The sequence below is a fragment of the Sorex araneus genome, chromosome 6 (genome assembly GCF_027595985.1).
Source record: "Sorex araneus isolate mSorAra2 chromosome 6, mSorAra2.pri, whole genome shotgun sequence".
NCBI classification, from domain to species: domain Eukaryota; kingdom Metazoa; phylum Chordata; class Mammalia; order Eulipotyphla; family Soricidae; genus Sorex; species Sorex araneus.
Genome location: NC_073307.1, coordinates 86,621,142 through 86,691,709, shown reverse-complemented (window position 1 = coordinate 86,691,709; position 70,568 = coordinate 86,621,142). Strand labels below are relative to the sequence as shown.

At 53.1% G+C, this 70,568-nt stretch overlaps 1 protein-coding gene and 1 long non-coding RNA gene across 4 annotated transcripts; one reads left to right on the top strand and one right to left on the bottom strand.

Annotated features, from left to right (window-relative positions):
• Positions 1–21,699: 21,699 nt before the first annotated feature.
• Positions 21,700–35,330, bottom strand: LOC101540217 (elongation of very long chain fatty acids protein 1-like). 3 transcript variants are annotated; one of them, XM_055141207.1, is made up of 8 exons: positions 33,955–35,330; positions 33,424–33,533; positions 33,135–33,322; positions 28,696–28,776; positions 26,700–26,756; positions 23,917–24,031; positions 23,291–23,418; positions 21,839–22,154 (listed from the first exon to the last, which is right to left on the bottom strand). In XM_055141207.1, the coding sequence occupies exons 1-8, from the start codon at positions 34,149–34,151 to the stop codon at positions 21,984–21,986; spliced, it is 1,047 nt and encodes a 348-aa protein (XP_054997182.1). In that variant the 5' UTR covers positions 34,152–35,330; the 3' UTR covers positions 21,839–21,983. The 3 variants fall into 3 exon arrangements, with proteins under 3 accessions (XP_054997181.1, XP_054997184.1, XP_054997182.1); XM_055141206.1 differs by lacking the exon at positions 23,291–23,418 and having other exon boundaries at positions 21,700–22,154; XM_055141209.1 differs by lacking the exon at positions 23,291–23,418 and having other exon boundaries at positions 21,700–22,154; positions 33,135–33,324; positions 33,469–33,533; positions 33,945–34,089.
• A 132-nt stretch (positions 35,331–35,462) lies between these two features.
• LOC129405532 (uncharacterized) lies at positions 35,463–47,135 on the top strand. The gene is made up of 3 exons (XR_008630631.1): positions 35,463–39,807; positions 43,604–43,753; positions 45,244–47,135. It is a non-coding gene; the product is annotated as an uncharacterized LOC129405532 (long non-coding RNA).
• Positions 47,136–70,568: the final 23,433 nt, after the last annotated feature.

Below are 70,568 nucleotides of genomic sequence, written 5' to 3'. Positions count from 1 at the left end.
GGAACCAGGAAGGGAAAAAAAAAAAAGATTGGCAAAATAAGACACTGGAGGGAAGGAGAGCTGGGCTGGAAAAGAAAGGGAAGAAGACGAGGAGGAGGAGGAGGAGGAGAACTATCAGTGTCACCCTCGTTCATCCATCTCAAAATGTATGAGATGCGTCCAGCATTGTTCCGGGTCCAAGGATTAGACTGATGAGCAGGACGCTCACTGCCTGACCCACGCGGGGTGACGTGTTGCAGGAGGCGAAAGTCTTGGCTCCCCTTCTTTTTCCATTGCCTGCTGTATTGTAGTCCTAAGGAATGCCGTCAGGATCTAGGGTGCAGGGAGAAGACAGCAGGACCCTATCCAGATCGCAGGAAACATACCTGGGGTGACAATGGGAAGATAAACTGTCCCAAGTGGAAAGGGGAGTCTGGACCCAGCTTCTGGAAGAAAGTTCCAGGCTGGAGGAGCTGGGATTAAGGGAAAGTTGACACAAAGAAATTCTGAGAGATAGAACTTGATGCTTCGATTCTAACTCCCTACCACTTGTTTTAGCCTTTTCTTTCTCTCTACTTACACTAGTATGTAAGGAGGTAGCATGGCCGAGCCGATTACTTACACTAGTATGTCTCTCTACATGTGTCATTCATATATAATATGCATGTGTCATTCATGAATATATATCATATATGTACACACATGTATGTGTGTGTATACCTGTCTTTGATATGTAGGTAGGTAGGTAAATAGGCAGGCAGACAGGAAGATAGGTCAGTAGCGATATCTTGAAATCAGGAATTATACTTGATTCATCTGTGACTTTCCCTATAGCACCAAATTTGATGCTGCATTCATTTTATGGATTTTATTAATACGTGCTAAGTGCAATTTTTTTCTCTTATTTTTTTTATTGAATCACAGTGAGAGATACACAGTTACAAAGTTGTTCACGATCAGGTTTCAGTCATACAATGTTCCAACACCAGTCCCTTCCCCAGTGCACATGTCTCCCACCACCAATGTCCCCTGTTTCCCCCTGGCTCCCCCCAACCTCCTGCCTTATGGCAGGCATTTTTCTTCTCTCTCTTTCTCTCTCTCTCCTCTCTCTCTCTCTATCTATCTATCTCTGTCTCTCCTTTTGGGCATGATGGTGGTTTGCAATACAGGTGCTGACAGATTATCATGTATATCCCTTTACTTTCAACATTCAGTTCTTGTCAAGAGTGATCATTTCCAACTAATACTGTCACACTGGTCCAGTCTCTATCCTAACTGCCCTTTGTCCCCACACACTTGTGGCAAGCTTCCAAACATTGATCAGTCCTCCTGACCCCTGTTTTCCCTGGTCTTGGATAGTAATCTTGTACTATTTTTTACATTCCACAAATGCATGCAGTCACTCTATCTGTCCCTCTTCTTCTGGCTCATTTCACTTAGCATGTTATTCACCAGATTTATCCACCTATAGGCAAATTTCATGACTTAATGTTTCCTAATAGCTGCATAGTATTTCATTGTGTAGATGTACCATAGTTTGCTAAATGTAATTTTTGAAAAGGGAAAGGAATTTAGTCACAGAGCATGGAGGGAGGAGAAATGGAAAGAAAATACTTAGGGATGATTTCTGAGATAAATATTCAAAGTGATTGTAGAACTAGCACCTAACTAAACTTTTTCTTTTTTGATTTTTGGGTCACACCTGGCGATGCACAGGGGTTCCTCCTGGCTCTGCACTCAGGAATTACCCCTGGCAGTGCTCAGGGGACCATATGGGATGCTGGGAATCGAAGCCGGGTCAGCTGCGTGCAAGGCAAACGCCCTCTCCGCTGTGCTATTGCTCCAGCTCCCTAACTAAACTTTTTAAAGATTCATTTGGATGCTCTCAGAGAGGAAATGGTGAATTAAATTTGCTTTGGCATTTTGTCTGGTGTGTGTGTGTGTGTGTGTGTTTACTGAGTTATTTATCATTACACAAAGTGTCTCATATTTGTGGATAAAAGTTTTACATTGTATTTTAAAAAGTAAATATATTGAACTCTGCGATTTAATTTCTAAGTTTTGTGATGGTGTTTGAAACCTCAAATTACTGTGTTTTTTTTAAAAAGGGAGAATTGTTAAATTTTGATTTAGTCAAAGAAAAAATGTTCCCTACTGTACACAATTTAAAGGAATGAAAGAGAAAAAAAAACACTTTGCTCTATTGATGTCAATCAGTTTTCCTTATCAAAAAATTTTTAAAATTTACCTTTACCAAATTAACAAATTTGGTATTATATTAACAAATCAAATCATCTACATCTATAGATATATATGTATATACCTCCCGGAGAACCCGGCAAGCTACCGAGAGTATCCCGCCTGCACAGGCAGAGCCTGGCAAGCTATGCATGGCATATTCGATATGCTATAAACAGTAACAATAGGTCTCATTCCTTTGACCCTGAAAGAGCCTCCAATTGTTGGGAAAGACGAGCAAAGAGAGGCTGCTAAAATCTCAGGGCTGGGAGGCATAGAGATGTTACTGGTGCCCGCTCGAGTAAATAGACGAACAACAGGATGACAGTGATACGGTGCTACAGTGATACCTTTACCTAGAGGAGGTTACAGATGAAAACCCGTGAGAAATGCCAACTGAGAAAAAGCCTGGATCCAGCACTAGCCTGGACAGATATTTTTCTACACATATACCAGCAAAACCACAGCCAGTCAGCCAAACACCTGGAACTCACCAGGGATCAGAACTCAGGGACCAGGGGACTCAGGACCCAGGCTTTGGGACCCAGGACACAGGACTCAGAGCTCAAGGCTCAGGACTCAGAGCTTACCATGGAACGCCAAAGAAGAGGCAACATGCTCAAAATGAAGTCAAGTTCGTTTGGGTTTTTTTTTAACTCTTTGACCACTTTTTATTTTACATTTCAAATTCTGTTTTTTGTTGTTTTCTAAAAAACATTTATTTATTTAATTAATTAAATTTTTTTTTTTGCCTTTTGGCTCATACCCAGCGATGCTCAGGGGTTCCTCCTGGCTCTGCACTCAGGAATTACCCCTGGTGGTGCTCAGAGGACCCTATGGGATGCTGGGAATAGAACCCGGGTCAGCTGCATGCAAGGGAAATGCCCTAAAGTGCTGTGCTATCGCTCCAGCCCCTACATTTCAAATTCTGGGTGACTGTTTCCATCTTGTAAAACTAGAGCTTAAGTGTATTCAGCAGTTAACCCCTCCCCTCTCCCTGTCCCTAACACCCTCCATCCTGCTGGGTCTCTGTGATGTTGCAGTTGCTGAGAACCTCATGTAAGGGCATCCTAGAGCATCCTTGTTGGGATAATGTCCTCAGACTTCATCCACAACAGAGCACGCATCGGAATTCACTGCTCTTTTTTAAGGCTGAATAATAGTCCATCATATGTATATCTCTCATTGTATCGATCCACATGTCTCTGTCATTGTAGCTATAGTGAATAATGCTGCCATTAGCATGCGCCAATAGGACTTTCTTTGACACCTGCTGTCACTACTTTTGATCATTTACCCAAATGATCATCAAGTGATTTCACTGTTAAGTTTTGAAAAGCTGCCACACTATCGGCCATTTCCAAAGTCCCTTTCTTGAATGACAAATGGTCAGAGTCATCAGAAGTATAGAACTGAGATGATGTGGTGGGGGTTGGGAGGGGTCCTTGGGACCCTGGTGGAGGGAAGCAGGTTCTCTGGAAAATGGGTGTGGTGCTGGGATGATGTCTGCTTGGAAAACACAATTAATAGCATTGTACACCCCAATATCTCAACAAAAGTAGTTAAAAAGTTAAAACAACAAAGAAGAAAATTCCCTTTCTTTTCAAGAGGAAACATACAAATGCATCCTTGACAGGCTGGATGTTACCAAATATATGATTCTCGGGTAGGTGATGTTAAAATAATACCTAACAGGAACCTATCACAGGAAAATAATTGGTAATGCAGTGTTTAAAAAAATTGTTTTGTTTGGAGTTTTTTTGTTGTTGTTGATGGAGAGATTTTGGGAGTTTGGGGGAATCACGAGTGGTGTTCAAGGGCTGCTCTAAATTCTGTGCTCAATGTTGGGGGGCCATATGGTGCCAGGGATTAAATCCAGCCCACCTACATGTGAAGTATGTGTTCCTATTGAGTGATATTACTGGCTCCAGGAAATAGAGTATTTTTTTTTTTTGCTTTTTTTGGGGGGTCATACCCAGCGATACTCATGGGTTACTCTTGGCTCTGTACTCAGGAATTATTCCTGGCAGTGCTTGGGGGACCATATGGGATGCCGGGGATCGAACCCAGGTAGGCCGCATGCAAGGCAAATGCCCTACCCGCTGTACTATCGCTCCGGTCCCAGGAAATACAGTATTAATCAGCAAATGCATACAGCTCTCTCTCACCTAATCCTCTCTCCCAGGTGCACTGCACGTCCAAATTTGAGTTTTTCTAGAAATTCCTCATTAAAATGAGGGGAGCCTTTGCTCTCCCTTTCCGTCCCTTCCCTCTCACTTGCCCTTCCATCTGGTTCCTTGGGGAGGAAAAGGTGCGAGGAGGGATGGATCCTGTATTCATGGTCATCAGAGGTGGACGCAAGAGAAGAGAGGAACAATGGGCTAGGCCTGCCCCAGATCCAGGTGAGACGATACTTGGGTGTCCAGGATTTTCCTGTACCCTGGGAAGGTAGGCCATTCATAAATCCACCCCGGCTCACCTCTGAGTCAAGTGTTCATTCACAAATCCCCCCCCCCCCAACTCCTGACTTAGATATAATCTAGGAATAAATTCATTCACGGATCCTAAGCATTTTTAAAGGTCAACCTAGAAAGGAGAGAGAGAGAGAATGGGTTCTATGGGAGGGGGAGGGGTTCTATGGGGTGTGGGAGGGGGACCCAGGAGGCGAAGCTGGGAGTAACTGATATTCTCTTTTCTGTGGATGTGGAAAGGGGATAATTTTCCTCCATTTGACCATTTTCCAGCTCCGTGTTTTTCTTTCTTTCTGCTTTTATTTGGGGGTGGGGGGTCACACCCGGCAATGCTCAGGGGTTGCTCCTGGCTCTGCACCCAGTAATTACTCCCAGCAGTACTCCGAGGACCCTATGGGATGCCGGGGATCGAACCTGGGTCGGCTGTGTGTAAGGCAAACGCTCTACCCGCTGGACTATGGCTCTCGCTCCCAATCCATGGTTTTCTTCCCTCTACCATTTCCATGCAGTATATGTCCTGATCTAGCCCTCTCTGAGTCTATAGGTTTTATTTTTTTTTAACTTTTTTATTAGAGAACCACTGTGATGTTTACAGTTACAAACTTAAGAACTTTTGTGTTTGCATTTCACTCACACAGTGATCGTTTACCCAACCCTCCACCAGTGCCCATTCTCCTCCACCAAAGATCCCAGTATCCCTCCCATTACCCCCACCCCCTCCCCACCACCCCACCCTGCCTCTGTGGCAGGGCATTCCCCTTTGTTCTCTCTCCTTTTGGGTGTTGTAGTTTGCAGTAGAGGTATTGAGTGGCCATCATCTTCGGTCTATAGTCTACTTTCAGCTCGAATCATCCAACCCGAATGGGTCCTCTGGACATCCTCTACTTGGTGTTCCCTTCTCTGTCTCAGCTGCCTTTCCCCCTCGCATGTGAGGCCAGTTTCCAGGCTGTGTGGCAGACCTCCTAATCCTCATCTCTACAACTTTTGGGTGTTAGTCTCCCAGTATGTTATTTTATATTCCACAGATGAGTCTTTAGACTTGAAAACTGGGGACCTACAGCTTCATTTCTTCTTCAGCTTAGAGAGCTGCAAAGTGTGTTTGACTCCATCAGTAACCTCTGCAAATGTCTGTCACCCCCAGGTCTTTGCTCAAGCACCCTGAACAAGAGGGGCATTTCAGGGATGGGAGCGATGGGACGGTGGGTAGGGTGATTGCCTTGTGTGCGGCTGGGCTGGATTGGATCCCCAGTGCCCCAAAGGATCCCTCTAGCCCCACCAGGATGATCTCTGAGCATAGAGGCAGGAGTGAGCCCTGAGCCCTGCTAGATGTGGCCCCCAATCAAAAACAAAACAAACAGAAAAACAGGCATTTGATGGCGCCAGAGAAAAGGTGCAAGAGTTACAGCGCTTGCCTTGCATGTGGCTGCCTATAGTTCTTTGAACCCTCATCACTGCGGTGTGGTGTCCCGGTATTCCAGGCGAGATCCCTGAGCACAGCATCAGGAGAAATCCCCGAGCACTGGCAGGTGTGGCCCCAAAACAAAAGGAAGGGAAGAAGGATAAATGGGAGGAAGGAGGCTCTTTGCTGGTTTTCTTTTTTTTTTTTTTTTTATTCTTCAGCTTCTGTGTGCCTCCTAGCTATCTTTCTCTGTCACATAAAGACATATTTATGAGTTTAGGCTACAGGGATGGGAAAAGCCCTATGTTTTTAAAATGTCAAGTGAATCGAAGACAGTTTTATTACTGTGCGAAGAACACCTCTCGGACATTTGGGGACATGTGATATCTGACACAGTTTGTGTGTGACAGAGGTCCAGGGAATACTAGACGCTTAGTGTCCTCATTTTTCTCAATGCTTCTGCCCAAACAACCCCTCCTTTGCTCTGAGCTTACCGTAGAGGGGCCAGAAATAAGGTTTAGCCACAGCATCACTGTGGACTTGTCCACGAGGTCCAGGGAGCAAGCAGGCTCAAGATCAACCAGAAGTTTCTCAGAAACAGGATTTCTCCAACTCCTCCTCAGACTTCCTGAGTCAGAATATCAGGAGATAGGACCCCCAGTGGGGTCCACCCTCTCTCTGGGAAGTTCTGATGCCACCGGTCGTCTGCTATCTTATGGCCCTGTCTGACCCAGAAATGTGCTCCTTTTCCTGCATATGGAGGTGCTAGGAATTTGGGCCATGAAGAGACCATTCTCCCAGACAAGATTTTGGAATCAGGGGCTGGAGCGATAGCACAGCAGGAAGGGCGTTTGCCTTGCATGCGGCCGACCCAGGTTTGATTCCCAGAATCCCTTATGGTCCCCTGAGCCCCACCAGGAATAATTCCTGAGTGCAGAGCCAGGAGTAACCCCTGTGCATCACCGGGTGTGATCCAAAAAGCACTGTATCACTATATCACTGTCATCCCATTGCCAGTCAATTTGCTAAAGCGGGCACCAGTCACGTCTCCATTGTGAGACTTGTTGTTACTCTTTTTGGCATATCGAATACACCATGGGTAGCTTGCCAGGCTCTGCCATGCGGGCGAGATACTCTCGGTAGCTTGCCGGGCTCTCCGAGAAGGGCGGAGGAATTGAACCCAGGTCGGCCTCGTGCAAGGTGAACGACCTACCCACTGCGCTATCGCTCCAGCCCACCCAAAAAGCAAAAAAAAGAAAAATATTTTGAAATCAGAACTAAGGGGAACCCAGACAGAGTAGAGTGACTGCCCCAACTCCTTCCTCCTCATGGTGACGCTCAGTCTCTCTAGGCCTCAGCTTCTTCATCTGTCAAATAAAGTCCACCCAAAGTGGCCAGGGAGGAGGACCAGAAATAAGTTGAGCAAAGGATTTTCATGCATGAGGTCCTGGGTCTCATACCTGGCACTATTTTAAGCAAACTTCATTTCTTTTTTGTTTTGTTTTGTTTTGTTTTGTTTTTGTTTGTTTTTGGGTCACACCTGGCGATGCACAGGGGTTACTCCTGGCTCATGCACTCAGGAATTACTCCTGGCAGTGCTCAGGGGACCATATGGGATACTGGGATTCGAACCCGGGCCGGCCGCGTGCAAGGCAAATGCCCTACCCGCTGAGCTATCACTCCAGCCCCTTTAAGCAAACTTCAAACGAAGGCTCTCATCATCCTTACCTCCTGTCATTGCTCTATGTTAAGTATCCAGCAACTCACGAGTAGGCAGTATTCTTTAGTACTGTTACTGCCATCAGCCTTTGGGAGGAGACAACTGCCAGATACCAAGTAACCCAGGCCCTAACTCATCTCCATGAGTGGTCTGGAGTGACCAGTACGGTTCCTCTACCCATGGCCTAAGAGTGTTGACCAAGAGTGTTGCTGTGGTTCCTGGTTTAGAGAAAACTGAGACAAATTGGTTCTCGAGTGCCCTACGGGGTGATCAGGGAGTGAGTTTTGCTCACTTTCTGCTTCCTCCTTTCCTCTAACATTCATTTCCTCTTGCAGCTCTAACAAGTTCCCCCAAACTTAGTGACTTCAAACAATACACATTTCCGAAGATACAATTCCAGGTGTAAGGAGCCTCCATTGTGTCTGTGGAGGGGACAATTATGGTGCCAGCTGGGCTGGTTTTATCTGGACTCTCTGGGGACTGCAGAGGAAGTTCCTTTTTTTGCAGGGTCCGGTTCCTAGTGGTCACCGGTGTTCCTAGTGGTCACCTGCATCCTTTGGCGGGTGGCCCCTTTCTTTCTGATCAAAGCCAGAGCTTACGTCACTCCAACTTCTACTTCCTTGTAGAAGCATCCCCTCCCCTTATGCTTCCAACTCCTTGTCCTGCAAAAGAACTCTTCATCACACTGGTACCACCCAAGAGACACTTCCTGGTTTATGACCCTTCATTTAATCACAGAAACGTCCCTTCTGCCATCTAAGGTCCCAGGCCTCACTGTTCTAGGGAATGAGGGTCCAGATGTCTTGGAGAAACAAGTCTTCCTTCTGCCATCTCCGTGCCTGCGGACGAGAAAGAGGCCAAGCTTAGGGGTACGGAACTAAAAGAAATCAAAAGGGTGCAGGAATGAACTCTTGTCACCCACCAGTCCAAGAACAGCGGGAGGTTTGTGTTTCAGAGAAGGAGCAGGAGCTGAGAAACCCCAAATCCTGCTTCCCGCCCATCACCTGCCACTTGCGTGGCTGGTGGTTTCACCAGCAGAAAAACTCCTGCAGAAGGGGAAGGACCCCCCTGTGCCCAACAGTCTCGGGTCTGACTCATTATTCAGACCCCAAAGGCTGGCTCCTCCCCTGCACGTCTGAATCTCTCTGCTGCTGGGAGAAGAGTCGATGGTGCCTTCTTCCCAGAGCTCACTCTCTCTCTCTCTCTCTCTCTCTCTCTCTCTCTCTCTCTCTCTCTCTCTCTCTCTCTCTCTCTCTCTCTCTCTCTCTCTCTCTCTCTCTCTCTCTCTTTCTCTCCTCCTGAAAGTCGCCGTGCCTGGAGGAGATGTTTGTGAATTGAAGGCTGAGGCTCACGTGAACCCCTGCCACTTCTCATGAAGCGACAGACAGTGTGAAGCCTCATGCACAGCCTTCATTTGGTTCGCGGGTAAAGACAGTAATCTGGGAAGGGCAATTATCTCTGCAGAATTACCAACCTTGCCGTGTGACATTATTGACTGTTTGAAATTACATGGTATTCATTGGTTGCTATTTTAATGTCTGTCGTCTTCTATTCCCCCTTTCCCCAGCCCGATGCTGAAACCCCCACCTCCCTGTCTCTTCCTGTCTTTTTTTTTTATTATTTATCTTGGGAAATAATGTCCCTTATTTTTAGCAAGCTGATGCCGCTGGTAGAAATTGGAGGCTGAGGATCACAGAAATGACTTTCATGTAATCGGCTGAGCTCAGACACCAATGACTGGATTTTCCAATGATGCTTCAGAGCCTTTGTGTCTGCCAGACACACAATGGCTGGCAAGTCTCCCTTGGCGAATTGCGCTGTGTGGCTACTCTTTCAGGTCCCTCATATTATCCTATGAGATATAGTGAATTGAAAATTAATTACAGAGTCATAAGGGTTTCTATCCTGCAGCTTAGAAACAAAGCCATTTTACTTTCTGTGTGTGTGTGTATGTGTGTGTGTGAGCATGCATGTGCTTGCTGATGTGATAGCTGATTGTGTGTGTGCACACATGTGCAGTGGTTGCTGAGTGAGTGTGCATATTTGTGTGTGTGGTGGTGGCTGGAAGGTGGGACCATGCACATGTGTGTGCGTTTGTATGTATGTTGTGGTTCAGTGTGTGTGTATGTGCACATGTTTATGTGTGTTTGTGGTAGTGGTGGTGGCTTTATGTGCTTTATGTGCTGGTGGCCATGTGAGTATGTATGTCAACATGTATGCATGTGTATGTGGTGATGTGGCTAGATATAAGTGTAACTGCAGCTGAGTGTGTGCACATGTGTACATATGTGTGGTGGGAGTGTGTATGTGTGTATGTGGTGGGGGTGGCTGAGTCTGTGTGTGCATGTGTGTGTGGTGGTGGTAGCTAAGTGTACGTATTTGTATGTATGGCAGCTAAGTGTGTGTGGTTGCTGTGTGATGGGTGTGTGCATATTGTGTGTATTTGTATACATGTAGTGGTTTAGTGGGTGTGTGCACATGTGTGTGGTAGTGGTGATGGCTGAGTATGTATACATGTTTATGTGTGCTGGTGGCTATGTGGGGGTGTGTGCACGAATATTCAGGTGGTGTGGCTGTGTGTGCAATGTGTGGTGGTGGCTGAGTGTGAGAGCATGTGTGTATCGTGGTGGCGTGTGTGCATGTGTGTTGTGGTAACTGAGTGTGTACATGTGTATAGTGGTGACTGAATATGTATATGCATGTGTGTGTTGTGATGGCAACTGAGTGTGTGTGAGTGTTGTGGTGGCAGAGTATGTATTGCATGTGTGTGTTGTGATAGTAACGGAGTGTGTGTGAGTGTGTGTGGTGGTGGCTAAGTATGTATTGCATGTGTGTGTTGTGATGGTAACGGAGTGTGTGTGTGTGTGTGTGTGTGTGTGGTGGTGGCTGAATGCATTTATTCATGTGTGTGCCGGCCGAGTGTGAGTGTGCACCTGTGCATGTACATGGCGGTGTCGGATTCTGTATGTGTGTGTGTGTGTGTGTGTGTGTGTGTGTGTGTGTGTCTGTGTTGGCTGAGACTGAGGCAGATGACAGCGACCCCGGAGGCTAACCCAGAGGCCCTACACCTCTGTAGCCACTACCCTGTTTCCAGAACAAACTCACAAACCCCCTGGCCTCTACTTTCCTGAACTGGACAAATAGAAACCTCCCCCTCCCCCGCCAATTGCACCGGAGGTTCCTACCACCCCCTCATCTACCTAACTGCCCTCCCCAACAAGGGCCAGTATCATCCACTTTGGGAAACTACTGGAATAAACATGGCCTTGGAGGGTGAGAACTCCCAGCCTGACGGCCTGGTCAAGAGGAAACAGCGCCCCCTGTCTGTCTCCCCTCCCCTGTGTACCACAGCAATTACGCAGCAGGGCAGAAATAAGAGGTAGAGAGAATGAGAAGGAAGCGATGACATGCTGATTAAGACTACAAAGTCTGGGGACTGGGGCTGGAGCAATAGCACAGCGGGGTGGGCGTTTGCCTTGCATGCGGCCGACCGGGTTCGATTCCCAGCATCCCATATGGTCCCCTAAACACCGCCAGGGGTGATTCCTGAGTGCAGAGCCAGGAGGAACCCCTGTGTATTGCCGGGTGTGACCCAAAAAGCTAAATAAAAAAAATAAATGAAACTCAGTTTTTTTTTTTAAAAAAAAAAGGTCTGGAGACTTAGTTTTCAGTCTCTAAGGAAGATTGGAAGCCACTCACACTTAGCAGACACTGCAAATAAGTTTTTGCGGTGTTTTCTGAAAACCGACGCACCATTGCTGGGAGCCACAGTGGGGCCAAGGCAGCTTCCCCTCGTAATGAATATTCGTAAAGATAAGCAGGGTGCCTCTTTGGGGAAACTCTGAGCCCAGGTCCCCATCATCCCCTCAGCTCTCCCAGCAAGTAGTTCAAGGACAGGGATGCCCATGTCTGGATGTGAAATCTGGCTCTGGACAACTTCCTGGCTGTATAACTATGATTTAGTCCCTTAACTTCTCTGTGACTTCAGTTTTATTCCCTGTAAACTGAGAATAATCACTACAGTGACGATGTTTAACCTCGTGGGGTTGCTACTGAGTTTAAATGAGCTAGTATTTACAAACTGCGTCGACCTGTATCTGGCACACAGCAGACGTTATATAAGTGTTTATTAATAAATGAAATGTTAGAGATGCCTGGCATTCACAGGGAGGTGCAGCCAGTGCCAGGAAGAGGCCCGGCACATTCCTGTTTAGAGAGACTATAATTAGCGCCAGCCAAAGGACGCAGGAATTTCCTGCAAAATTAGGAACTCTGGTGGCCGGGCAGTGGGGCAGTGTGGGAAAGGGACTGGCTTTGGAATGAGATAAATCTGGGCTTCCAGGATGCTTCACTGACTCCTCTCGGTCTCCTTGAGTTAGTCGCCATGACTCTCTGGGCCGATGGTAATGATGTTATGTGCCTTGCAGGGTGGTCACCTGGATGCATAATGAATGGAAAGTAAGGGGCAGGTCCTCTCTGGTCATTAGACTACCATCAGCACCATCAACACCATCAACACCATCAGCACCACCAGCATCACCAGCACCACCAGCACCATCAACACCACCAGCACCATCAGCACCACCAGCACCACCAGCACCATCAGCACCATCAGCACCATCAGCACCACCAGCACCACCAGCACTACCAACACCATCAGCACCACCAGCACCACCAGCACCATCAACACCACCAGCACCATCAGCACCATCAGCACCATTAGCACCACCAGCACCAACAGTACCACCAGCACCATCAGCACCACCAGCACCACCAGCACCATCAGCACCATCAACACCACCAGCACCATCAGCACCATCAGCACCATTAGCACCACCGGCACCAACAGCACCACCAGCACCATCAGCACCATCAACACCACCAGCACCATCAGCACCACCAACACCATCAGCACCACCAACACCACCAACACCATCAGCACCACCAGCACCATCAGCACCAATACCACCAGCACCATCAGCACCACCAGCACCATCAGCACCACCAGCACCATCAGCACCAGCACCAAAGGCACCACCAGCACCACCAGAACCATCAGCACCACCAACACCACCGGCACTATTAGCACCACCAGCACCATCAGCACCATCACAAACATCACCAACATCAGCACCACCAGCACCACCGGCACTACTAGCACCACCAGCACCATCAGCACCATCACAAACATCACCAACATCAGCACCACCAGCACCATCAGCACCACCAGCACCATCAGCACCACCAGCACCACCAGCACCACCAGGACCATCAGCACCACCAGCACCATCAGCACCACCAGCACCACCAGCACCACCAGGACCATCAGCACCACCAGCACCACCAGGATCATCAGCACCACCAGCACCATCAGCACCACCAGCACTACCGGCACTACTAGCACCACCAGCACCATCAGCACCATCAGTACCACCAGCACCATTAGCACCATTAGCACCATCAGCACCATCACAAACATCACCAACATCAGCACCACCAGCACCACCAGCACCATCAGCACCATCACCGTCTTTGTTACCCCTGTTATAATTACCATACCACTGTCACATCACAATCATTGTCCTCATTGTCACCATCACTCTCACCGGTGTCCCTGTTGTTATATCATCATCGCCATGGCTACTATCTATCATCATCGTGGCCATCAGCGTTGTCACCTTCATCACCCCTGTCATGGTCACCATCACCATTGCCATCATCGTTACCATTCTCACCATTATTGTCGTCACCATCACCGACATCTCTGCCGTTATTATGGTTTTGTCGCCATCGATTTGCAATGTGGGAAGAATCCAGGAAACAAACCCTTAGTCGGTGATATTATGCAAAGGAGAGCCTTAGGGGGGCGAGCAGTGAACATGAAGAGGAAAGGTCTCCGCAAGAGACTGTCATTTGACATTTGGGAAAGAGCCCTATTGCTTTGGTCACAATACTGGCCAAATAAAAAGGGAAGATTTGATGTCTCTCTCCAGGGAACGTGGTTCCTTTGGGAAATTGCCAGATAGGAAGTAAGGATTGAAGGAGATGTGATTTTATTTTTCAAAAGCTGTCATAAATCACTCTAGGTGCTTCTTAAAAATACCAGAAGCTGATACCGATGAATATACATATACATATACATATACATATACATATACATATGTGTGTAGTGTGTGTGTGTATGTGTGTACACAATATCCTCCACAGTAGTGTTCAGGGATTCCTCCTGGAGGTGCTCTTGGAACCGTATGAGGGGCCAGGGATTGGACTGGGGTCAGCTGCGTCCAAGATAAGAGCCTACTCTCTGCACTCTCCCTCCCTCCCTCCCTCCCTCCCTCCCTCCCTCCCTCCCTCCCTCCCTCCCTCCCTCCCTCCCTCCCTCCCTCCCACCCTCCCTCCCCCTCACCCTCCCTCTTCCTCCATTCCTCCCTCCCTCCCTTTCTTCCTCTATTCCTCCCTCCTGCCTCCCTCTCTTCCTCCCTCCCTCCCCTCCCTCCTCGGAGCTCTGAAACATCTCTCTATTAGATTTCCTCTCTTTCTTCTTTTAAGTGTTTCCACTCATGAGGGTGGGGCATGAAAATGCCTTTTCTTCTCTCCCTGTAGGATTAGCAAATACAGCAAACAAAACACAAGGCTATGACAATGATGGTTGGAAATGACCACTCTGGACAAAAATTGAGCACTGAGAGTAGGTAAAGCAATATACATAATAAGCTGTCGGTACCTTTAATGCAAATCATAATGCCTGGAAGAAAAGAGGGAGGGAGGAAGAGAGAGAGAGAGGGAGAGAGAGAGAAGGAGAGGGAGAGAAAAAGAGAGGGATAGAGAGAGAGGGAGAGAGAGGGAGAGAGAGAGGGAGAGGGAGACAGAGAGAGGGAGAGGGAGACAGAGAGAGGGAGAGAGAGGAAGAGAGAGGGAGAGAGAGGGAAAGGGAGAGGGAGAGAGAGGGAGAGAAAAAGAGAGAGGGAGAGAGAGAGGGAGAGAGAGGGAAAGGGAGAGGGAGAGAGAGGAAGAGAGAGGGAGAGAGAGGGAGAGGGGGAGAGAGAAAGGAAGAGAGAGAGGGAGCGGGAGGGAGAGGGAGAGGGAGAGAGAGGGAGAGAAGGAGAGAGGGAGAGGGGGAGAGAGAGAGGAAGAGAGAGGGAGCAAGAGGGAGAGGGAGAGGGAGAGAGAGAGTGTCATAGAGGCAAGGGGCAGGGTGGAAGGAACCTGGGGACATTGGTGATGGGAAACGGACACTGGTGAAGGGATGGGTGTTGGAACATTGCATAACTGAAACCCAATCGTGGGCAACTTTGCTACGGTGATTCAATATTAAAAAATTATTTTAAATACAAGACTTGCCCAGTTATGATTGAATCTCAGATAAACAAGGAATACATCTTTAGCATCCGCATGCTGCAAATGGTCCCTCTTTATGTGAAAAGAATCACTCGTTGTTTTTCTCCAATCAGAGATGAACGGGGCATCCTGCATTTTATCTGGACATCCAGTTTCCTGGGCCAGTGCAAGGCTGTCTCCAGCTGTGAAGGTGAAACTGATGCCTTGATAGCCGGGAGAAAGGAGAAAATTCAGGTTAGTTCCTGGAACTGAGAGTTTCAGTTTCCCAGAAACCAAACAATGTGTAACTAGCCCATCTGAACCCACCTCGAAAGTTCCTGGGCCCAGCGAGTGGGCTCAATCAATCAAAATGCCCTGGAAATTGTCTTTTGTTAACCGTGAAGAATGAGTAGCTTATGTAACCATAAACTGTTACTGTTACTGGGAACTACTGTTTAACTGTTGCCTGACCACTGTTGCATATAGGGCTTGCTTAACCTTAAAACCTTGAAGCCTATATAAACCGCTTGTGATTTGGAATCCGGGTCTTCGTCAAGACTCCACTGTGTTGGATGAGACTTGGACCCCAGCTCGAGCTAGCAAGAAAGTCTCTTTGCTTTTGCATTATCATGTCTGGGCCTGGTCTCTCCGCAACTGGGAATCCAAAATTCAGGTACAACACAGCCAGCCCACCCCTAAGAAAGTCAAACCATCTGTTTTCAGGGCTGTGTACTATGCTAGCCCACGGAACTTGTACATAGGGGAGCGAAGGAGCCCGAGGCAACACCATGGAGAAAGCGAAAGTCATCCATTCAGAGCGTGCGCTCACCGAGGGGTTCACTCAGTCACGTGCATTTGGAGAGTCAAAGGCACACAAAGTTGGGAAGACTCTATAGTGACATAGAGGCAGCTTCAGGTATGTCCTGAAGGAGGCTTGTGGGCTTAGTAAAGTTGTATCATCAGGAATAGGGAAGTCCGGCCTACAGGGCATCTAAGGTCCATGAAATTCTGTGGTCAGACCCTGGTACCTGACTGAGCAAACACATGCTTCTCACCTGCTATCTGTAGCTCATTGACCCGTACTGTGTGGCCCAAGAAAGATGTCCTTAATATCCAAAAGGCCCTGGAGAAACACACTTCACCTCTACATGGACCAGCGAGAAGCCAGACCCATCCATGACATGGGCTGAGGGGATAATTAGCTTTCTCAGATTGGATCTGAGTTGGAAGCACAGATCCAAGTACAGGCACTGCCCATTTTTTTCCCCTTTTATTGAATCACCATGTGGAAAGTTACAAAGGTTTCAGGTTTAAGTCTCAGTTATACAATGCTCGAACACCCATCCCTTCACCAGTGCACATATGCCACCACCAAGAACCACAGTATAGCTCCACCCTGCCCCCCCACATCTCCAGCCCCCCACCCCGCCTGTGTAACTGATAAATTTCACTTTAGTTTCTCTTTACTTTGATTACACTCAATATTTCAACACAAAACTCACTATTATTGTTTGGAGTTTCTCCCCCTTAAAGTCGGACCTGCTGAAAAGGAAGCATTTGATAATTTGTTTTCCATTGCTGAGAATGAAGAGATATGAGGTCGAGTGGCCGCACTAGCGGCCGCATGGTTTTGGATTTCAGTATTTTAATATTTTAGTAACTAAGTCCAAACTCTCATTCAAACTCGAAGGAATGACACACTATTTTGCAGATAAACAACAACTCAGGAACTTCATAGACTCTAAACCAAACCTAAAAGAAGGTCTAAAGGGGCTACTATAAGTCAAGAAAAACCCCTACAAGCACAACAAACACTTACAGATGGCACAAAACCCTATGACAATAATCTCTCTCAATGTCAATGGTCTTAATTCACCACTTAAGAGACACAGACTGGCAAAATGGATTCAGAGACTGAACCCAACATTCTGCTGCCTGCAAGAAACACATCTGAATAGCCAGAACAAACACAGACTCAAGGCACTGTCCATTTTGAATCGGTGCTGACGTTATTTCCAAAGTGGATTTATTTCCGAGCGCATGGGCTCTTGAGAAGTGTAGGAGAGAGTCCCACACAAAACTCAGATGCTTAAGAAGCTAAAGTGTATTGTGCAGTTCAATTGGCTCATTTCCCCACGTACAAGATACTCTCTCTCAATTCCCAGTTCATCACCGACTTTGTAAGTCCTGTCCCTCTCTGTCTAGTTACCTCTAGTGTATGATGGCCTGGTCTTGTCCCCGTGCTGTTCTCTATCCCGTGGATGCTTTCCTGACATGGAATCACCAGCTGAAGCCCTTTCACCTACATGCCCTACCCGCTGTACTATCACTCCACCCCTGCACATCTCCCATCTGGAAGGATCCCTCCAACCATCATTGTCTTAGTGATCCCTTCTCTATTCCAGCTGCCTTCTCCCCCCACTCATAAGGCAGGCTTCCAACTATGGATCAATCCTCCTGACCCTTTGTCTACTGTCCTTGGGTGTCAGTCTCATGTTTTACACTCCACAAATGAGTGCAGTCCATGTCTGTCCCTCTCTTCCTGATTCATTTCACTTAGCATGACCACCCACTTATAAGCAAATTTCATGACTTCATCTCTTTTAACAGCTGCATAGTATTCCATTGTGTAGATGTACCAAAGTTTCTTTAACCAGTCGTCTGTTCCTGGGCACTTGAGTTGTTTCCAGATTCTGGCTATTGTGAACAGTGCTGCAATGAGCATATAGGTAAAGATGTCATTCCTACTGTGCTTTTTGGCAGTGGGTGAGATTTTTACTGACCAATCAGATGAGCTAGCTCCCCACCCTTCCACCTCCACTCTATCGCAGAGATTTGGGGTCCATGACTCTGGGGGGTTATTAGTCGGCTTTTAGAGATGGAGTTCTGACTCACTTCTCACCAACCACCTGCCTTCTTTGCACTAGAGCCCAGCAGATCATTCTGCTTTCGGTGTCTGGAGTGCACTGGATGGTTCTGCATTTGGCCTTTGGACTGACTTCATACGTGATCGACTCATTGTACGTTCCTACATTCAGTGTCTCATCTGCAAGATTTTTCATCATCCCTGAGATCTTAGAGGGTGTGCGTGGGCTGGCATGGATTCACACACACACACTCACACACACACACACATACACACACACACATGACCTCGTGGACGCAACTCAAAGATGCTCTCATCACTTTGTCTTGGAAACTTGGTACCCGAAGTACCAGTCTTGCTTGTGTAAGTGTTTTGTTCAAAGGGCCCTGAGGTTTGCTCCAGGGCGGGTTCCTGCCTGGGCTTCTCCCCTGCGTCCGAGGGCTTTGCTGACTGAGCTACTGTCGCAAAGCAAAGGAGTTTTCCTGGGCCAGAGAAGGAAGAAGACTGGGTGCCATCTCCGACCTTGGCCAGCTGCAGAAAGTTGGTATTGAGGAGCAGTCGGACAAGGCTGGTGTGGTCAGGAGCCAGCTGACCGCTGACCTTAAGTAGCCGTGGAAGATTATCTTCCAGGGCTCCTGTCATCACACTGGCCTCCCCTTTCGGTCCTGAGAGAATTGAGAATTTCTAGACTGACCATTTCCTTTTTCTTATTTATTTATTCATTCATTTATTTGTTTGTTTGTTTGTTTATTTATTTATTTATCTTTTTGGGTCATACCCAGCCATGCACAGGGGTTAGTCCTGGCTCATGCACTCAGGAATTACTCCTGGCGGTGCTCAGGGGACCCTATGGGATGCTGGGATTCGAACCCGGGTCAGCTGCGTGCAAGGCAAACGCCCTCCCCACTGTGCTATCACTCCAGCCCTCCCCCCCCCCCGTTTCCCTTTTCTTTCCATCTTCCTTTACTCTGATGCTGCTGCTGCTGCTGCTGATAATGATGATGATGATGATGATGATGATGATGATGATGATGGTGGTGGTGATGATGTTGTTGATGCTGCTGATGCATTTGGACCATGCTTAGCAGAAACTCTTGGCTCAGTGCTCCCAGGTCCCTCTCAGTGTCGCTCAGGGCACCTGAGGAATAAACTTGGGCCTCCGGCATGTGAACCCAGGTGTGGCTATGTGTTAACAAAAGCAAACAAGTCTCTGCTTTCTGCTATTCAGACAGCTTTTATATACTCACACTGGCTGCATTGCTGAACCTTGGAGTCTGCTAAAAACAGAGAAGCCCCCCTAGTGCCCCCCTCTCCAGCCCAATCTCTCTCTATCACACAGTTCTCTCCCCAACTAAAATCTTATCTCCCTCAGGCCTGACCTGGCACCAGCCACTTCCTGTGCTGTCTAATCAAGTGGAGACAACTACAAACACCTGGACAAATACTTGGAGCCCTGGAGTGACTAATTTTTCCCTCATCCTGCTCAGTAAATGTACATATTTTAATCCCATTTTTTTAAAGCCTAAAAATAGAGACCTACCTCTAAAGGCACTCAACCTGCATATGGAAAAGTGATGTGTTTATACAGCCCAGCAACCTGGAGGAAGTCTTCCAAATCCCGCAGGATGTAGCCCTGGCTGGCCTTGAGACAGTCGCCCAAGTACCTGATAAACAGCTCTCCAACAGCCACGGCCAACCCTCAGCAGCTCTTTAATGGGTCTTGACTGTGGCATTACCCATGGGCAAACTCTTATTTTACTCTCAGGAGGAAGAGAGATCATATAAAAGAAGTATAAAGCAGGGAGAGGGAGGGGAGGGGGAAATGAAGAGTTTTTTCAGATCAACTCATTCAGCTGGGGGTTTAATTTTTTTTTAACATTTTGGTTTCCTATGGTCTATTTTTTTAATTATTATTTATTGACTCACCGTGAGAACAGTTACAAAGCTTTTCAGTTTAAGTCTCGGTCATACAATGATCAAACCCCCGTCCCTTCACCGGTGCACATTTTCCACCACCAAGAGCCCCAGTATACCCCCCCATCCTACCCCTCCCCCTGTCTGTTTGGCAGATGATTTCCACTTTACTCTCTCTCTACACTTTGGTCACATTCAATGTTTCGACAAAAGACCTACCATTATTATTTAGAATTTTCCCCAACAATCAGACCTGCCGAAAAGGCATCATTAGATCATTTGTTTTCTATGGCTGATTATGAAGAGCATATGAATTGCGGCCCCCCGATTTTGAATTTCTGATACTTAATAATAAGTCTGGAGGGATTTCTGCCAAAAGCCACTGGGTTCCGAGATTGGTTTGTGTGCCTCTGGGATCGTGGCCGTTCAGGAGCCTGGAGGAGCAGTTCGTGGGTGGCAACTCCGGGTTTTAATATTTTTAATCAAAAAAAAATTTGATTAAGGCAGTGGGATTTACAAAGGTATTCATAGTTGAATTTTAGGCATATAATGCTCCAGCCTCAACCCCATCACCAATGTGATCTCCCCTCTACCAATGTCCATTTCCCTCCGCCTGCAACCCCTCAGCCTGGCCCCTTGAATGGCTTGTTTTTAAGTTTGGTTGTTGTTTGGTTCTTGTTTTCCCAGTTCTGTTGGTCCCGTGCTGCGGATATACAGAGACACCTACAACTCTTTGGCACTGATGAGTATGTGTGAGGCCCCTGTCTCCTGCCCCTGGCACTGCCCGACTACCTCTTCTGGTTTAACCCCTCGATTTTGTTCCTTCCCTATCCTTCTCAGTTCCATAATCTAGGGCTGAGGATAATGAAAGTACAGCAGTAGGGTGGCTTGCCTTGCTTGCAGAGGATGTGGATTCAATTCCCGGCACCATTTAGGGTCCCCGAGCCCCACCGGAAGTGACTCCTGAGTGCAGAACAGGAGGAAGCCGCAAGCATTGCCAGGTGTGCACCCTTGCACCCTTTCCCCATGACAAAGTTCATGGCTTTGTCTTAAAATAGGATCTGAGCTGTGTATCCACTTGGGTAGTTCCTCAGCTTCCCTCTCGGTGAAACAGATGGCTGTGTGTGCTTCATCCCGTTTCTCAGGACTCAGAGGTTTCTCACAGGGCTTCCCCCTCCCCTCCCCCGTGAGACAGAGGAGTTAGTGACACCCCCCCACCCCCCACCCCCCCCACCCTGCAGCCCCTAGCTTCCTTCTGCTGGTATTGTGTTTGCAGGGATGGAGAGAAAAGACCAGCAAAAAAAAAAAAAGTAGAACTGGAGACAATACAGCAGAAAAGGTACACACACATTCAATCCCTAGGATTCCAAATGGAGCACTATCACCAGGAGTAATTCCCGAGCACAGAGCCAGGAGTAACCCCTGAGCACTGCTGGGTGGGACCCAAAACACAAAACAAAAATTTAAAAAAAGCAGAGAGAAATGCAGATGGAAATTCCCATGAATGTATGCAAATAAGTATTGCGCGTACACAGAGCCCTCTCTGCACCCACCCCACCCCCATGTCTACACTCTGAGAATGACAGCGCTCTCTAACCATGCACGGACTGGCTAGTCCTGAACCGACAAGAGGACCTGCAGGGGCACAGCAGGCTTCAAACAGAGAGAGGCAAGCTCCCTCTGGATACTCTCGGTCACAGCTTTCCCTGCCCTGCTGGAGATCAAGCCAGCCTTGCCGTCCCGCCCTACACTCCACCAGAGCGCCCGAGGGCCACTGTCGAGTCAGCACGAGACCAAAGGGACAAACGTTTGTTTATTGAATGCCAGGAGTGGGGGAGCATGCCGAAGAGGGTCTCACACCCAGTGAGAAAGGTCGGACCCAGGGGACAAGGCAGGCAGGGGGAGAGAGCAGGAGGGTGGTGGTGGGAGGGGGCTCTGCACTGGTCCCCTGCACTCGGGAAGGATGCTGCTCTCCCTCTCCCTCCCCCAGGAGGAAACACCAGCCTCGGGGCATCCTGAGCGTGGTCGGGTGGGCTGTGAGATGCATTCCAGGGGCCCCTGTGCCCGGTGTCCTGGCCCCTAGAGCAGCTTCTTCCGCCGGCCCCGCAGGTACGTCTGGCGGTAGAAGTTGAGGAAAAGGACGATGAGGCTGAGGGCGTAGAGGAGGACGGCGAGGTTGAACCCGTCCGGGAAGGAGCACTCGGCAAAGAGGTTGTAGGAGGAGTGCGCGGCGATTGCCACAAACTGGACCTGGGGAGAGCAAGAGGGAGAGACGGGAGCACCGGAGAGTGAGCAGCTCCTCCCGGCCCCTCCATTTTGGGGGGCTAAGCTGGGGGGTGGGGTCCTCGCAAGCAGTACACTTGAAGTGGGGGCACCAGAGCCAATCGGATGGCGGGACCACCAGAGCCAATCGGATGGCAGGACCACCAGAGCCAATCGAATGGCGGGACCACCAGAGCCAATTGGATGGCAGGATCACCAGAGCCAACCTTTTGGTGTTTAGACGTCTCCAGGGCATCAGCGGATGCTGTTGGGGGCAGGAGCGCCCCTACAGCAGGCTGCACTGGGACTCAAACCCAGGACCCCCTGCCCTATCACCATCCTATCTCCCTTGTCTTGATCACTGTCGGCCAGCAGGGGGCAGGCTTCCCTGCCTTTGGCAAAGTTCAATAAAAAGATCTAGGATCCTGTTCCCCTACCCCACCCACCTTCCCCTCACGGTGACACCCTCCCAGCCACCCTGAGCCTCACAAAAAATGCTCAGAGGGTCCTTCCCCTCCGCCCAAACAACAAGACGGACAGACACTGGGGACTGTCTGTGAGCGCAGACTCGCAGGAGAAGGTGCATCTGGGTAGGAGGGGGACTGGAGCGATAGCACAGCGGGGAGGGCGTTTGGGGCCGACCCGGGTTCGATTCCCGGCATCCCATAGGGTCCCCCGAGCACCACCAGGAGTAATTCTGAGTGCAGAGCCAGGAGGAACCCCTGTGCATCGCCGGGTGTGATGCAAAAAAAAAAGGTGGGGTGTGGGGCTGGAGGGTGTTTGCCTTGCACGCGGCCGACCCGGGTTCGATTCCCAGCATCTCATAGGGTCCCCTGAGCACCGCCAGGAGTAATCCTGAGTGCAGAGCCAGGAATGACCCCTGAGCATCGCCAGTGTGACCCAAAAAGCAAAAAAAAAAAAAAAAGGGGGGTTGTGTCTCTGGGCTGTGGCATCCAGTACTCCCCCCTGGGTCTCAGGTGCTGAGGACCCCAGGGTGGGGTGCAGGACTGGGGGGGAAGGAGAGTGGGCTGCGGGCCAGGAGGGAGCTGGAGCAGGGAGGGGGAGGGCCGCTCAGTTCCCACCGCGAGTGGCCGGCGTGAAGGGCGGGCCCCGGGGCGCCTCACCAGCTGCAGGACGGTGAGATGCCGCTTCCACCACAGGCAGGGCCGCGCGCGGAGCCCCAGGCCGGCCAGGCCGTAGTAGAGGTACATGAAGACGTGGACCAGCGAGTTCAGCATGCCCACGAAGAAGGCTGCGGCCAGGGCGGGGCAGAAAGGGCGGGATGACGGAGTGGGTTAAGGAGTCGCTGGGCTCTGCCTACCCCGGCCCCCCTCCTTGCCCCTGGGCACCCCCCCCCCCCCGCCTTCCCCCCGCCCCCCTGGCTGCCGAGCTCACATCAGCCAAGGCTGAGGAGAAAACTCCCAGGAAGGTGGGTCAGGCCAGAGCAGCCCTGGGCCGGGCAGGCCCTGGTCCGCCTCCCTCTTGGGTCTCTGAGCTGATGGTTCTTGGACCCGTGTGTGTGTGTGTGTGTGTGTGTGTGTGTGTGTGTGTGTGTGTGTGTGTGTGTGTCTCCGGCAGCCTCCTCTACCCCACCAACCCCACCCCTGCCACCTGCACCAGGGAGTGGGGCTGGGAGCTCTGAGGAACAAGGGCATAAGCCAGGAGCTGAGGGGCCTCGGGGGCCAGCCGGGAAGAGGGAATGAGAGGGGAGAGAGGGCTGCCCCCCCCGCCCGGTTGCCCGGTTGCCTACCTTGCCCCCCCGGCACGTACTTGACGCCCGCCCACCAGTTCAGGAGCATGGTCCCGTGGTGGAAGACGTGCAGGAACGTGAGCTGCTCCTGCTTTTTCCGTAGGACAAGAAAGACCTGCAGGGAGAGGAAAACGGGGTCTGTCAGGGGGAGACTCTTCTGGGACCTCAACCGCCTCTTTTTTTTTTTTGCTTTTTGGGTCACACCCAGCTATACACAGGGGTCACTCCTGGCTCATGCACTCAGGAATTACTCCTGGTGGTGCTCGGGGGACCCTATGGGATGCTGGGATTCAAACCCGGGTCGGCCTCGTGCAAGGCAAATGCCCTCCCCGCTATGCTATTGCTCCAGCCCCGTTAACCGCCTCTTTTTTAAAAAAAAAAAAAATTATTTTTTAATGAATCACTGGAGCGATAGCACAGCGGTTGGGCGTTTGCCTTTCACGTGGCCCACCCGAGTTCGATTCCTCCACCCCTCTCGGAGAGCCCGGCAAGCTACCGAGAGTATCGCGCCCGCGCGGCAGAGCCTGGCAAGCTACCCGTGCATATTGGATGTGCCAAAAACAGTCATAATAAGTCTCACAATGAGAGATGTTACTGGTGCCCGCTCGAGCAAATCGATGAGCAACGGGATGACAGTGACAGTGACAGTGACAATGAATCACTGTGAGGTACAGTTACAGACTTACAAACTTTTGTGGTTATGTTTCAGTCATACAGTGATTGAGTGCCCATCCCTCCACCAGTGCCCATTCTCCACCACCAATGGTCCCAGTATCCCTCCCACCACCCCACCCCATCCCCCCACCCTACCTCACCCTGCCTCTGTGGCAGGGCATTCCCTTTTACTCTCTCTCTCCTTTAGGGTGCTGTGGTCTGCAATGCAGGTATTAAGTGGCCATCATGTTCAGTCTATAGTCCACTTTTGGCACGCATCTCCCATCCCGAGCGGGCCCTCCTAGCACCCTTTACCCGGTGTTCCCTTCTCTATCTGAGCTGCCTTTCCCCCCCAGCATGTGAGGCCGGCTTCCAAGCCATGGAGCAAACCTCCCGGTCCTTATCTCTACTATCCTTGGGTGCTAGTCTCCTACTCTGTTATTTTATATTCCACAGATGGGTGCAGTCCTTCTATGTCTGTCCCTCTCCTTTCATTTCACTCAGCATGATGCTCTCCATGTTGATCCACCTATATGCAAATTTCATGACTTCATCTTTTCTAACAGCTGCATAGTATTCCATTGTGTAGATGTACCAAAGTTCCTTTAACCAGTCATCTGTTCTCGGGAACTTGGTCAACCGCCTCTTCGAGGTGGCCAGGGCTGCTGTGTATGAATCCCCGAAGCTCAGACACTTCAGGGAAATAATATGAGTCCGATTCTGCACCATAGCTCCAGTGTACCTGGGGCTTTGTGGGCTCCCAAACCATTTCCACACACCTGTAAGGGCTGGGAAGATGGTTCCCAGGGTAGATCGTGTGCCTAAGATGCAGTAGACCCTGAGATCCACCCCAGACACCCTATATACGCCCCGTCCTCTGGCCCCTCCTGCTGGGTGCGGCCCCCATACATTTTAAAAAGGCAAGGGAGCCAAAAAGCAAGGGCACAAATACAATAAAAACCACATTGCCAGCACGCAGTTTTCACCTTCCCCATTTTACAGATGGGAAAACTGAGGTGCCGAGAGGTAGAACAAGAGGCACAAAGTCACACCTGTCAGAGGCAGCCGTGTAAAGCTGTGAACACAGTCTGGTTTCTGAGGCTGAGTCCGTGCTCATGTCCTTGCCCACCCGTGGAGCTAAGTCCTCCAGCCAAGGCCCCAGACAGTCAAAAGTGAACTTCCCAGGGGTGCCCAGCTGCCATGTACTTTGAGCGTCAATGCCCCTCAGTCGGTCCGGGGAGCGTTCTGGATTCCCAAGCAGTATGTCTTCTCATGACCCTTCCCTGAGGCCCTTGCTACCTGACCTGGGGGTCAAAGCCCCTTTCAGTGCAGGCACATGTCTAAGGGGAGGGGGGGCGGGCAGGTGCCACATTGACTCCATAAACTAAAAAAAAATTTTTTTGAAAGCAGAAAAGCCGGGGGCCGGAGCAATAGCACAGCGGGGAGGGCGTTTGCCTTGCACGCGGCCAACCCGGGTTCGATCCCCGGCATCCCATATGGTCCCCCAAGCACCGCCAGGAGTAATTCCTGAGTGCAAAGCCAGGAGTAACCCCTGAGTATCGCTGGGTGTGACCCAAAAAGCAAAAAAAAAAAAAAAATTAAAAAAAAATTAAAGCAGAGAAGCAAAGACACACGCACACTAAAACCCACGTTGGGGGCTGGAGCGATAGCACAGCAGGGAAGGTGTTTGCCTTGCACTTGCGGCTGACCGGGTTCAATTCCCAGCATCCTATAGGGTCCCCCGGGCACCTCCAGGAATAATTCCTGAGTTCAGAGCCAGGAGGAACCCCTGAGCATCGCTGGGTGTGACCCAACAAGAGAAAAAAAAATGCACGTTGCTCGCACACAGTTTTTCATCTTCCCATTTTACAGGTGGGAAAACCGAGGTTCAGGGAGGTGAAAGAAGGAGTCGGCACCCGGAGGGCTGTGAGCACAGTCTGGTTCCCGAGGGTGGTCCTCCCTTCCCCACCAGGGGCCCAACGCTGGTGCTGACGTCTGCTTCAGGCACAAGCGCTGTGCACAGCCAAGAGGACCACGGCGGGGGTCCCCCACACACCCCGGTCCCGGCGGGTGGCGAGAGCCCGGGGCCCAAGGGTTGCAAGAAACCCGGGGAGACGACGCCTCCTCACCGTGTCCAGCAACTCCACGGCCTTGGAGAAGAAACACCACCAGCACACGCGCGCCATCTGCTGGACAGAAAAGGAAATGCGTCAGGCATGGTTAGCGGGGGCGGGGGAGGGGGGGGGAGAGGGAGGAACCCCAGCTTCAATTTTCCTCTGTACCACTGTTCCCACGGGGCCCACCTGCCTGCCAGAAGATGTCTGCTAGCAGGGAGTGCAGGGTGAGCTGGGCGCGGCCCCTGGGAGTGACCAGAGAAGCCGCATGTCCGCAGCCTGGGCTGATGCCATGGGAGGGGTCAACGGGGTCTTGACTAGGAGGGTCTTGTTGGCTGCCCAGCAGATTCTGAGCTGGTGCACCCAGAGTGTCCGTGGATTCTGCTGCCTGGGCAAGCTTCCGGGTCATGCTGACATGACATGCCCGGTGCCTGGCTGTGTGAGGCCCCCCTTGGCCGCAGAAATGCCAGGTCAGGCTCTGAGTGATTGAAGCCTCTTCCGGGAACGAGAAGAGCAGAAAAAACCAGATGCTTTTTGTCCAAGATTGCAGCCCCGGAATGAGGCTAGGTCTCTGGAATGTAACGGTCAGGGAGTGGGCTGGATGTTGCAGGCCAAAACGACAACAACAAGGGGCTGGAGCGATAGATAGCACAGCGGGGAGGGCGTTTGCCTTGCACGCGGCCCACCGGGGTTTGATTCCCGGCATCCCATATAGGTCCCCCGAGCACCGCCGGGAGTAATTCCTGAGTGCATGAGCCAGGAGGAACCCCTGAGCATCGCCAGGTGTGACCCAAAAAGCAAAACAAAACAAAACAAAACCCAAAAAACAAACAAACAAGAAAAACGACAACAACAAAATATGTGTACTCTATAGGTAATAGAAATTTGCTGAGTAATGCTGACTTGCCAAAAGTATAAGAACTTGCTGAACCCAGGGCTCGGGGTCTGTGTTGAAGCCCACTGCACCGGGCAGACACTCGGAGCCCAGCTAGCTGACACAATAAACCTCACGATGTGATTTCATTATCGGCTCTGTTCACTGTCCTTGAGGGGTGGTCGACTCCGGACGCTAACGGATGGTACTTTGAGCATCAAGAATATAGCCCAATGGTGGGGCTGGAGCAATAGCACAGCGGGGAGGGCGTTTGCCTTGCACGCGGCCGACCCGGGTTCAATTCCCAGCATCCCATAGGGTCCCCCGAGCACCGCCAGGAGTGCAAAGCCAGGAGGTAGCCCTTGTGCATTGCCGTGTGTGACCCAAAAAGCAAAAATTAAAAAAATAAAAATAATAATAATAATTAAAAAAAGAATATACCCCAATGGCTCTCTGGTGGCCTGGCTTGCTCAGCTCTCTTTGTTTCTTTGTTTGTTTGGGGGGCTTCTGAGTGGTTCCCAGGAGGCCTGGAGACCCCTCCTGGTGATTGTCAGCCTCCCTGACCAGTGGCTCAATGCAAGACTCCAAGCATGTGGCATGGGTAGAGTCATACCGCATCAGGGGTTACTGGAAAACTCTGGTGGTCCTCAGTAGCCCTCGGAGCTGGGCAGGGATGCTGGGGGGAATCACGTGATGCTGCCTCCAAAGAAAGCTCCTCAGACCCTGAGCTAACTGCAGCTCTGCCTCCTGATGTGTCTGTTGGCCAGGACCCTTTCGTTCTGCTTCCAGTCTGAAACGGAGCTGGACAGCGTGTCCAGCCCAGGGCTAAGACCCTGGCACGTCATTGTCTAGTTTGATCTCTTTCCATCAAGTCTCCCACCCCCCCCAAACCCCCCATAAAGTAGGTATTAGCCTGCCCATTGGACAGAGAAGAACACAGAGGCCCACCCGAAGGACAGAAGCGGCCCAGGCTGACCCAGCAGGGCTGAGACTCATGTCGGACCCTGGAGCCTACGCCTGACCAACTGCCCCCAGCAGAACGCGCGGTAATGTGCCCTGCTGTACGCTCGGATTGTTCCGGAAGGGTGTGTGGTCCACCCTCTCCGAGCAGGCTGGGCACCCCCGCCCCCGCCATACCCTCATGCCGAGCTCACTCGGGCTGTAGTCCACCGGCTGGCAGAAGTAGCTGTAGTCGGCCAGGAGGGAGGTGGTCAGGAACTGGGAGGGAGGGACGAGGAAGAGCCAATCAGCGCCCTGCTCCGACGGCAGGGACACCCCCTTCTCCGGCCCCATTCTGGGCGCCGTCACCCTCCCCGACACCCTGACGCCTGGTCCTAGGTAAGCCCGTGGGGTCTCGGAGGCGGCCAGATCCAAGCGGGGGCTCTGCGTTCCTGCTCAAGTCCAGTGTTGTGGTCACTGCTGGCCACACACCCCCAACGCTATGTGTCTGCAGTTTGTGAGACTCCAGGTTGGGGGTTGAAGCCATCACGGTTAGCATCACCCCCGCCCCCAAGCCCCCGGGAGCTCCAGGGGGCCAGAGTCCAAGATATAGATAAAGTCAAGCAAAAAGAACCACCTCATCCCCCCACCCCCCAAATTGGGCAGAGGAATCCAACGGACACTGTCCCAGACCTGCACGCAGATGGTCGTTAGGCACGTGGAAAAGTGCTCATCTGATTATTAGGCAAAGGCGAACCCAAACGATGGGAGATCACCCTACGACTGTGAGAAATGGCACCTATCAAAAAGATGGCAGAGGGGCTGGAGCGATAGCACAGCGGGGAGGGCGTTTGCCTTGCACGCGGCTGACCCTGGGTTCGATTCCCAGCATCCCATAGGATCCCCTGAGCATCACCAGGGGTAATTCCTGAGTGCAGAGCCAGGAGGAACCCCTGTGCATCGCCAGGTGTGACCCAAAAAGCAAAAAAAATAAAGAGGGCAGACATTCACTGCTGTGGGCGTGTGGGAAAAGGACCTGCTGTCACTGCTGGCCGGGAAGTTGTCCGGTTTGTCCTCTAAGGAAAACAGTATGGTGATGTCTTAAAAAAAAAAAAATCAAGACGATGGCCTATGCCCTAGAGGTAGACATAGAGGGGTGGGGGATGTTTGGGGGATGGGAGGGAAACTGGGGACACTGGGGATGGGAAATTACGCCGGTGGAGGGATGGGTGTTGGAACCTCGTGTGAATGAAACCCAATCATGAACAGCTTTGTAATGCTCTGTCTCACAGTGACTGGATAAAGATTAAAAACTAATATTAAAAGTAAATCAATTAAAATTAACATTTTTAAAAATAGAATCAAATCTTTCTGAGATCATCTGGCTAGCTGCACTTTCTTTTTTTTTTTTTTGCTTTTTGGGTCACACCTGGCAATGCACAGGGGTTCCTCCTGGCTCTGCACTCAGGAATTACCCCTGGAGGTGCTCAGGGGACCATATAGGATGCTGGGAATCGAACCCGGGTCGGCCGCGTGCAAGGCAAACGCCCTCCCCACTGTGCTATGGCTCCAGCCCCTGGCTAGCTGCACTTTCGTACCAAAAATATATTTTTTTTAAATCTAGTTAGGAGCATTTAGTAGCAAGAACACAAAAGAAAAGAATCTGTTTTGTAGAAATACTTTGAACCTGTATGTTGCCTTACAAATTATGTTAAGATATTAATTTTGTTATGTTCTTATAGTTTGACATGGATATGCAGAAAGTGAGAAATTCCCTAATTTTTCCCCTAAGAACCATTTCATATAAATTTGAGACTATGCTTAATCTTACGTGAAGGGTTAATTGCTCATTTTATACTCTGCTGTGACAAGATGGAAAAAATTAAATATATTTAGATTATTTAAAAATATTTAAATTAATTAAATATATTATATATAATTATAGATTAAGGACATATTTGATTTACATAAATTAAATATATTCTATAAATTAACATGTCTAAATTATTATATCAACATATTAATATAAATATTTGTATTAATATGCACAAATATATGTGTGTATAAACATACTTATTAATATAAAATATAATGTCTGAATTAATATGTAAATTATATATTAAGTATATAATTATAAATTATAAAAATATAAAGGTACCGAGAGCATCCTGTCTGCATGGCAGGGCCTGGCAAGCTCTCCGTGGTGTATTCATATGCCAAATACAGTAACAATGCTGGGTCTCATTCCCCTGACCCTGAAAGAGCCTCCAATGTGGCACCGCTGGGAAGGACGAGTAAAGAGAGGCTGCTAAAATCTCGGGGCTAGGACGAACAGAGACGTTACTGGCGCCCGCTGAGCAAATCGATGAACAACGGCATGACAGTGATACAGTGATTTATTAATATACACAAATATATATGTGTATAAATATATTTAATATAAAACATATTATATAAATCAATATGTAAATTATAGATGAAGTATATAGTTATAAATTATACTAAATATATTTAATATTTTTGGAATTTTTAAAAAAATCAAGACTAGAACTACCGGATGACCAGGGCGTCCATTCCCCTGCATCTCAGCCAGCATGCTGCTGGGCATGGACCGGCTGTCCCCTGCAGGATGTGGCCCCAAACAAAGGGAACGTCCTTGGCCTGGGGGGTCAGCCTTCCCGAGAGGCTGTGGGCAAGCTTCCCCCTGATCCGCCCTTGACAGTGCCCACCATCAAAAGCGCCTGGCGTGTTTCTCTAGAAAGTTCCTTCCAGCCCCCACCAGAGCCCGGGCACTGCTGGGACACGTTTGCCTGTCCCTGGAGCAGGGTCACTGCTGACCGGGGGGCCCTGTGTCCACGTCGGCCCTCTGGGGGAGTTACGGGTTCAGGGGGGAATGGCCTTGCCTGGCGCTGCTGCCCGAGCCCCGCTGAGACCCCCCCAATAAAGCGACCATGTGCAGAGGGCCGGGACCCCAGGTTGAGGCTGGGGAGACGGGGCAGAGGCTAACAGAGCCAGGGAGAGAAAGACAGGGTGTGGGGTGGGGTGTGTGTGTGTGTGTCTGTCTGTCTGTCTGTGCCTGTGTTAAATGAATGACATTCGAGGTCTGTGTATCTATAAATGAATAGCATGGCATTCAAGAGGGGTGTGTGTGTGTGTGTGTGTGTGTGTGTGTGTGTGTGTGTGTGTGTGTGTGTGTGCGTGTGATGCTTCTGTTTTCAGCATAGAAGAATCGATCATAGTTCTGAAGCAGGCAGGTAAAGCTAAGGCAACGGAATTCCCGGGAAGTAATCAAACCAATAGCCCCCAGGCTACAAAGAGACCACCCGGTGAGCTCAGGCGCCCGATGAAACTTCACCTGGTGGCCAACAGACCCAGAGAAGACTGGACCCTCCCTCCGGACCCCCCTCCCAAGAAACTCAGCAGGAACAATGGCCAAGGAAGAGAATCTCAGAGGACCACAGACGGCTCTCAACTCTAGCCCTTGACAACCACCTTAGCAACAGACTCTTCCCTAGCTAGAAACCCTACAAGGGGCAGCTTGGGAAAACCCTATAGAAGCCAATTTGAGCAGAGGAAGTACACGCACAAGCTGCCTGAACCCGTGTGCTCCTTGTGCCCACATGGCCGAGCACATGTGTCGCCCAAGCACAGGTGTCCCTCGAATCTCCCCTCTTGAGAGGGGTACTGGGGCTCTCTGCATCCCTGAAGAAGGCCGCCTTCTCTCTCGAGCACGTCTCTCTCCCCTTCTCTCCCTCCTCCCCCTTCCTCAAAGCCTCCAAATAAAATCTGTTTTTCACGTCACAGCTCCTGAAATCCTTTCCTGTGAGGTAGGATGGGGCTGGAGCGATAGCACAGTGGGTAGGGCATTTGCCTTGCACGTGGCCGACCCAGGTTCGATTCCTCCATCTGTCTCGGAGAGCCCAGCAAGCTCCCGAGAGGATCCCGCCCGCACGGCAGAGCCTGGCAAGCTCCCCGTGGCGTATCGGATATGCCAAAAACAGGAACAACAAGTCTCACCATGGAGGCGTGACTGGGGCCCACTCGAGCAAATCGATGAACAACGGGACTACAGTGCGACAGGGCTACAGAGGTAGGACGAGGGCCTGAAGGGTCTTTTCCTACAAAGAGCGATTCCCAGCTACAGCCTGAGTCCACGGCTCCCTGAGGAAGCAGGTGGCGGGGGACCCATCCCCCCGCCGCCGCCCAGAAGGTCAGGCAGGTGTCAGGTGTGGCTTGTCGGCCACCTCGGGAGGCTGGTGGAACGTGAGACCCGGGCACGCCTCACAGCCGCTCATCCCAGACCCTTTTTTTTTCTTTTTGGGTCACACCTGGTGATGCACAGGGGTTACTCCTGGCTCTGCACTCAGGAACCACTCCTGGCGGTGCTCAGGGGACCCTATGGGATGCTGGGATTCGAACCCGGGTTGGCCGAGTGCAAGGCAAACGCCCTCCCCGCTGTGCTATCGCTCCAGCCCCTCATCCCAGACTCTTCCGGCTCCAGCCTCTTCCCAGCTGGCCAGGGGCTGACCGAGGCCGACTGGGAGAAAGTGACCGTCTCTCCACCTCACTGACGCCCCTCAGAGAGCCCTGCCCCTGAAGGAAAGAGACCCTCTGCCCTGCGGGGGTCCCCGCCTTACCTGGTAGAAAATGTACCCCGAGAGAAGCACCAGCCCCAGGTTATAGGCGGCCAGGGGTCCGGTCAGCTGCAGCGGTGGCCGCCGGCTCATGACACGGGGACCCAGCAGCACCAGGAGGAGGTAGAGGGCCAGGAGCAGGGCGACCGGGAGCGGGGAGTACACCAGCAGCCAGGGGGCCGTCCGTGGGTCTGGACAAGGGGAGATGAGGTGAGGCAGCCCGTGATGCCCTCGCCCCCTAACCCCCAGGGCCCCCCCCCCCGCCAACAGACCCACCAGACCCCACACTTGCCCCGAGCCTGGGGCCCCTGGCTGGGCCGGGCTCTGCCTCCTATCTCCGCTCTCCAGGAGCCAGATGTAATGGTTCCAGAGCGTTTCCAGGACACCGGGCATGGCGGGCGTCTGAGAGAGAAGCGAGTTAGTATCTCATCTAAACGCACCCCTGCCCCCCTCCCCCAATTACTCTCTTCCAGGACCATCCACGGGCTTTACTCCTCGTCCCCGACAACCCACTGTCCCTGGGCTGGGTTTGGACCGTCGCCCCTTGAGGGTCTTTGCTGGCTGGAACTTAGGGCTCCATTCCTCACCCCAGGGTCGCTCCCCGTGTGCTGACCCCTCTCTGCAGGGCTGCGTGAGGTGAGTCTCTCTTGCAGGACTCCGCGTGGCGAGCGTTAGGGCCCAGGCTCTCTCGTGGCACTCCTGCTCCCCGTGTCTTTGCACCCCCTGCTCTCTACAACTCCCCCCTGCCTGGCTTCATGCCTCCCCACCTCCCTCCCCCCCCCCGCCCCGGCACCTGCCCTCATCCCTCCACACCTTCACTCACTGGTTCCTCTGGGCTCCAAGGCTGAGGCTGTCGCTGGGCTCGTCCTGGCTGGCTGCTGGTGGCACCGATCTACAGATCCTTCCTCTCAGCAGGAGATGCAGAATGGGACCCCCCAGATAGATGGCGGGGGGCTGCACTCGGATGCTCTCTAGCCCCCGAGAGTTGCTGGGTGGGTGAGCCCCAGACCCTTGGCACATGCACTCACTCTCTCACCCACTCACTCAGTCACACGCACACCGAGGCCAGGAGCCCAGGCCTCCGTCCACACACTGGCTGGGCACCAGCAATTCTCACAGAGCCACCAGGACAAAGAGAACCAGAGGCAGCCCGGGGAGAGGGGGGAGGGGGGAAGAGGGCGGGGCAAGACTGGGGCGGGGCTATCTGGGGGGTGTCAGTAATTCTGCTAAGGGGTGGGGGGGAGAGCAGCACCCCTGGGGAGTCAGGCTGCCCCCTCCCTCCTGCAAGCTTCCCAGGGGACCCTGAACCACCAGCACGCCCCCTTGGAGTCTGCAGTTCCCACCCCCCACCCCGGGTTAAGGATTAAATGTCTACTTTTCAGGAGCTGCTAAACTGTCACATTCCTCCCAGCCCTCTGCTTGCCAATAGGCTACTGGTGAGAGTGTGTGTGTGTGTGTGTGTGTGTATGTGGGGGGGGGCTGGAACCCCCAGCAGGGGGAAATGCCCCAGTCCACCCCTTTCCCTCTCTCCCTGGGCCAGGTGTAAAGCAATTCAAAGCCCCAGCTTCTGTGGCCCGTTTGCCCCTTTGCTGAAATAAAACGCCACCCCCCCCCCCCACTCATTTCCCGGAAACCTACACCCGCTACACACCAGACTGAAAGCACCTCCCAAGGGCGCCTGAGGGGGCTGGAGCAATAGCACAGCGGGGAGGGCGTTTGCCTTGCACCCGGCCAACCCAGGTTCGATTCCCAGCATCCCACAGGGTCCCCTGAGCACCACCAGGAGTAATTCCTGAGTGCAGAGCCAGGAGGAACCCCTGAGCATCACCAGGTGTGACCCAAAAAGAAAAAGAAAAAGAAACCAAGAAAGGGCTCCTGAGCCTATCGCGGTTCTGCTGGGTCCTTCAGGCCCGGTGGCTGGTGACCGCTACCCTAGAAGCCTCTTTCAGGGACTCCCTTTTCTCTGGAGTAGCCGCCCTGGAAGCACCTAGCTTAGAATCCACGAAGCCGGGTGACGGGGTGCAGCGCTGGACAACCCCAACATCTGCAGGACACTCCTAGATGCAGGTCTCGGCTGCCTCCGTTTACCGTTCTGACAGCACAGCACCATGGTCTGGTGAAGGCTGGGGAAAATCACACCCGCGTGAGCCCCGAGTTAGCTGTGCGGAGCAAGCGAGCTCAGAGGATGAAGAAACCGGAAGCGGGGGGGGGGGGCTGGAGCGGGAGGGCGTTTGCCTTGCACGCGGCCGACCCAGGTTCGATTCCCAGCATCCCACAGGGTCTCTGAGCATCGCCAGGAGGAATTTCTGAGTGCATGATACAGGAGGAACCCCTGTGCATCACCGGGTGTGGCCCAAAAAGCCAAAAAAAAAAAAAAAAAAAAAAACCACTGGAAGAGCAGGAGGAGGGACCGTCTAGCAGCGGGAGGACTCCTGAGGCCGCTCTCTGAGCTGAGGCAGTCTAGCAGCGGGTTTCACACCCAAGGACCTCACTTCCGGAGAGAATATTCCAGCAGAAGAGAGGGAGGGCTGGGGCAGTGTGTGTGTGTGTGTGTGTGTGTGTGTGTGTGTGTGTGTGTGTGTGTGTGTGTATTGGGGGGGGGTGCTGGAGGGGCACAAGCCCGTGCATGTGTGTAGAGAACATGAAGTCCTCCAAGAACCCCCCCTCACACGGTGTCCTGTGATCGGCTCCTCCGAGCCCCACACACTCACATCCGTCACGTGTCTTTCTCTGTTATCCCTCTTTGCCTTGAACAGGCAAGTCCGCAAGGATCCTGCAGCTGCAGAAACACAGGAATACTGCTGGACAGCGGCTGTGGGCGGGGGAGGGGACAGGTGCTCCGGAGACCATATGGGGGTCAAACCTGGGCCCACCCCGTGCAAGGCAAATGCTCTACCTGTCGCACTATCGCTCAGGTAAAACAGGCCCCTCACTTGTTTTTTTTTTTTCCTTTTGGGTCACACCTGGCGATGCACAGGGGTTCCTCCTGGCTCTGCACTCAGGAATTACTCCTGGCGGTGCTCCGGGGACCCTATGGGATGCTGGGAATCAAACCCGGGTCGGCTGCGTGCAAGGCAAATGCCCTCCCGGCTGTGTTATTGCTCCAGCCCCCCTCCCCCATCTGTTTTTAAGTAACCCCAGCACCAAAGGCTTTGCTCAAGGTTTGGTTGAGCTGTATGCAAAGGCCAATATGATATAAGCTTCTTCCCCGAAGGGCAGCGATTTCACAGGACTTGGCAATTAAAACATTTTAAACCTCTATGATAGGAAAATACTACTCAAAAGGAATATGGTGAGTGAGAGAAGAACCTCAGCCCCCCGCCCCCGAGTCCCCACACGCTACAGCCCCGTACCCATGAAATGTCCGAATATGCATCTTCAGAGAGAGAGAGATATGAAGAGAGAGATGAAGAGAGAGAGAGAGAGAGAGAGAGAGAGAGAGAGAGAGAGAGAGAGAGAGAGAGAGAGAGAGAGAGCAGGCCAGCCAGGGTCTCCATGGAGCAGGAAGAAGGAGGGATCCATCGGGCACCAGGGGGGGCATCACGCCTTCCTCTGAGCCATCCTTAGTGATGGCGGTGGTGGAACAGTAATGCTCTCCTATTGGATAAGGGCGCTGACCACAAAACTCTAAGAAGGTCGTCAAAAGGACTCCTTGGCACATTAAGCGGGTGAATCGTAGAACAGGTGAATTCAAAAGTGTGAACGCAGGGCTGGAGGAATAGCACAGCGGGGAGGGAGTTTGCCTTGCACGCGGCCAACCCAGGTTCGAATCCCAGCATCCCATAGGGTCCCCTGAGCACCTCCAGGGGTAATTCCTGAGTGCAGAGCCAGGAGTAACCCCTGTGCATCGCCGGGTGTGACCCAAAAAGCAAAAAAAAAAAAAAAAAAGTGTGAACGCCTCCTGTCAACTCCAGGCTGGAGGGAAGGGAAGGGGGCTGTGCTGGGCAGGGGAGCAGGGTCCCAGGTGCCTGCCTGTGACCCTGTTCTGGGAACTGAAGTGCAGCTCACAGAGGCGTCTGTGTCCTGCTGCCTTCAAAGGGGCCTCGGGGCATCCTGGTCAGAAGTGGAACTTGACGCCAGTTAGCTGGACAAAGAAAGCCTCTTTCTTCCCAGCAGGCCTTGGCTTCCTGGGGGTATAATCTAATCAGCATAATACTGGAAAGGCCCTTTCTCCCCCCACTGGCCTGTCCTAATTGGCAAAAGGAAGTTCTGGGGCATTCTGGAATGTTCTGAGGCAGAGGCAGTCCCCAGATACATGTCACACATGTCCAAGACAACATTTGGGTCCAGACCCCGCCCTTCCCACGCACCACCCGCAATCTCCGAAGTATCAGCCTGGCTGTTGGGTCACTTCTGCAGAATTAAGACCGTCCCCAGCCCCCTGCATGGGCCCCACATCCGGCTCCTGGCTGTTTGGCATTACATAAGCATCACCTCGGTACTTGGGGGAGTACTCTTTCTTTTTTATATACTTTATATTTTTTCCCACTTTATATACTGTGGTTTGCAAAGCTGTTCATGATGGTTCGTTACAGGTATTCAATACTCCAACCCCAAACCCCCCACCACTGTCACCTTCTCTCCGCCACTATCTCCATTTTCCCAGCCACCCCTCAAGTTTGCTGCCATACCAGGTCCTCATTTATTTATGTATTTATGTATTTCTTTATTTATTTATTTTGCCTTTTGGGTCACACCCGGCAATGCACAGGGGTTACTCCTGGCTCATACACTCAGGAATTACTCCTGGTGGTGCTCGGGGGACCCTATGGGATGCTGGGAATCGAACCCGGGTCGTGTTCGCGTGCAAGGCAAATGCCCTACCTGCTGTGCTATACTCCAGCCCTCAATAATTTATTTTATATTGTTTATTACCACTAATTGGCTAACAGAATCACTGTATCACTCTTATCCCGTTGCTCATTGATTTGCTTGAGTGGGTACCAGTAATGTCTCCATTGTAAGACTTGTTGTTCCTGTTTTTGGCATATCGAATACGCCATGGGGAGCTTGCCAGGCTCTGCCATGCGGGCGAGATACTCTCGGTAGCTTGCCGGGCTCTCCAAGAGGGGCAGAGGAATCGAACCTGGGTCAGCCTCGTGCAAGGCAAACGCCCTACTCACTGTGCTATCGCTCCAGCCCTCAATAATTTATTTTATTTTTAGTTTACTGCTGATTACCACTAATTGGCTAACGAATGATTTAAAAAATTCTGTCGAAGGAAACTTGTGGAAATTGTTGCATCTCACCATGGGGCCATTAAGTCCTTGTCTGAAGGTTGACTAGGCTGTTGTGGCAAGTTCAACCTTGTGGGTCCGTGTGTTGGTGAGTGGCGTTTGGTTGGCTTCTGTGTGGTATTGCAGCCGGTCTGGTTGCTGCTACAGGGATGTTAGTATTGTAGAATTTGGAGACGCTACTGCACACTCCAGAAAATCCAGAATATGTATCTGGGCTGGAGGCATGGCAGTGGCTTTCGGGCGTGCCTGCCGGGGCTTTGTTAGGGCCGGAGGAGCACTCTCTGGGAGTACCCTCATTTTCTTATTTTCCTTCTCAGAGGGTGCCAGAGGATAGAGTAACGACAACTGGAAGTCTCTGTAGGAGCTGCTGCGCTGAGCTCAAAGGAAGAGAGGAATGAGGCCTGTGTGGGCCACGAGCGTGAGGGGGAGGGCACGGAACTCTAGGTCAGGTTCGGTTAATTTAACGGGCGTGAGGTTCATTTGCAACACATCCACCCTCTTCCTCTCCCGCTCCATTCTGGGTCCCCCTCAGGTTCTGTTCCTCCACCTGGCAAACAGGAGCACCCTGGCCTGGGATTCCTGGGGGACCTCATGCCTTTAGTCCGTTCCTAACTTGACTAACAGGCTGGCTGGTTCTGGTTCTTCTTCCAAATCTATTTGGTTTTCTTTTCTTTTTTTTTTTTTTTTGTTTTTTGGATCGCACAATGCTCAGAGGTTACTCCTGACTCTGCACTCAGGAATTACTCCTGGCAGTGCTCAGGGGACCCTATGGGATGTCGAGGATAAAATGCAGGAAGGTCACGTGCAAGGCCAAAGCCCCCCCACGCCCCCAGCTGTCTTATCGCTCCAGCCCCCCCAAATCTGGAGCCTGGGGAGCTACAGAGTATAGCCTCCATGCCTTAGCCTAGCTTGGGTTTTGAGCTGCGCACTGATGCTTCGTGTCTATCAGTGTCCAGGTGACACCCCGTCCACACTCCCCATCCCACCGCCCCCCCACCCCCCCACCACCACCCCTGCCGTCCCTGCATCTCGTAACACCAAGCCCTCCGGCTCCTGCAAGTTTAGATCCCGCTGCCGGGCAATTCCGCTCTGGCCACTAGAGGGCAGGCGTGTCCCGTGGCTGCAGCCAACTCCCCGCCAGCTCGGCGCCGGGGCTCAAAGGCACCTTGGCGTCCGCCGGCTCCTCGGAATACCAAGTGCCTCCAGCCGCCAGCCCCGAGGTCTCTGCAGGGGTGCCGGCTGCAGAGAAGCGTGAAGTGCTTGTCCCGAGACCTCCCTTGGGGTGTGGGGGAGCGGGGGCGGCGTGACACTGCGGCCCCTTCCTGCCCAGCCCCTTCTCTCAGCTCCCCACCCGCAGGGGAGTCCGGACCCTAGTACCCAGGGGTGGGCAGGACGCCGCTTGGCATCTGCTTCCTGCACCCCGCCGCTCCCCAAAGCAGGTAAGTAAGACCGTGCAAGCCAGAAAACGCACATGGAGCGAGCCTGGTTTCAGGGTTCCAAGTTTGCAGACGGTGGGGGGGAGCTGGGGGTCAGAGGGGGGATGGATGACATTAACTGGGGTCCACAGGCAGCTGGGGACAGAGCCGGGACTCGAGAACCGGACACGGAGGGTTGGGAACACGGAGGGTGGAGGGGATTCCAAACCCATGGGGGTCGGGGAGCAGGGGCCAAGCCAGGCGATTTGGAGAAGGATGTGGCAGGGCAGGGGGGGTGGGGGGCGGGCGGGGACAGCTTCACCCACCAGCTGACGCTGCTCTCTAATCACACACCGAGTTTAGCCCCAGAGGCTCGAGATCGGGGGAGAGGTTGGCTGGGGCAAAAGGGCGACCAGGACCAGCTGATGAGACAGCAACATTCCCGGAATCGGGGATCTCCCAGTCCCCCTCGAGGGAGACAGGAGGGACAGACGGACAGACGCCCCCAGGCTGCCGCCCCTGCAGATAACAGCCCAGACCCAGCACGCCGGTTCCACTGGCCTTGGTTCCCTTCTCCCCTTTCCCCACCAAAGGCAACTTAAACGCCCCCTTAGTCTCTCCCAGCCTCTACCCCAGCCTCACCCGAGGAGGTTCCTAGAGTCCACTCGGGAGCTCGCCCCCCTGCCCCACCCCGCAATAAACTCCTCCTACTTCCTCCACTTTATTTGCCCCCGCCCCTCTGTCTGCACCGGACAGGGCCCCCCGAATTGTCAGTGACTCCCCGCCCCCCCAGAGCCCGGAGCTGGCCAGCTGCACATCACCCCAGAGTCAGGAAGTGTGGGCAGGAGCTGGAGGACGAACCCCACATGCACCCCCGACCCTGGCTCCGACGGTGGACACGGTGCCTGGGGTCCCATAGCAGCCGCCCCCGTGTCCACGCCGCCGGCCCGGCGAGTCAAAGACGCTGAGTCAGCCCATCACGAAGGAGCTCAAAGCCCCGCAGCGCACACGGGCCGCGGGCTTGAAACTCACTTGAGAAGGGAAACGCTCTTTAGAGGGAGGGCGAAAAGGTGGGCAGTGCTCCATGCGGCAGTGCTCGGGGCTGACTCCTGGCTCTGCCCTCTCAGGGGTCACTCCTGGAGGTGCTCCCGGGAGCACCCCTGGGGCCAGGGAGGAACTGAGTCTGCCTAAGCGAGGCAAGTGCCTCCCCGTGCCCTGGTGCTCGGGCCTGTGTGTTGAGCGAAGCCAGAGAAAGGCCAGCAGGTGCGTTTCCGTTGCTGAAATCAGTCAGGGTGCCCCTTCCCAAACGACCACTTCCAACATTGTCACACTGGTCCCTTCTCTTACTAACCGCCCTTCCTCCCCCCCCCCCAACTCTTAGAGCAAGCTTCCAGCCATTGGCCAGTGCTCCCGGCCCCTGGTTTTCCTGGCCTTGGATGTTAGTCTCATTACTATGTTTTAAAAAGAGTTTTAATAAAAATAATTAAAACAGAGGGTTGAAAGTAGGTCAAGGGAGATACCTGATAACTTTTCAGGATCTGTTTTGCAAATCGTAATCCCCAAAAGAAGGAGAGGAGGGAGGGAGGGAGAGAAAGAGAGAGAGGGAGAGAGAGAGAGAGAGAGAGAGAGAGAGAGAGAGAGAGAGGGAGGGAGGGATAGAGAGAAGGAGAGAGAGAGAGGGAGGGAGGGAGGGAGAGAGAGGAGAGAGAGAGAGGGAGAGAGGGAGAAGGAGAGAGGGAGAGAGAGGGAGAAAGAGAACTAACTGGCTGCCATAGATAGAGGCAGGGGGAGGGGAGGGGGGAAATGTACACTGATGGATGGGTGTTGAAACATTATATGACTGAAAAACAAACAAACAAACAAACAAACAAATAAATAAATAAATAAATAAATAAATTAGGATAAAGAACAGCGAGTAGGGCGTTTGCCTTGCACGCAGCTGACCCGGGTTCGATTCCTCCGCCCCTCTCGGAGAGCCCGGCAAGCTACCGAGAGTATCTCACCCCCACGACAGAGCCTGGCAAGCTCCCCGTGGCGTACTCGATATGCCAAAACCAGTCACAACAAGTCTCACCATGGAGACGTGACTGGTGCCCGCTCGAGCCAATCGATGAGCAACGGGACGACAGTGCTCCAGTGCTACAGGACAAAGAAGGGACCACTATGACAATGACAGTTGGAAATGGTCAGTTCTGGACAGGAAGTGGACGCTGAGGGTAGGTCCAGGACCCGCAGTGGTGGGGAATGTGCATGGGTGGGGGGATGGGTGTGGGAGCGTCGCATGACTGAAACCCCATCATGAGCAACTCTGTCACTGTGTATCACGTGGCGACCCACTTACATTTGAGACATCAGATGTGAACATCCAGTAAAGCAAAGGAAAGGAAATAGGAGGACCTTAGGGGAAACAGTCAGGGTCCGGAGAGAGTTCAAAGGGCTGGAGCACGTGTCGTGCCTGCATGGGGCCCTGTGGCATGAGACGCTTTATTCGGACACTGTCAAGCTCCCTGAGCATTGCTGGGGGGACCCTGGAGTCACCCCCCACCTCCAGGTACTGCCCCGAGCCCTGCTTGTGAGTCCCTGAAAGAAAATCAATCAGCGGTCCTCAGCCGGTGGGGCTCTTTAGCGTAAATACTCAGAGTGGGCACTGGCCCGGCCGGCCCCTCCGCTCCCGCACACCCGTCACCAGAATGGCAGGCCAGAGGGGCCTTGGCCAGCCCTCCCGCCCCTCATCAGCACCCCGCCCTCCGGGGGCAGGTGCCAAGACCAAGGTCAGTGTCCCAGACGTGTGGAGTGGAGACAGAGCCTTCCCAGGGCATGTGCTCGTTCACTCTGTCTCTCTGTCTCTCTGTCTCTCTGTCTCTCTGTCTCTGTCTGTCTCTCAGTCTCTCTGTCTCTGTCTCTCTGTCTCTGTCTCTGTCTCTCTGTCTCTGTCTCTCTCTCTCCAGTGTCGCTCAGGCCTCCGACTCATCCTTGAAATGATCTTGCCTCTGTCTTTCAAAAGACATGAGGCAAGAAAAGTGCTTTTATGGGGGCTGGAGCACTAGCACAGCGGGTAGGGCATTTGCCTTGCACGCGGCCGACCCGGGTTCGATTCCCAGCATCCCATATCGTCCCCTGAGCACCGCCAGGAGTAATTCCTGAGTGCAGAGCCAGGAGGAACCCCTGTGCATCACCGGGTGTGATCCAAAAAGAAAAAAAAACAGAAAAGTGCTTTTACGAAGCAGACCAGGGCCAGGGAGAAGGGGAGAGGGTTTCAGCGCAGACTTCTCATGCAGGAGGCCTGGGTTTGAGCCCAGGCAGTACACAATTCTACATATACACGTATGCTCATGCATCACATATGCACACTCGCATACACATGCACACACACGCACACAGGCACACACACACAAATGCAGACACACTCTTACACACACAGGCACACATGCACACACACACAAATGCACACACACTCTTTTACACACACACACACACACACACACACACACAACACTGCAGGGAGAGGCCTAGAGCCCTCCTGAGCTGAGAGTGGTCCTCTGTATCCCTGTGACCCCAAACAAAGCACTGTAGCACTGTAGCACTGTCATCCCATTGTTCATCGATTTGCTCGAGCGGGAACCAGTAACGTCCCCATCATGAGACTTGTTGTGACTGTGTTTGGCGTATTGAATATGCCATGGGGAGCTTGCCAGGCTCTGCCATGCGGGCGGGGTACTCTCGGTAGCTTGCTGGGCTCTCCGAGAGGGACGGAGGAATCAAACCAGGTCGGCCGTGTGCAAGGCAAACGCCCTACCCACCCACCATGCTATCGCTCCAGCCCAAACAGAAAGCGGAACCCAAACCAGCCAGAGGAATCGCAGGGAGAGGTGCGGGAGAGACGAGTGAACACACCCCTTCCTCGAAGAGCTTGGATCCAGACAGACGGCCCCCGCAGAGCTGCAGGATCCCTGGGAGCTCCAAGGGGAAGGTGAGGTGCAGGTGGGGTGCGGCCCTACCCCTACCCCGAATCCTGGTCCTGCTCCTGACCTTCGCGCCCCGGTTTCCCCTTCACACGCATGCACTTGCGTCTAAGAGTCACCAGGGGGCGCCGTCTCTCCGACCAGAGGGCCAGGGGCTCTGCGCACGTCCCAGCTCGTGTCCCGGAGGTTTGGGAGCTGTGGGGAGCCGAGCCCGGGAGCTGAGGCGCGTGGTCACAGCCGGGGGTGGGGGGGGTGCAGCTGTCCAGGCAGCGCCTGGCCCTGGCTGGTTGGTGTGGATAACCCAGACTGCAGACCAAGGCAACGGGGTCGGGCAGGCCTCTGCGTGGGCGCGTGCTCTGCGAGAGACTAGACCGAGAAGGGGGTCAGGGCCCGCACCCCAGCAGCCATCCTGGGTGCGGACGGGGCGCCCGCTGGGTGCCCCGCGGATATAAAGACAAGCCAACAGAACGGGCTTGGGCAGAGGAGCCAGGAAGGGCTTACGGGGAGACCTGTTTGGCCTTGAATCTGTGCATATGTGTGTGTGCACTTGTGCATATATATGTACATGTGTGCATGTGTATATGCATATGTATATGTGTGTATGTATGTGTGTATGTATGTGTGTATGTATGTGTGTATATACGTGTAGGTGTGTATGTATGTGTATGTATGTGTGTATGTATGTGTAGGTGTGTATGTATGTATGTATGTATTTGTGTATGTATGTGTGTATGTGTATGTATGTGTGTATGTGTGTGCATGTGTATGTGTGTATGCATGTGTGTATGTATGTGTATGTGTGTATGTATATGTGTGTATGTGTATATGTATGTGTATGTGTTTGTGTGTATATGTGTGTGCATTTGTATGTGTATGTGTGTACATGCATGTGTATGTGTGTATATGTGTGTGTATGTATGTGTGTGTGCATGTGTATGTGTGTGCATGTGTGTATGTATGTGTATGTATATGTGTGTATGTGTATATGTATGTGTATGTGTGTATGTGTTTGTGTGTATATGTGTATGCGTTTGTATGTGTGTACATGCATGTGTTTGTATATGTGTATGTGTGTAAGTTTTTATGTATACATGTGTACATGTACACACATGTATCTATGCTGTATTCCATGCTCTTTCTGTGACCGCCCCTTGTTCTTACTGTGGGTTGCCGTCAGCAAACCGTGCAAGTGACTGGCTTAGCTCACCGGCCTCGGGTAAAGGGAAAGTTCAAACCCAGGTCCCGGGGTGGGAGCCACAGAGCCGTGGGTGAGGCACCTGCCTTACTCCCACCTTCAACCCCCAGCAGCCCTACGGTCCCTCGGACACTGCCCAGAGTGACCCCTGCGTGCAGAGCCCGGAGGAGGCCCTGAGCAGGACAGGGGGGGCTCCCAGACAGACAAACACACCCAGGTCTGGGACTTGCCCAGATGGGCCTCAGGCATCTCCTCCTCCCGCCCCTGCCCCCACTTCCCTGACTCGGGTTTTCTCCTCTGTAGGGGAAGCTGAGAGACCAGCGTCACCGCGAGGAACTGAATGACTCACGTGTGACGTGGATCGCAGTGCCTGGTGCAGAGCCAACACCAAGCATTCCCCTAGGCCCTTATAGTACATGCTATTGCGGCGTCATGTGTATAAACATGTGTGCTTGATAAAAACTGCGTCCATGGTTCTCTCTTCTATGCCTCAGTTGTGTAAGTTCATGATCTGTGGCTTGTGCGAGTTCTTATCCCGTGTAGGTTCATGATATCTGTGATTGGATGAGATCGAACCAAGGCCTCTCCTGCCCAATATGCGATCTTGATATACCTATGTATCCTATCGACACATGTGTAACACACATGTGCAATCAACACAGGCTGCGCGTACCCATCTATCAGGTGCATAGGAAGCAGTTACAGCAAGAACACGAGGGTGTGGAGAACTAGCCCAGGAATCAAGGCGTTTGTCTCGCACCTGGGTCTTATCTCCAGGGCTACATATGTTCCCCCGAGCACCCCCGGGAGTGATCCCTGAGCACAGAGCCAGGAGTAGCCCCGGAGCACCGCTGGGCGCGGACCCCAAAGGAAAATAAACAAGAGCAGCGGCCCCGGAGCATGCAGAGAACCCCGCCCAGAACGAACCTCGTGAGCTTTCGACGAGACACCAAGAGGGTCTTTCTCTCAGGACCCTCCGTCACAAACCCTCTCTCACAGGGCCCAGGCTCCCAGGGCGAGCAGCTCCCTGGCGCGCAGGTGGGTGGAAGCAGCTGTATGCCCCCCCACACCCCCCTGCAGTCCCCTCGTGTTTGCAGCCTGCCAGGGCCACCCGGGACGCTGCACCTCTGCCAGGGGGAGGCCAGGTCTGAAGACGGTGTCGCCTGCCCTGCCTCCAAGAGCCACTGGGAGTTGAGGCTGTGTCACACCCTGTCGGGCGCTGTCAGGGCTCTTGTCCGTGTGCTACTCACTCATGGGTGGCGGGACGAGGGGCTACTACGGGACCCCCCGGGAAAGGATGGATGGGGGGGAGAGCAGGACGAAGGGGCCCCCTCGGGCTCCCCTGCACCCAGCGAGTGAGTGGGGCTTTATATTTAGCAGATGACTCACCCTCCAGAGCATTACTCACTGCCTCCCCGCCCGGGTGCTGCAGGCGGGTGCTGGGGGGACCCGGAGGGGTGAGGTGGGACACGGAGCCAGGGACGCCGCTGGAGAGCAGGGGATGCTGAGAGCCCCGAAACAAGGCGGGTCCCCCGAGGAGCAGGGCGGGGAGGCTGCCGGGGACGGGGACAGGAGGGGCTGGGTGGCAGGGCAGCCGGGCCGGGCTCCCGAGAAAGAAAACGGGGTGCGGGGGGAACACCAGGTAGGCAAGCGCACAGGGCAGGGCTGGCTGTGGAGGGACAGATGGGGCGGCGGGGGGGGGGGGGCCCGAGGTGCCACTCAGGAGGTCCAGCGCCCTGGCGGGAGAGAAACGGGCCTGCAGCAAAATGCTGGGTGGCGAGAGAGGGACGGGGGCTTTGGTGTCGGCCCAGGGCCATCCTGGGCACGGGACCCCAGGAGCACGGGAAGGGGAGGCCGGGCTGCCCATGTCCACCAGGGGAAGGACCAGACGTCAGCTTGTGGCCACGGGCCCAGGGATTCAAGGAGACATGAATTAAGGTGCCCAAACTTCACCCGGGAACGTCTCATACCACACCCCACTTCCGGCGGGGCAGAGACAGGTGACGTCTCTGCTCCAGCCTCAGTTTACCGTTGCTAAACAAGGACAGTGGGGCCAGGAAGATAGTGCAGTGTGTAAAGCGTTGGCCTTGCCTGCAGCCGATCCCGGTTCGATCCCCGGCATTCCCAGACACGGCCAGAAGCAATTCCTGAGCACAGAGTTAGAAATAACCCCCTAAGCATCACTGAGTATAGACGCACCCCCCCCACCCCGCCCCTGCCTCCTCTTCCCCCTCAAAACGGAATTTATGAAAGTGATTGCTCTGGGGCCCAAGACAGCGTGGGGTTAAGGCACTTTGCCTGGCCTGGGGCAGGCCCCGGTTCCATCACCACAGACGGACCCTCAAGCACCGTTAGGAGCGACTCCAGAGCACAGAGCTGGGAGTAAGCCCTGAGCACTGTGGGGTGTGCCTCCTCCCCACCTACCAAAATGGACTGTGCTCCTATTTTTTTTTCTTTTGTCGTGAAGAGCGTGCGGGAAGGGAAGCTCAACTGGGTCTCTTGCTCTTCGTGGTCACGGGAAGTCTGGTTTTGAGCCAGAGCTGGGTGGGCCCCCCAGCCTCGGAAGCTGCTCCTGGCGGGACCCCCAAGCTCCGGGAGCTGCTCAGATCCTCAATGCAGATATCACAGGGCCCAGGAATCTCGGCCGGGGGCAGCTGGTTGGTATGTGTAGCCTGGGGGTGGTGGGGAGGGGGGTTGGGGGAAGGGGTGAAGGGGGGTTAGGAGGAGAGGGGGAGAGGGGAGGGGGGTTGGGGGAAGGGGTGAAGGGGGGTTAGGAGGAGAGGGGGAGAGGGGAGGTGGAGTTGGGGGAAGGGGTGGAGGGGGGTTGGGAGGAGAGGGAGAGGGGTTTGGGGGAAGGGGTGGAGGGGGGGTTGGGAGGAGAGGGGGAGAGGGGAGGGGGGTTGGGGGAAGGGGTGGAGGGAGGGTTGGGAGGAGAGGGGGAGGGGGGAGGGGGGTTGGGGGAAGGGGTGGAGGAGGGGTTCGGAGGAGAGGGAGAGGGGGTCGTGCAGGACCAGCTAGTGAGGGGTGGGCTGTCAATCAAGGGCCAGCCCCAAAGCTGCATCCTAGGTCAGCAGATTTGCCCCCTCAAATAGTGCTCCTGGGGTGACATTCCCAGGGGTAGGAGCGGAAGGCGGGGCCGGCAGGGAGGGGGGAGCCTTGGGGAACCCGGGGAGGGGGCTGCTGGCAAGCCCTGAGCGCAGTCAGGAATAACCCCGAGAGCATCCCTGAGTGTAGCCGCACCCCCTGCCGTCTTCTCTTCCCCCTCAGAGTGGAGTTTATGAAGCTGGTTGCTCTGGGGCGCAGTGGACACTGAAGGGTGTCCACTGGGTCCTTGGCCCGCCCCGCCAGGTTCGCCCGACTGTTAGGGTTTCTCCGCCTCTTCTCGTCCCTTCACTCATCACAGGCCTCGCTGTAAGATGCGTGTGCGTCTGGGGTGGGCGGGTGGGGCTGGCACTGTCCTTGCACACCGCTGACTTGGATCCAACCCCTGGCACCCCAGGTGGTCTCCTGAGACCCTCAGGGGTGATCCCTGAATGCAGAAGCCAGGAGTGAGCCCTGAGCACTGTTGGGGTGGCCCTCTCCCTTCAAAAACTCCTCCCAGGGGCTGGAGCGAGAGCACAGCGGGGAGGGTGTTTGCCTTGCATGCAGCCGACCTGGGTTTGATTCCCAGCATCCCATAGGGTCCCTTGAGCACTGCCAGGAGTGATTCCTGAGTGCAGAGCCAGGAGGAACCCCTGTGCATCGCTGGGTGTGACGCCCCCAAACAAAAACAAAAACAAAAACTCCTCCCAGAGCCCTTTCCTAGCTTCGGTTCCCTCAGGCCCCACAGAGCACATACATTTGGGAGTCCTAGGTCCAATCCCCAGGACTGCCTGGTGTCCTGAGCACTGAGCCAGGAGTAACCCCCAGGCTCCATCACATGAGATCCAAAGCAAATAAACACAAAGTACCCTGAGACCTTCTTCTCGCCTTGATGCTCAGGCCATTTCCTCTCCCTCGGAGCCCCCCAAAGCTCCCTGCACACCCCCACGCCCCACAAGTACCAGCCGCTGGCACCGCTCTGTTGGTTGGATGAGGGGAGGCCCCACTGGTGCCCTCCGCTCCCCTGATCAGGGCCCCCTCGGGGCGGCGCTGCCTCGCTCCATCTCCGAGTGGCGGGAATACCTTAACCGGAAGCTCCATGCCCCCACTAACTGTGTGGAGGCAGGGCAGGTGGCTCAGTCACACACAGGAACTTTCTGGAAGCAACCCCCCCCTATTCACCAGTACCTCACCCCTGCAAGAGGCCTTGGGCTGGGAGCTGCAGGGGGAGCTCCCGCAGACACCCAGAAGGTCCCGGACCCCAGCACATCCGGTTAGCCCCACCTCGAGTGTCAGCCTTGCGTAGGGGTGCAAGCTCGGGAAAGGTCCTTGGAGACACACCACACGCACGCATGGCTTCAAGCCAGACCACCGAGACCAAGACGTGCCTCTGTTACTAGTCACAGTGGCTCGTCTTACTGTGCCTCTTTGATCGAGTTAACTTCATGCAGGCTCATGTGTCTGGACACTGTCCTCCCGCTGTTCATCGATTTGCTCCAGCGGGCACCAGGAACGTCTCCATGGTGAGACTTGTTGTGACTGTTTTTGGCACATCGAATACGCCACGGGGAGCTTGCCAGGCTCTTCCGTGTGGGCGGGATACTCTCGGTAGCTTGCTGGGCTCTCCAAGAGGGGCGGAGGAATCGAACCCAGGTTGGCCGAGTGCAAGGCAAACGCCTTGCCGCAGTGTTTTCACTCCTGCCCTTGTCTGGACAAAACCTAACAAATATAGGGTCCCTGCTTTCAGTGGCTTCATGCATCCTTCATGGGGCTCTGGGGTAAGTCCCAGTAAAGATAAAGGGGGTCACTGTCTAGTGTACATGCCTCCTCTCTCCCTCCCTCCTCCCCACCTCAACCTCCCTCCTTCACTCTTTCTTCCCCTGTCTCCTCCTTTCTCCTCTCTCTCTCTCCTTCCCTCTTTCTCTGTCTCTTTTTATCTCTCCCCCTGCCTTCTCTGCATCTCTGTCTCTGACGTCCATGGAGAAAGCTAACCTCTTTTTTTTTTTTAGATAAATTTTATTGGATCACCGTGAGGTCGTTACAAACTCTCACGATTATGTTTCAGTGAGGCAATGCTCGACCACCCATCAGCACCCATCGAGCACCAGTGCACATTTTCCACCACCAGTGTTCCCAGTGTCCCTCCTACCACTCCCCACCCCACCCCATTCCACCCCACCCCCTGCCTCTGTGGCAGGCACCTTCCTTCTCTCTTTCGCATTATGGTTTGCAATACAGACGCTGAGAGGCCGTCATGTTTGGTCCTTGGTCTACTCTCAGCACTATCTTCCCATCCTGGGCGACCCCTCTGATCATCATTTACTCAGTGGTCGCTTCCCCACCCCAACTGCCTTTCCCCGCAGCACGCGGGGCCAGGGAAGCTAACCTCTTCTCTCCTGGGCCCGTGACCTGGAGCCGGCCAGCCAGCCTGGTTTGCCCAGTCGCCTTTGAACAACCCCTTCTCCACACAGCCCCTGGGGGCACAGGGGACACGTGGCCTCTCTGGGACGCCCCACGTGCCCTGTCGTGCACTTGGCATGCAAAAGGTCTTTAGTTCTATTTCTCAAGAGTCTATTACGGAGAATGCCATTGAGCATTTCTAGAAGCGCTGAGGACTGGGGCATTTGCCTTGCATGCACCCGACCCGGGTTCGATTCCTCCGCCCCTCTCGGAGTGCCCGGCAAGCTACCGAGAAGATCCTGCCCTCACAGCAGAGCCTGGCACGCTCCCTGTGGCGTATTCGATATGCCAGAAACTGTCACAACAAGTCTCCCAATGAAAATGTGACTGGTGCCCACTCGAGCAAATCGATGAACCATGGGACGACAGTGCGATGGTGCTATAGAAACGCAGGAAGACCTGGACACCCATTCCTACCCTGATGGTTATTTACTAATCCGCTATTCATGAGTCATTGAGCAGCCGGCTGCAGAGTGGAAGTGCTCCGCTCCGTGTCCCGTAAGCCCTGTCCCTTCTCAGCCCCCTCTGAGGTCTGGGGTGTTCCGCTGCGGCTTGGCTTACTCGAGCTGAGTGAACGCAATTCTGTTCTTAGCAGTGCGGCAGGGCTGGGATTCTTGGAAGCCTCTCAGGCAGTTTTGCAACCATCGTCCGCTTCTGCCTTTAGTGGCTTTTCCAAGGCTCGGGGTTGAGAAGGCGGCTTCCCCGGGCCTCGGGAGGGGGCAGCCAATCCTCTCCTAACCCCAGGATCTGCATGGGCGCGAGGGGGTCTTGGAGACCAAGGACCCGTAACAGAGCGTACGTGATTCCCTGCTCCTTCCTTCAAAGGCCCTTTGCTGTTCTTGCAATCCATAAGGCCCTAGGGGGCGCTCTTGTTCGATCTCGTTTGCCCTGCCAAGGTTATCACAGCCTAGCTAGGCTTTCTAACACACAGCCTCTGCCAGGACATTCTTTTTTAAAAAAAAAAAAAAAAATTGTTGAATCACCGCGAGATCGTTAGGAGCTTTCATGTCTGGGTTACAATCACAATGATCAAACACCCATCCCTCCACCAGTGCACATTCCCCACCACCAATATCCCGGGTATAACCCCCTTTCCCACCCTCCCCCTGCCTCCATGGCAGACAATATTCCCCATACTCTCTCCCTACTTTTGGGCATTATGGTTTGCAACACAGGCACTGAGAGGTCATCATGTTTGGTCCATTATCTACTTTCGGCATGCATCTCCCATCCCGACTGGTTCCTCCAGCCATCATTTCCTTAGTGATCCCTTCTCTATTCCATCTGCCTTCTCCCCTCCGCTCATGAAGCAGGCTTCCAGCTATGGGGCAATCCCCCTGGCCCTTGCATCTACTGTCCTTGGGTGTCAGTGCCAGGACATCCTAAATAGAAAATAGCACCTGGAGAGGCAAAGACCACGCAGGGCTCGGACCTAGGGGCTCATAGACACCACGGATCCCAGCAACTCCTTAAAGACAAGCCAAAGAGATGTGTCAGCTGTGGCTCTTTTGCCGCCCTAATCTTAATATGACATTGGTCCTGCTACCAGACTTCAGCGGTTCAGAAGGACTGCTGTCAACCTTCACATTGCACAGAATTTCAGTTTTCTAGTTTGTTTGTTTTGCTTGTTTACTTTTGGGTGGGGTCCTTCCTCCCTCCTTCCCTCCTCTACCTCCCTTCCCCTTCTTTCCTTCCTTCCTTCCTTCCTTCCTTCCTTCCTTCCTTCCTTCCTTCCTTCCTTCCTTCCTCCTTCCTTCCTCCTTCCTTTCTCCTTCCTTCCTTCCTTCCTTCCTTCCTTCCTTCCTTCCTTCCTTCCTTCCTTCCTTCCTTCCTTCCTTCCTTTTTTTCCTTCCCTCCCTCCCTCCCTCCCTCCCTCCCTCCCTCTCTCCCTCCCACCTTCCTTCCTTCCTTCCTTCCTTCCTTCCTTCCTTCCTTCCTTCCTTCCTTCCTTCCTTCCTTCCTTCCTTCCTCTCTCCCTCCCTTCCTCCCTCCCTCCCTCCCTTCTTTCCTCTGTCTCTCCTTCCTTCCTTCTTTTCTTCCTTCCTCTCCCAGGAATCAAACTCAGGCCCTCACACATTCGAGGCAAGTGTCCTACCACTGAATGTCAATCTTCTTCACCCTTTCGAACTATATCCATGTTGGTACTCCAGGAATAACAAAGCCAAAATAACCATCGGTGTGTATGCAGAATGCCACTAAACACTGGGCAATCTATCGCCGACATGTCTAACTCTTCTAATAGCCCCACCAGATACAATCATCTCTATTTGTTCAGCAAATAAAAGCAAATAAAACCAAGGTTAGTACAAGTTTATGTCTGGTTTATGTCGAAAACCTCATAACCTAGGAGTGGTGATCGAGGCTGAAACCAAACACCAGACTTCTCCGATTCCCATACCCACGTCCTTGATGCCTTCACGAGTCTCTCGCTTCAACAATCAGGGGCCTTTATGCATCAAAGGTACACTCAGTTATTGGTGATAATCACCAGTGTGGGAAAGGAACGAGTACTGCATTTCCCAAATGTCTTTAATGACCCGTCTCCTCTGCAGAGCCCAGGAGAGGCTCCTTTGGCAGGTGAGCACGACTCCAAAGGAATTTATTTGGGACCAGAGAAATAGCAGAGGGTAAGACACTTGCCTTACGTGCACCAAACTTGGGGTTGATCTTTGGCGTCTGTACAGTCCCCGGAATTCCTAGGAGTGAGCCCCGAGCACAGAATCAGGAGTAAGTCCTAAGCAAGCCAGAGTGCTCTCCCCAAGAGAATGAATTCAAAGGTCAGGAGAGCAATGCAGCGGGTAGGCTACTTGCCTTGCACGAAGCTGACCCAGGTTCGATCCCCGGGAACACATATGGTCCCTTGAGCCCCACCAGGAATGGTCCTGAGGACAGAGCCAGGAGTCAACCCTGTGCACTGCCAAGTGTGGCCCAAAATCCAAAACGGGAAAAACAAAGAATTAATTCATTTCCCCAGCACAGGATGAGGGTGTCCTGGGGTTTGAGAAGTGTATGTGTGTATGTATGTGTGTGTGTGTGTGTGTGTATGTGTGTGTGTGTGTGTGTGTGTGTTGGGATGGGGGTGGGGGGTTGTTCAAATGGTTGAAAGATGCTCAAAGCTAGTTTCTATCTTAAGGAAACTGGGCTCTCGAAGGTATGCCTATGTGTTTGTGTGTGCATGTATGTGTGTATGTATGTGAGTGTGTATATGTCTAATTGTATGTGTATATATGTTTATGTGTGTATATGTATATATGTACATGTGTGTATGTATATGTGTATGCATGTGTGTTTGTGTGTATGTGTGTATATGTATATGTGTCTGTTTATGTCTATGTGTAAGGGTGTTTGTGTGTATGTGTGTGTTTGTGTGTATGTGTGTATGTGTATGTGTGTACATGTGTAAGTGTGTACATGTGTATGTGTGTATGTGTATTATGTAAGTGTGTATGTGTTTGTGTTTGTGTGATGTATGTGTAAGTGTGTATGTGTGTGCATGTGTGTATGTGTGTGCATGTGTGTATGTGTAAGTGTGTATGTGTGTGCATGTGTGTGTATGTGTAAGTGTGTATGTGTGTGCATGTGTGTGTATGTGTAAGTGTGTATGTGTGTGCATGTGTGTATATGTGTAAGTGTGTATGGTGTATGTGTGTGCATGTGTGTATATGTGTAAGTGTGTATGTGTGTGCATGTGTGTATATGTGTAAGTGTGTATGTGTATTATGTAAGTGTGTATATGTATGTGTGTATATGTAAGTGTGTACATGTGTATGTGTGTGTGTATACACCTTCATGGACAATGGAGGATGAGGATGATCAAAGCAGAAGTCCAGGAACAATCTAGTCACATGTTTGTTCAATGAAAACAAAGAAACTGACCATATCGCAAAGAACCAACAGGATGAATTAGATCAGCTAGTCAGCAGTTTACGTGTGACTTGGCCCCCGAACAAACCAAAAGCAAACAGACTTGTGGCCACAGGACTGGTCCTACGGGCAGACAGGGCCTGGGTCGCACACGCCTAACCAGGGACAGGTGCCTCCTTCACGAAAGGGACATCCTGGGCTTAGTCCCGCCACGCGGCTCTCAGTCACATGGGCCCTCCCTGGGGGCCTAGGACTTCTCTCTCCCAGACCGCTCTGTCCCTGGGCCACCAACACTTCTCCTGCTGCACAGCCAGGTGTGTCCGTCTCGGTCCACTCCCAGGGACCTTTAGAGCTCCAGGTAAGGAGACTGAGGCACTGGTGGGAGTTTGGAAGATGGTTGCCCCCTCCTCACAGACGTCTAAACTCCTCTACTTAACTAACAAGTCAACCACCACCCCCCATCCTGTTTTCTAAAGTACACGAGGAATGAGGTTCCTATGTAGGAATGCATGGGTGCAGACATGTCTGTGTGGGGGAGGGTGGGGTAGGGAGGGACATGGGCAAAGGGATCGATGAATGAAAAGATGGATCCCCGGAAAAATGATTCATAAAATATAGGCCCGATTACTGGATGCCGACTTGAAATAGGGATGAGCAGCAAAAGGGATGGGCACCTTTATTTATTTATTTATTTATTTATTTTGCTTTTTGGGTCACACCCAGCAATGCTCAGGGGTTACTCCTGGCTTTGCACTCAGGAATTACTCCTGGCAGTGCTTGGAGGACCATATAGGATGCTGGGGATCGAACCCAGGTCGGCCGCGTGCAAGGCAAACGCCCTCCCCGCTGTACTATTGCTCCGGCCCAGGATGGGCACCTTTTTTTTTTTTTTCTTTTTAGGTCACACCCGGCAGTGCACAGGGGTTACTCCTGGCTCTGCACTCAGGAATTAGCCCTGGCCATGCTCAGGGGACCATATGGGATGCTGGGACTCGAACCCGGGTCGGCCGCGTGCAAGGCAAACGCCCTACCCGCTGTGCTATCGCTCCACCCCCAAGGATGGGCACCTTTAATGTTAGTTATTTACTGTTCGTAGCATAGAAGTATCTTGGTACGCACAAGGAAGCCGCGTGGCAAATTTACCTTCGAAAAACTGGGAAGGAGGCACAGGAGGAGAAATTATATTTAGGGAAACAAATATGAGGAAGAAAGACCCTCAACTCAGCGAAGTGTTCCTTTCACTGACTGCAGCTCAACACCATTGCCTCAGCTTTCAATTAGATTTACTGTCAAACCCGATTTTGTGCTTGTTGAAAGACAGGTTGGGGGGGCGTCAGGGAGAAAGTACAAGTGCTAAGGCTTATACCGTGCAGGCAGCGGCCCTCACCCATCCCAGTCTGATCTCCCAGCCCCATCTGCTTCCCCCGAGAGTCGCAGATTCATCCGTGGTGGACCTGGCTCGACCCTAGGATTTCACTATCCACATGGTCGGCCAAGTATTATTGGAAATGGCCCCCCCTCAGTCTCGTAAATCTCCCCACCTAAGTGGCAACCTCCCAGAAAATTGCGGTCGAGGAAGATGGCCACTCTAAAACACGCCACTGTACCAGGAGGCTGACTCCATGGCTTAGAGGCTGGCCTCACACTGTGGGGAGAGGGCAACTCAGAGAAGGGATCACCAAGTATAATGTGGTCGGAGGCCATGCGGGGGAAGGGTGATGCGGGCTGAATATAGACTAGAGACAGAACACAGTGGCCACTCAACACCTTTATTGCAAACCACAACACCTAATTAGAGAGAGAGAACAAAAGGGAATACCCTGCCATAGTGGCAGGGTGGGGTGGGGGGAGATTGGACTGGGGAGGGTGGGAGGGATGCTGGGTTTACTGGTGGTGGAGAATGGGCACTGGTGAAGGGATGGGTTCCCGAACTTTGTATGAGGGAAACAAGTGCACAAAAATGAGTAAATCTGTAACTGTACCCTCACAGTGATTCACTAATTAAAAATAAATAACAATAAATAAAATTGAAAAAATAAATAAATAAAACACGTCACTGAATTTTCCTCTCTTTCTCATTTCACCTTGGTTGGCAAGAAGCTCAGACTCCAGCCTGGTACCCGTTCACGGATCCCAGCCTGGCTGATAAGCTAGGCATCAGTTGACATTCCAGTCTCTAAACCCATCTCTGCTTCAAGGAGCAGGCGACACCCATATTTAATCGGGCCCATCTCAGAAGCCCCACTCGAACCGGCTCAGATGCCTCTTCGAGAAGGGGGAAGTGAAAAACAGTGACGGCTGGCCTCGTCCTCGGAAGCCGGCACCAACTGGCCATCTCACGGAGGCACCAACCCCACGAAAGAACTCATTCCTACAGCACTTAGGTGCAGCCTGGGAATCAAATCCATTTACGGCCCCACAGTCCTGCACATTCCACCACGAAAATATGCGCCGAGCGCGGCCCCCAAAAGTACCTACGAAAGTACACGTCACAAATCCCCCCGCCTGCACTCCTGCCCTCTCTCCTCTCCTCTCCTCTCCTCTCCTCTCGCCGCAGACTGAGGTTTGGCACAAGCCCAGACCCAGCCTACTGGCGGGACGCAGCTTTTCCGCTGACCGAGGGTCCTGGAGCCACTGCTGGGGTTGGGCGAGAATCCTGAACCCCCTTCGCCTTCCCACCCTCCCACCCTCCGAGGGTCGCCCCTGGCTGATGGAAGGTGGGTTCACCTTCCCCGCCCACCCAGGGTTAGGGGGCAGAAGCAAACACACATGTCTGAAAAGTACCGAGTACCGGGGCTGGAGTGATAGCACAGTGGGGAGGGCATTTGCTTTGCACGTGGCCGACGCGGGTTCGATTCCCAGCATCCCATAGGGTCCCCCAAGCACCGCCAGGAGTCATTTCTGAGTCAAAGCCAGGAGTAACCCCTGTGCATCACCGGGTGTGGCCCCAAAAGCAAAAAAAAAGTACTGGGTACTTTTAACCCTGCCAGCTTTTTTTTTTCCTGCATGCCCATGAGGGGCCCCCTCTGGCGTGGTGAGCTGGCTGCTCACATACCTCTCACGCTAGGGGAAACTGAGGCCAGAGAAGCTCACTCACTTCCGAGGGGCCACGCTCCAGTCCGGCTCCTGCCTCTAGCTCCGGGGGGCTGGCTGAAGAGGACACCATGGGACCTAGCCCGGGGGAAGACCCCTGCGCCCCATTCTCCCGTGTCATCAGCCAGGTCAGGCGCCCCAGGACGCCTGAGGAGAATGTGGCAGGAATCCTGACCCCAGGTAGGCCCACCCCCTCCCGGGGTCTGAGTTAGGGTGTCCCTCCTCTCCAGACGGGGAGCAGCGTGACCGACGAGGCTGGGAGGTACTTCGACGGCGTCTGACGGCTCCTTCCTCCTCTCGCCCGCCCAGAGACCAGCGCGGACACCCCCTCGGGAGTGAGGCTGGCCTGAGGCCACCACAGGTCTGACCAGCTGACCCGGGCCCTTAGGTAGCCTGCAGCCGTCATTCCTAGACAAAAAGTGTAAGGGGACCTGCCCCAGGGCCGCCCATCCCGCTCGCTCCAGAGACCCCGGCAGGCAGTTTCCAATACGGACATTAATTTGGAAAAGCCACAGTGGAGTCTGAAACCCATTTGCATCAGAGTCCTACTACCTGGTTCACACACACACACACACACACACACACGCGCGCGCGCGCGCGCACACACACAGAGACACACACATGCACTCATACACACGCACACACATACACACACGTATATACACATACACACATGTGACACAACACACGTGCGCACACACATGTACAACGCACATGCATACATGCACACAGGCATGCACACATATATGCACACAGAGACACACATGCACACATACACACATGCATACATGTGCACACACATGCACACAGAGACATGCACACACATGCACACACATGTACAGAGATATGCACACACATGCACACATACACACATGCACACAGAGACATGCACACATACACCTGTGCACACACAGACAGGCACACACATGTGCACACACACAGACACACACACATATACACACGTACACTCACACACACACATACACACCCAGGCTTCCAGCTTGGCGCTCCTTGTGTGGCCCTCAGCCTCCCAGCTGCCACTGCGCAGGCCCCGGCACCGAGAGCCGGTGAGAGAGGCAGGCCCCCGGGCGGCTCCCCGAGCGTCTGATTCCCACACTCCAGGCAGCCGAGGGAGCGGCAGGCCCGGCCATCTGGCGGAGCCTCAGAGAAAGTCTCCCCGGGTGGAGCCATTCTCCCGCTCAGGCTGGGGACCAGCCACCCCTCGCCCCCCACCCTCCCGACTCCCGGGAGGGGTCTGCAAGGAAAAGGTGGGTGGGGCCTTCACCCAGCCCTTCCTCTGGCCTGGCCCCCTCCTCCCGCCTCCCTCCGCCCGCTCCAGTCACACTTCACATGCTCCGTGCCGTGACTCACTGGCTGTGTGCGGCCTCCTTCCTGGCTGCTTTGGGGGGGAGCAGAGGCCCTTGGAGCAGGCAGGAAAGAAAGGGCTCCCAGCCACCAAGTGGCTGTCCAAGGACACCCCACCTCGGAGTCCCCTGGCTCCCGGGGAAAGCCTGGAAAGCGGCAGGAAGGGGGGTCTGAGCTGAGCCTGGCTGAGAGCACGAGGTTCAGTTCTGTGACTCGGGGTCTCTACACCTGCCACGGGGAGGGTCCATGAGGAGGTGAGTCAGCGGCCAAGGGAAGGAAGGGTCTCTGCTCCCCTAGCACAGCCGCCCTCTCCAGGAGTGGCGGGCACGGCTGCGTGGGCACTTTCTCTGGGCCCTCGTCATTCTGAGCAGAGCTCCCGGGCACCCGGGGGGCTTTGCAGAATGCTAGGGCAAGCCCCTGCTCGCTGGCGGAAGGGAGCCCTTTGGGCAAGGCAGAGACAGTTCAGGAGGGAAGGCTCTTGCTTTGCCTGAGCCGACCCTGGTTCAAATCCCCAGCACCACGTATGGCCCCCTGGAGCTTGCTGGGGTCACTCCTGAGCAGAGAGTCAGGAATAGATCCACAGGAATCCACACAGGAGCATTTTTATAATCACATAAACCACTGTGTCCCTGTCATCCCGTTGTTCATCAATTTGCTCGAGCGGGCACCAGTCACGTCTCCATGGTGAGACTTGTTGTTACTGGTTTTGGCATATCAAATACACCACGGGGAGCTTGCCAGGCTCTGCTGTGCGGGAGAGATACTCTTGGTATCTTACCGGGCTCTCTGAGAGGGGTGGAGGAATCGAACCCGAGTTGGCCGCATGCAAGGCAAGCACCCTACCCGCTGTGCTATGGCTCCAGCCCCAATCACATAAATATCTGCAGAAAACTCATGTCTGAGGGATGTGGGCAGATGAGAGAGAAGCAAGAGTTGGGTTCTCTCTGCAGCTCAGTGAGGGGACCGGGGGGGGGGGGGGGTGGAGGGGACAGGTGTCCCAGGGGCCTGGTCCAAACAGAAGCTCAGAGTTCATAGTGGACCGGTTACTTCCCAGAAACTTCTTCCACAGAGCTGCCCTGCTGAGGACTGAATTTGTCTAAGAGACAAGGTCAAGTTCAAACTAGCCGGATGTCCGGTCCCTGCACAGCCAGTGAGATGGACGAATGTGTCCACTTCCTCAGGCCCTCCTGGTATTTGCTCTGGCCCAGCCCTTGGCCTGGCTGCAGTTTCCCGCTGCCTTGTTGGTGCTGGAACCAGCCCTGGCTTCTAGCGTGAGCCAGACACCGGTGAGCCTTCCCCGGACGGAGCTGCAGGCTCCGTGCCCAGGGTGGGTGAGCTCAGTTCTCCCAGACTCAGGCGACGGAGCCGGAAGTGGGGCCACAGAATAACGCTGACTCCCGGGGAACGGAGAGAGGAATCAACGAGGCAGGCGGGGGGTTGCCTGGCATCTGTGTGGTACGGGATGTTTGAGGTGAGCTCACGCATTCCCTGGGATCTGTCCCCCTGTTCCCGCTGAAGACAGTGACACGTGGTGACAGGCCATCCCATCCCAGTCAGGGCTCCTGGACGCAAGGAGCCAATGAATAATCATCCCTCTGGCCGGGAAGCACAGTGGTTAGGGAATCTGCCTTCCTATGAATCTGACTCAGGTTCCATCCTCAGCCCCACAGGGGTGCCTGAGCCTTGCTGGGTGTGACCCTGGGGGCCTGGGGTGGCCCTGTGGCCCCTGACACTGCAGGGCCCAAGTGGCGCTACGTTCTTGGGCCTTGGCATTGAATCACAGACCCAACTGGCCAAGTAGGGCCTAGAGTGGCCCCTAGGTGCCCTGAATACCACTGAAGACCCTCCCTGTGACCCCCCTCCTCAAGTGACTCAACACTTGCAAGTTCTAAGCACAAGTCTTTTACCTAGTAGCCCATCACATCTCTAACGCTGAGGGCAGAAGGAGGTAGATGGTTAGTGAAAGCAACGTGCACCTTGCTCAAGAGGAGCTGAAGGAACTTCACCATCACTCTTCTCAAAAAGCAAAAGCAAACTTGGGGTGGAAGCTACCACAGCTTGCACTTTAGGTGCTACCCAGAAGGGCTAAAGATAAAGAGGTGGGGGCGCCCACCCTCAAGCGAGAAAAGTGATTTCTAAAGAGACCCAAACGCGGTCACTCTGAGTCAGTGCGTTTGGACCTCTCTTGCACCCTGGTCCCCTTCCCGTCTGTCTTCCTCCCTGCTGGGTGGTCCCCTACTGTTGTGCTGTGGCCCCTTGCCTTACACGACTGCCACTTGTTAGCCCCCGCTTGGAACATCCTAGGGGTCTAGGGGCAGAGGGGGGGAGCTGTGGCCAGGTGGACTGTCACTGCTCTAGGTGACTCCTTGATGAGGGCACTGCCTCTTGTCTGTTTTCAACTGGAGTTGATGCCCGTCTTCCCCGTGTGAGCTTGGAAGGTCCACCCAAGGCCAAAGGGATGCGAAAGGGTCTGACCCACTGGAGCGAAGCTAGAATGAGGGAAAGAGTGAAGGAAGGATCCAGAGGGCATGAATGTAGAGCGTCCAGGAAGAGCTCCTGGCCCTAGGGGAAGGAGCTTTGAATTCGGTTCCGGGGCATCCAGGCACTAGGCAGAGGGAGGCCTTGCAAGTCCAGGATCTCTCCCTCTGGATGTTTCTACCACATCGTTCTGCCTGCCTGGGGTGCTCTCTGCAGGGCCGGCCAGACAGGTGGGAAGAAAGCATGATCTCCAGCACCCCCCAAGAGCTAAGACTCAAGCAAAGCTGCTTCTGAGTGCCAGAGCCAACAAGCACGCACACGCGCGCGCACGCACACACACACACACACACACACACACACACACACACACACACACACATACACACACACATGTCCCAGGCCCAGAATTAACCCTGCTCCTCCCTCCTGCAGACAATATCTCGAGCTGTCAAGAAAAATAAACAAATTCTTGGGGCTGGAGCGATAGCACAGTGGGTAGGGCATTTGCCTTGCACTCGGTCAACCCGGGTTCGATTCCCAGCATCCCATAGGGTCCCCTGAGCATCACCAGGAGTGATTCCTGAGTGCAGAACCAGGAGTGACCCCTGTGCATCACTGGGTGTGACCCAAAAAGCAATAAAATAAAATAAAATAAAATAAAATAAAATAAAATAAAATAAAGAAAAATAAACAAATTCTCAACAGAGTCAAAAGCCAGCGTGGCTAGCAGACGGGGGCTCTGAAAGAAGACAGCCCCTCCTCTCAGCCCCCCTCCCCCCTCCCCAGGGCCCTCATCACTCACGCAGCCCCTGCCCCGGGCGCTGCCCTCCCAGAGAAGGGCTCTGCGTGTCTTCCTGAAGAGGGAAGGAGTGCTCCCTAAACACCTGCATGGGCAGCCTCAAATCAGGAACTGCGGAGAGGGAAGACCCCGGACAGGCAACTGCCGAATCCCAGGAGACCTTGCAGGACTTGGGGAGAGGCGATGAAAGGGGGAGCTCGGGGGAAGACCCCGAAAACCTCCTGGTCCCCCATCAGTGTGCCACTACCAAGAGGGCGACCCACCAGGACCGTTTCTACACGCTCACTGCAGCAATGCTGGCTGCCTACCCCAGACTCATTTCACGTTCCTGGCACAGAGCTAGCCTTCATTTCCTAACCCCCTTCCTGTACCTGGAGGCAGTCAGAGACGGTTCTCACCAGTGGGGTGAATGCCACCCCCCACACACACTCACACCAGGACAGCTAAGAGCTGGTGTCTCTTCTCTCTTTCCAATGAAGCTCCCTCCGCTTTCTTATTTTACCACTGAGATTAAAAGGGTTATCTATGGGAATGGCCGGGGTTACCACTTCTTGGGCTATTTTTAATTTATTGGTTGTTTGGGTTTGGCGGTCACATCCAGGGGTTCTGCCCTCAGTCCTGACCAAACCCAAGGTTAGAAGTTTGCAACGCCTCGTCGGAACTATCTCTCCAGCCCTCCAAAATCCTCCATTCTGGAGAGGCAAAATAAATAGTAGTTCTGGTTCTTTGACCGTCTGGTGGAAATATTAACTGAGTTTCGAGGTAGTCAGCCTAACTTCCGGTTCGGCTCTAAGAGCATCCAGGGGTGTGATTTTGAAGAAAATCCTCCAGCCCTCATAGGATGGTATTGAGGTCTTATATGATGATGTTGAACCCTTGTATGATGATGATGTTGAGCCCTTATAGGAAAATGGTGTTGAGCCCCGATATGATGGTGCTGAATCCCTATATGATGGTGTTGAGCCCTTATATGATGCTGATGGTGTTGTTCCCCTTCACCTTTTCCTGCTTTAAGTACCTGATTCTATCAACACTCAGCCTCACTGCAGCCACTTGCCACTAAACTGTAGTAGATTGATAAGAGCCCCCCCCCACACATACACACAACACCCCATCTTCGAAGTGGGAGGCAGGAGGGGAATTTGCAGCATCCCTAGAGGTGGTCTCTAATTTCCCTGCTGGGGAACTAGACAGGAGTGGCAAAAATATGGGCAAGTCCCAAGTCCTCATGAGATTGTTGGCTAATGCTGGATGAGGAACTAGTTGCGTATGATTGATGGAAACAAGCAATGGAATTGACAGCTCCGATGAATCCTTGCCCACCTTCCCCCTCCCCCCAGGAGCCTTCTGTCCATCCACACACTGAACAGCTCCCCGCAGTACCACTCACTCCACATGTTCCTGCCGCCCTGGAGGTGGGCACTGCCGCACTGCTGCAGCCATGGACAGTGCCCTGGGCCCTCTGGGTCCCGGGAGAACACTCCACACTTCCACTCACTGCCGTCCTTCTGTGTAGCCATCTCCCTCCTCCCAGAATATTCCTCTCCTCCCTCCGGGGAGCTCTAACATCTCAAGGACACAGAGAGAAATGCTTCCTCCCCTGGGAATTTGGCTCTCGTGGTCACTCCCGGCAGAAGAGTTAATTGATTATTTCCCCCACGGACAGTCGTTGTGCTGCTAGATTGGTTATTTACACTCCTGTCATCTCCCATTGGACTAGGCGTCATCCAAGTACTGTGGCTCTTTTTCCCGTCTTTTTAATTCCCAGCACCCCAAAGGTTTACGGGTTTGTTTTTTTAATGAACATTTGCAGATCAGATTAACCAGATTTCCTTTGGCCCGGAATCACATAACAGAGATGCCATGATGTTTTATCTTTTATTTTGAGGTGGGGCGGGGAAAACTATTGATTATTGAGATGGTGGGGGGGGGGGAAAGCATTGCTAAAATTAGTGATTAGGGGCCAGAACGATAGTACAGAGGGTAGGGCACTTGCCTTACAGACGGCTGACCGGGGTTCAATCCCCGGCATCTCATATGGTCCCCCAAGAATGCCAGGAGTAATTCCTGAGTGCAGAGCCAGGAGTAACCCCTGAGCATCGCTGAGTGTGACCCCCAAAGCAAAAATTAATTAATTAATTAAATTAGTGATTAGAGATGAGGGTATGAATCTGCACCCCCCCCTTCTGGAAATAAGTTTTGCATCAAGCAGTGTGCTACCCGGCTTCCCTGAAAAAGAACAAATTGATTTCTGGGAGGTAAAACTTCTTTAGGCAAGAGATTAAAGTGCCCTGCTACCGACTGCCACGTCCAGATGTGATTTTAGGGTCCCCACGGACACTTCACAGTTCCTCTCTGCAGACTGATAGGTGTGACCGTCCCTCTGAATTGGTCTGATGGAACAGCTGATCCCCAGTGACCCAGAGAATGAATGTGAGGTCCAGAAATAGAACACAAGATGTCTCTGGGTGGATGGGAAGGGAAGAGTTCGTTAACTTCCCATCATGTTGTTGACAAGGAGCCCCAGGGCAGCAGAGGCAAACTTCTATGAGTGTGATGGAAGCTTAGGCCTTAGGCAGCCAACCCAAGAGTATTCAAGGTGCTTCCCTCCCCAACCCACGGGCATCCAGGACAACCACACAAAAAACTGGGTTGTCATTCAGGTTGGAAGATGCGAACTGAAAGTAGACTATAGACCGAACACAAAGGCCACTCCATACCTCTATTGCAAACTACAACACCCAAAAGGAGAGAGAACAAAAGGGAATGCCCTGCCGCAGAGGCAGGGTGGGGTGGTGGGGGATGGGGTGGGGGTAGTGAGAGGGATACTGGGGTCATTGGTGGAGGTGAATGAGCACTGGTGGAGGGATGGGAAAACGATCACTGTATGAGTGAAATGCAAACACAAAAGTTCATAAGATTGTAACTGTACATCACAATGATTCTCTAATAAGAAATTAAAAAAAAACTGGGTTGAAGGAACATTTCATTGGTCCAAGGACATCCAAGGTGGTGGCTATAATCATTAGAGCAATTTCCAAGTGAAGGTGGTATTGAAGGGTGACTTAGGGACAGGCCTCTGAGAGTTGACATACTAAAGCTCGCACCCCTTGGGTCCTGTTCTATTTCTGGCCCTCGCATTCACTCTCTGGGTCACTGGGGATCAGCTGCTCCATCAGACCAATTCAGAGGGGCGGTCACACCTGTCAGTCTGTAGAGAGGAACTGTGAAGTGTCCGTGGGGACCCTAAAGTCACACCTGGATGTGGCTCTCTGTCAATCTCATTTGCTTCTGTCCAGCCTGGCTGTTTTCCCAACACAATGTTGAGCGCACCATTTGTCCAGAAGGCCCAGTAGGTTTAACCTGCCCGTGGTCATCTCAGACTCCAGCATCCCTCAATGAATGGGGTAGGCTGGATGTGGAGACCCAGGGTCCAGTATAACTGGCCATCACGTCTAAATCAACCAAGGATTCCTGATCTAGACCCCGAGCACCATGGAGACCAAACTGTGCTGAATCACCGGACCCTAGGACTGAACCGTATCACCAGACCCTAGGACTGAGTCCCCAAGGACCCCTGAGTATTGTTTGGGAGGTCTATCCCCCATCTCCACAACATTTTGTCTCTAGAAACACTTTAAGAGTCTTCCCACCTGAGGACAAAAGCTCATCAAGTTGGCCTCATTCTTATCATGAGTCTACAGTTCTCTGAATATCATGAGTGAATGACCATGCACCAGTTGACCTGCATCAGTCACCTACCCCTGCCCTGTGTGCCAGAGTCTCTGAAACCCAATAGCCTGCCAATACCACTGAGATATTTAGCTTGCCTATATGGCTGATTCCTGACCATTTTTTACCAACAAAAGTAGCATTTTCATACGGTTCGATGTACACATGTCACCTAAGGCATGAATAGGAATAGCAGCTGATGAGCAGGGAAAAAATAGGGGATGTTTTGATCAATAAGTGACTGATCATCCAATTATACATAAAGGGGGCAGTGAAAGACCCCTATTCAAATGATTTGTTTATATTCTATCTCTTTGAAAGGGTTGGAAGCCCTGAAATGATGATGACGGGGCTTGTTCTGTGAGCCTGTGACTTTCCTAAAGAAGGGTTAAACCCAACTGTGTATGTCAGAGTCATCAGGGAAAGTCCTAATTATGTGTATTCTTAAAACTCCGATCACAGAATGGGCACACTGGTGGAGGGATGGGTAAAAACCAGCACTGTAGGAGTGAAATGCAAACACAAACATTCGTAAGTGTGTAACTGCACATCACGGTGATTCTCTAATTAAAAAAATAATAATAAAATAAATAAATAAATAAATAAAACTCCTATCACAAAGAAGACCCAGAACAGAGTTCTCGGCTCTTCCCTTCACGAGATCCTTTCCCCCGGGACACTTCACCCTTCTGAGATTTAGATTTAAAAAAAAAATAAAATCCCAAGCTAGGATGAGTCCTTGGCTTGCACCTGGTGACGACAGAGACAGGAAGGACATAAAGAGAATCTGCGGGTGCTGAGCTACCTCGTGTGCTGCTGTCCTCGCATCATCCCAACGGTCAGGGCTGATGCCCCACTAGCCTGTGGACCCCCGCCCCCCGTGCCCAATCAATGCCAGCTTTTCAGGCAGGTCTTCCCCTCCAGGACGGCACCACCTGCTCCTCTGCCCCAGCGTGCCTGGGCTCCTGGGCACAGGACGCCCTCTCGGCCACCCCCCGGCCCCCCACTGTCACCTACCCAAAGCGTGAGGAGCAGGAGGGGGCGGGGACACGGGCACCAGCACCCCTCCTCCCCTGGCGTCCTTCCCGGGGGAGCGGGGAGAGCCAGGCAGGGCTGGGCGAGCCAGAGGAACAGCTTGCGATGCAGGAGAGCTCTGAGTCATGCCGGCAGCAGCCAGGAGCCCGGGGTCTCTCCCGGCGTCCTCCTACCCCCTCACCCGCAGACTCTGTCACCATCTCTCCCAGCGTCAACAGCGTCGCTCCAAGCAGGGGCTCCCGTGCTGCCTCCAGGGCCCCGGCCCCGGAGACACACAGAGAGAGAAAGCCTTTCCTCTCCCTTCAAGATGGGAAGCAACAGTCAGCGGGGGGCAAGTGACCGAGCACCTCTTCCTCCAGTGTCTCGGGGTCAAGGGCACACTGGGCATTTGGGACCTGCCCTCCAGCCCCGTCGCTCGAGTCAGTGCCCCTTCGAGCTCCCCAACGCCAGTCCAGCTCATGGCGTCTCCCCCACTCCTGTTCCCATACCTCAAAGCCTCGCTTCTCCACTTGGCGGCAAATTTCCTCCCCTCATGGCTTTTTATTATTTTTTTTTTTTGCTTTTTTTTGAGGGGGGTCACACCCGGCAACGCACAGGGATTCCTCCTGGCTCTGCACTCAGGAATTACTCCTGGCGATGCTCGGGAGACCCTATGGGGTGCTGCGAATCGAACCCGGGTCGGCCACGTGCAAGGCAAACGCCCTACCCGCTGTGCTCATGGCTTTTTTTTTTAAAAAAAAAAATTTTATCAGTGAATTCCCGTGAGGGACAGTTACAGACTTAACAAACTTCTGTGCTTGCATCTCAGTCCCACAATGGCCGAGGGCCCATCCCTCCACCCGTGCCCATCCCCCACCGCCCCTTCCTTCCCTCGTATTGACTCAGTCCCTGTCCAGGGAGCACCAGCTGCCATGCCGGTTCCTTCTGGGTGCTGGACTAGAGCAGGGATGGAAGGAGACCTAAGGGACCCAGGGCCGGGGGCACAGCTCCACAGGCTAGTCACTGTGCTCTGAAGCATCACGGGGTGCCCAGGTTAGACCCCAGCACCACGTGGGCTCCCTAAGCACTAGTCTGGGCGTAGCCCTGAGCACTGCGAGGCACAGCCCCCAACCCAAACTTAAACACAGTGTCACGTTTTCTAAAAACCCAACTTGTTAAATTGCTAAGGATTATGATCTATCTATTTCCTCTATCTATCTATAGCTAGCTAGAAGGAAAGATCGAGAGACACACAGATACAGAGGTAGATAGATCAATATAGATAGCACTGCACTGTAGCACTGCTGTCCTGTTGTCCATCGATTTGCTTGAGCGGGCACCAGTAATGTCTCCATGGTGAGACTTGTTGTTACTGTTGACAATTGAGAAGCGGGTACAGTTGAAGAGTGTGGATTTCTTTAAAAAATATATTTTTTAAAAAATATTGAGATTCTTTGGTTTACACTGTCGTCCTGTCCTGTTGTTCATCGATTTGCTGGAGCGGGCACCAGTAATGTCTCCATTGTGAGGCTTGTTGTTACTGTATCTGACATATCGAATACGCCACAGGGAGCTTGTCAGGCTCCGCCGTGTGGGCGGGATACTCTCGGTAGCTTGCCGGGTTCTCCGAGAGGGATAGAGGAATCGAAGCCAGGTTGGCCACATGCAAGGCAAAGGCCCTACCTGCTTGTGCTATCTCTCCAGTCCCAATATAGATAAGGAAAGAGGCCTAGAGCTAGAACACAGGTAAGGTAACTTGCCTTGCGCACGGCCAGCCAGGCTCAATCCCCGGCAGTGGAAATGGTCCCCTGAGCCTTGCCAAGAGTAAGCCCCGATCACAGTCAGGTGTCCCCCCATCTCTGGATCCCCCAAATGACCAAAACCAAAACAGGAAAATGGGCCGGAGAGAGAGAGAGTACAGAGGTCAAAGTGCATGCCTTGCAGGTGGCTGACCCTGCTCTGATCCCCAGCACCTCATGACCCCCTGAGCACTGTGGGTGGAGCCCTGGAGGCTTCTCAAACCCTCACAGTGAACTGCTGGGCTGGTTGGCTGAGAATCCTGGGAAAGGGCTCTTGGCCTCCTACATACAACTGGGGGGGCCTCCCTCCTCAGCCATCCCCCAAGAAAACATGAAGAGACCCGCGGGATGCAGAGGATGGCTCCGTGGCTTGAAACGCTTGCCCGGATCTCCTGAGACTGAACACTCCAACCCCCCAAGCTGCCCGTGGGTTCAGAGGAGCCAGTAGGGAGGTGACCCCAACCGGGCTGGTATCTGGGGTTCCATGGAGAATGAGCCCGGAAGCTTCAAAAGTGTCAAAGACGAGACAGGGAGGCGAGATAATACAGCAGGAAGGCAGCCTTCCTGGCATGTGACCAACCCAGTCTTGATCCCTGGAACCCCACATGGTCTTCTGAGCCCTGCCAGGTGTGATCCCTGAGCACAGAGCCAGGAGTAAGCCCTGAGCACTGCCAGGTGAGTTCCAAAAATGAAAAAAAAAGTCAAGGATGGATGAGAGAGACTTCCCGAAGTGAGCTCAAATTCCATGGAAAATGCACACACAGAAGCAGAGGCTGGAGTGAGAGCACAGCGAAGAGGGCGTCTGCCTGGCACGCGGCCGACCCGGGTTCGATTCCCAGCACCCCCATAGAGTCCCCGAGCACCGCCAGGAGTCATTCCTGAGTGCAGAGCCAGGAGTAACCCCTGTGCATCGCTGGGTGTGACCCGAAAAGCAGACGCAGAAGCAGTGGTCCTGATGACACCTCAACCGGGGGGCCCGGGGAAGAACAAAGTCAGAGGATGCGACTCCTGTTCTTCTTTCAGAGCTCTCAACCCAGTGGGAAGAGCTGGCGAACAGGACGGCGGCAAAGAAGTAAAGATCGAGTCAGAGATAAGTAATAGAGAGAGAAGTGACCCACCTGGCAGTCAGGAGTGACTGTCACGGGTGGGGGGTGGGGGGGACACAACTCCAAAGCCCCTGAGTAGACTCAGGTGGCGGAGCAGCCGCTGTCACGGCAAGCGGGAGCAGAAGAGCATCCCGGGTGGAGGGCACCGAGACGCTGCCGGCGGCGGGCGCGGAATCCTGCGTCGTTATCTCCCTCCGTGCGCATCATGTGCGTCACCTATAAATAGCAGCAGGCTGCGCCGCCGTCGGCCGTGCTTGGCAGGGACAAACAGGCAAGCGACACTCGCAATCATCCCGCCGCAATACGCACTTCTCACGGCGCTCTTGTTCTCTCTCCTATGTTCCGTATCTCCCTGCCCAGGTGATGTCCGTTTCAAGCCCTGGCAGACCCAAACCGTATCCTGTCCTTCCCTGCAGGCCCCGGGGCTGTGCCCAAGCCCAGAAACCTCACTGCATCCCCCTGATTCCTTGCTGGGCAGCCCTGCCTTCCTTTCGGGTGCCCTGGCCGGCTTTCTTTTTTTGGGGGGGGTCACACCCGGCGATGCACAGGGGTCACTCCTGGCTCATGCACTCAGGAATTACCCCTGGTGGTGCTCGGGGGACCCTATGGGATGCTGGGATTCGAACCCGGGTTGGCCGCGTGCAAGGCAAACGCCCTCCCCGCTGTGCTATCGCTCCAGCCCCTCCTGGCCGGCTTTCACCCGGGTCCGAGGTCCTGCGGTCCTGGCTGCACAGGGCAACCACCTAGGCAGGTGAAAGTCAACGTCTCAGGGCCCGCGAGAGAGCCTGAAGGCCTGGAGCACAGGCTTTGGCATGCTGGAGACCCTGTTTCCGTCCC

What these genes read in the sequence shown, in the direction of transcription:
- LOC101540217 (XM_055141206.1), bottom strand. Translation starts at nt 34,151, where the DNA reads ATGTGCCAAGGGTCTGGGGCTCACCCACCCAGCAACTCTCGGGGGCTA. An exon ending in CGGGGTACATTTTCTACCAG is followed by an intron (nt 28,777 to 33,134) that starts GTAAGGCGGGGA and finishes CCTCCCTCCCAG; the next exon opens with TTCCTGACCACCTCCCTCCT. An exon ending in CGAGTGAGCTCGGCATGAGG is followed by an intron (nt 26,757 to 28,695) that starts GTATGGCGGGGG and finishes TCTGTCCAGCAG; the next exon opens with ATGGCGCGCGTGTGCTGGTG.